Below are 72,089 nucleotides of genomic sequence, written 5' to 3'. Positions count from 1 at the left end.
AACTTTTACAAATTAACGATACTAAATTTAAAAACCAGTTTCGAACATATAAATTTTATATCAATACCTAATAATCAAACTTTTAACTTCATTCTTTATTTTGGCATTTAATTTTTTATTTGCTTGCTCAAAAATTAGAGTTAATTTAAACATACAATATGCAACAAATATAACAAAGAGAATCATAAATTAAAATCAAAGAGAAAAAAAGAAACAAAGAAAATTAAAGAGACAAAAGTGCAATAAAAATCATAAAAGAATAACAAAAAAAAAACAGTGGAATGTGAGAAACCAGTTAGTAAAACAACCAAAATAAAAATAAACAAATAAAAACCAGTTTCTTGAAATAAATTAATAAAAAATTGAATAAAAATCAATTATGAACAACAATAAAAAAAAAAATAGTTATAAAAACTAGTTACTTAAAAAAACCAGTTATGAAAATAATTAAATAATATGTGTGTCAGAAACTGATTAATTAAAATAAAATAAAAATTGTTGTTCAAATATCATACAATAATAAAACTGGTTTTATACAAACTAAAAAATATATAATAATATCATAAAAATTGAGCAACCCCATTACAGAACAGTTAAAACTCCGTGAAACCGGTTTCGACATGTGAAACCAGTTTTGACGTTATAAAAAATCATAACAAAATACAAATGTTAATAATAAAGTTAATTGAAACCAGTTTCATCAGACAATCAAATAAAAACATACACACACACACAAATATACAAAAAAAAAAAAAATACTAATCACAAATATAATCAAAACAACACATAATGCCTACCAATAATTTAACAACAAAATATAAGTGTAAGTTTCCAACCTAGAAACAAAATAATAAAAAAAAATAACTTGAAAAAAAATTCTAATAATATAATGAAACTATTTTTTTTATTCTTTTAATGAAATTAATAGTTTCTTTCAATGTTGATGAAAAGAAACTGATTTTTAAAGTTTATATTATCTTTAGATTATAATTTTTTATATTGTTTTTTCTTCAGGATGATGTTGATGAAACTGGTTTTTTTTTTTTTTTTCTGCTTCTTTTAATGAAATAATTAGTTTTTAACAAAAAAACAAAGAAAAAAAATAGTAGTTTAAATAAAAAAAATAAGTTTAATTTCTGTAAAAAAAAATAATATCTATAGTTGAGATTATTTTTTATTTATTTTAGTATTTTATTTTTTAAAAAAAGAAAAAATAAATAAAAAGAAACACAAATTTAAAGTTTTTTATGGCATTCCTCAAGACTTTTTCCCATATTTGTAAGTTTTTTAAAAAAATGCCATATTTAGTGTAATTAAGTTTTTATGCCATATATATCAAAACTTATCTTTATTTTCCCATATTTTTGTAAATAGCCCTTTTTTTTATTACTTTTTTAAGCCTAAGCCCAAAAATTTCTAAGCCAACACAATCAATCTTCTTTTATATTATCTTTTCTAAATATTTTATCTATATTTTTCTTTTTTAAAAAATAAATAAAAAAATTATTAATATTCTCCCAAGATAGGTTTGTTAGAGAGATATGTGGCTAAGATGATTTTTTTAATTTAAAAAGAGATTATTAATATTTAAAAGATTGTTTATTTAAAAGATTGTTTAATTTTTTGGGTTTAATTATTGGGTTTATTTTTTAACGGGAGATCAAACCTAATCGTTAAATTTAACAGAATATTCTTTTATTTTTAAGTATATTCTGTTAAACCAAGAATGTTAAACCAAGAAATGCCGTTAGATAGGCACTTTTAATATATAAAGATATATTAAGGGTATTGACGGTGCGGGTTATAATTTTTTTTTTAAAACCAAACCGCATATGTGGTTTTTGTATTTTCTCAAACCCTAACCGTACTGCGAGATCTTAAAATTGTAAAAACTATATTGCGAAAATATGGTGTTGTGCGGTGCGGTTTGAGCAGTTTACACTATCATTATTATCAAATATTATAATAAAAATTCAAAATTAAATCTAATAAAATTTTAACAATACAAAAAAAAAATCTTATTAAAGTTTTAACATCATAACATATATACTAATCATCAACTCATTATATTGATCAATTGTCTCTAAAAAATAATGTAATATACACATATATTTATTCTTATATGAAAAAAAAATCATATTGTAAAAATTCGTAACTTTATACTATATAGTGCAGTGCGGTTCGAACCGTAATTATTAAATTCAAAACTATACGCAGCGCACCGCGCAGTTTGACAAAAATACAAACTACAACTGCACCACAAAAAATTTCAAATTGCATTTTTTATGCGGTGTGATGCAATTTGTATGGTGTGAGTAGTTTGATAATACCCCTAATATATATAAGCCCCTAAATATATATATATATATATATATAGGAGAATTATGTGCATAGAATAACATGTAAATTTTAATTTGTCATAATCGATTATTTAAAATTTATTAAAAAATTTTAAACTATTTTAGAATCTTTAGCTTGAAAAAGTAACATTAGATTTCGTCTAAGAAAAATACACTACAAAAAATTATACTTTCAACAACAAAACTTGTGACTAATTAGTAAAAAAATTGTGACTAATTATAAATTATTATTCCTATGTTGTGACTAAAAGGTCCGTGACTAAAGGTATTAGTCACAAAATTAAAATTTGTTGTGACTAAATGTATTTTTAATCACAATACTTGTTATGACTAAAACTAAATTAGTAACAACTTGTAACTAAATACTATGTTTTAGTCAAAAGTAACATTTTGTTGTGACTAAATTAAAGTCACATTTAGTCGTAAAAAAATTATATTGTGACTAAAAAATTGTCACTAAAAGTTACAATTTTTTATAGTGATAAATGATACATAAGTGAATGAAACTTAGGTATATATATATGACAAATAACCCATAAATGAAGAGCAAAACTATTCTATCTAGTCATAATTGACCGGAGAAAAAATATAAAGAATTTATTTATCTTTTTCTTTTTTTTTTATATATATATATAGATTTAATGACACCAATATAATATTTATCTAATTACTAAAATTTCATTATAAAGTTATGGCTTAGTAGCTACTTTGTGTAATATATAAATCCCACAAACCACTCAGAGCAATGTGAGACAAATCCACACATTTTTTTTAGATTTATTCACACTAAAATAATATTTAATATATATAAAAAAAAAACTTATTTATCCTACTTTATAATAATTTTCTAATAAATTGGCCATTCTAATATATGGTCACAAAATCATTTTTATTTAATATAAAAAAAATAATATTTGAATAATTATTTGAAGAAAAGAATGTGAGTGTTTTTATGATTAAATGATAGAAGGATTTTATGGTAATTAAAAAAACTTCAAGATATTTTTGTAATTTAATATTAAAAGGTCCAAATAAGCATTCTCACTTTTATATAGGTTAGAGATAGATTCTTAAAATGTATATTGTCACTACTTTTCTATTCTAATAAAAACTAAACACAATTTTATAAAAATAATAATTGCTAAAGTTTTTATACGGGTGATGAGAATCATGTGGTTCCATCTCAAAATCAATTGGCCGTTATGGGTGGAGTAACCCATGTTCTTATATATGACTCAATACTTTTATATTTAATCTATGTGCGACAATGTTCTCCAATATCCCCCCTCAAGATGGATGGTTGCTATTTTTGCTCACCAATCTTGAATCACCTTTCTATTTGCTCGCTTATTTTTGTTCGGATCTCAACCGTCTTTGCACCATTTGGATCTCGTGCGGCTGGCTAACCGTTTGGATAGGTGTGGATCGAAAGCCCACTAAGGATATGGCTCTGATACCATGATGAGAATCATGGGGTTCCATCTCAAAACCAATTGGTTATGAGTGGAGTATCCCATGTTCTTATATATGGCTCAATACTTTTACATTTAATCTATGTGCGTCTTTGCACCATTTGGATCTCGTGCGGCTGGCTAACCGTTTGGATAGGTGTGGATCGAAAGCCCACTAAGGATATGGCTCTGATACCATGATGAGAATCATGTGGTTCCATCTCAAAACCAATTGGTTATGAGTGGAGTATCCCATGTTCTTATATATGGCTCAATACTTTTACATTTAATCTATGTGGGACAATGTTCTCCAATAACGAGAGACCAAATTACTAGTCGAATATATAATTTTTGTGGTGCAGAATACTATACCAAGAAAACAATTCAATCAATGCAGTCAAGAGAATTAGAATGACCAAGCTAAAATCAAAATAAGAAGAGAGTGAGAGATTAATATGATAAAACAACCTTCAACAATGGTTGGTTTCTTTATTGAATCTCCAAAGAGATTTTACAATTCGAGACAAGATCCATTAGCCTAACACGTACCGTTATAATTTAGCTCACATGAGAGAGAGGCATTAGTGAAATACACAATACACTCTTTAACACTCCCTCCAACTCTCTCATATCAAACTTTTAAGTTCAGTACAAAAATCAGTAATGGTGATAGGCTTCTATATATAGTACTCGAACTAGGAAACATAACAGGAAACTAACTAGATGCAACGTACTATTAAGTGCCTAGACATGTCAACAAGACATGTGCACAAATTTGTCTGAGTAGCTGAACCACACTGCAACATTTATCAATGTTTAGGAGTTTAAGACAATGTTTAAACTTTTGTAAGGTCACACTCTTGGTCAGCATATCAGCAACCATTGTCTTTAGTATTGAACTTCTTGGCTTGAACTTGATTTTTGGCAACAACGTCTCTTATAAAATACTACGTACTTGATGTCTATATACTTTGATCTTTCATGGAGCATAGGGTTTTTAATGAAGGGCAGAGCACTTTGAATATCACAGAAGATGTCCACAATTTCTGCCTGAAACTAATCTCTTGAGTTAAACCCTTCAACCACAGAGCTTCCATGAAGGCTTCAGCTGTTGCCATGTACTCAGCTTTAGTAGTTGAGAGGGAAACTACCTTTTGCATATTAGACTTTCAACTCACTATGTTTCCTCACACACAAAACACTGAACCAGTGAGTTATTTCCTTGTGTCTATATTGGCTCCATAATTAGTGTCAACATAGCCATACACTTCAGCTTGTTGACCTGATTTTCTTCTAAAAACATGTCCCAAATCTGTTGTCCCTTGGACATATATCAGAATCCATTTGAGAGCTTTCCAATGATCCTCTCCAGGATCAGTCATGTACCTACTAACAACACTTAAGGCTTGCATTAGATCTGGTCTAGTACAAACCATAGAATACATCAAGTAATTGCCTAATATATATTAGCATAGGGTACCTTTTCCATAGCTTTCCTATTTTTCTTTGTTTGTGGACACTGAGTTTGAAACAATTTGACATGTGTAGCTAGAGGAGTGGCTACACCTTTGGCCTTGTTTGTCTTGAACTTTTATAGTACTTTATCTAAGTACTTCTTCTAATGCAGTTTGATTATACAGCTGGTTATGGTCTTTCAACCTCAATTCCCAAAATTTTCTAGGCCATGCCATGGTCTTTCATCTCAAAACTTGCAACTTTAGCTTGTTAATCTCTATCAGCTTATCCTCTTTCTTGATTTTTTTCTCTGGTTTACTTGTTCATTATGTAGTAGCATTCAGACTTGTAATGCCCTTCTCTTTTACAGTAATTGCAAAATTTCCCTTGTTTGAATTTAGACTTTGGTTTATGGTTGTTGTGACCTTTGTTGCCATTGTTTCCTTTTCCATGTCCTTGATCTTTTCTGAATTTCTTTTGAGTTCAAGGCTACTTTAACTTCTGTCATTGTGAGAGTATCTTTTCCATACAAGATTGTGTCTACAAAATGTTCATAAGATGTGGGCAAAGAACTGAGTAGGATTATACCTTAGTCCTCTATTTCAAGCTTGACTCCTGTGTATTCCAAGATAATTTTATTGAAATCAACAACATTTTTGAGTTCTTTAGCATCAATATCCATCCGTATAGTATACATCTCTATCTTCAAATTTAAGTTGTCTGCCAAGTATTTCTAAAAGAAAACTGATATTTTAACTGACGCGAATGCTCCACAAACTAATTGTTGTTTCTTCATTTGACACTTCTCAAAGAACTTCACCCTAAGACTGAGTAAAAATATACTATGAACCTTTACTTCGATAGTACTGAACTTGCCATCATTATCTTCTTCATTGTTTATTGCATGTAGGCCGGCCCTGAAAATTTATGGGCCCAAGACGAATTAAATTTTGGGGCCCTCAAAAATATATCAAAAAAAAAGTGTCATGGGATTTGAACCCATGACCTTGGACATCATGTCCTCCACCTCAACCAACTAAGCTATAAATATTTGTTGTTTATATTACACTTAAATTTTTCTTAAATAAAAGCCTAATAATATTTTTTATTTTTTTATTTTGGGCCCCCGAAAAGTGTGGGCCCTAGGCACGGGCCTAGCCCGCCTATGCCTAGGGCCGGCCCTGCATGTAGCTTTGGATCAATGGCTTCATAAAGCCTTTGTATGCACTAAGAGTGCTTTCATTTTAATTCTCCATAGAGAACGAAGTCATTGTGGCCTGTGAATTTATCAACTTTGAACTTTACACAGTCATTCTTGAAGCTTTCTTCAATTCTTGCACCAGGTTCTTTTGATGATTCGAGCATTGAGCTCAGAATCCACTTGTGGTGTAGAACACTATACCAATACAAGAACATAATTCAATCAAAGAGAATGAGAATCAAACTAAACAATAAAACTAAAATAATATATAGACAGAGAGATTGATCATATATATGAGAAAACAGCCTTCATCAATGGCTGGTTTCTTTATTTAATCTCCAAAGGGATTTTACAATCTGAGACAAGAGAGATTAGCCTAGCGCCATTACAATTCAGTTCACATGCGAGGCAACGATCAAATACACAATACACTCTTTAACAGTCCTCTAACTCTCATATTACACTTTTAAGTTGAGTACAAAAATGAATAGTAGTTATAGGAATCTATCACAATAAAAAATTTTACTTTTAGTCACAACAAAATTTGTAACTAAAAGTAAAAAAGTTATGACTAATTATAAATTATCATTCTTATATGGTGACTAAAACGTCCGTAGCTAAAAGTATTAGTCACAAAAATTACAATTTCTTATGATTAAATGTATTTCTAGTCACAATAATACTTATGGTAATAACTAAAACTAATTAAAACACAGTCACAACTTGTAGCTAAATACTATATTTATTTATTTATATATTTATTTATTGAATTTCACTAGTAATACTAATGATCAATTACACATATAAATATTAATATAAAATATAAATTAAGGTTCCAAAAGGGTTAGTTGATGATCAAACTGGAGAAGCACATAACAAAGGAAACATTTACATTACGAAGACAAGTCTTGCTGTGGTGTTCAAATCATATTTGGATCAATTTCAAAAGGATTTCACAAATTTCTTAAGATATCGTTCAGAGGAAATGGTGAGTGGTGGTATCATGATATTAACATTCCTTGGAAGTATTCAAAGTAATTCTCCTAAGAGTATTTATGAAATACTGGGAAGGACACTGAATGACATGGTCAAAGAGGTATATTTTATTTATTAATTTACATTAATATTTTATTAAAAAAATTAAAAAAACATACATATCTCTATTCTATATAAAATATGGCTATATAACAGAAATTTTAGTTTATGAAAAATTATTGGGTGACTTTTTTTTAAATAAAAAAAATAATAAATTATTAGATATTGTCACGTAAAGGGTCAGCATATATGTAGTTAGTTAACCCTTTGTGTTGCAATTAATAATAAATTAATTTTAATAATTATCACTATATTGAATATTATTAATTTTAAAATTATGATACAAAAAACTAAAAACTAAAATAAATTAACATACGTGACTTGACATGTTGCATCTATCTAGTATATATATATATCACTACAAGAAATGTCACTTCGCTACTGTGCTGGTAAAAGTAAATTTTACCAGCACATTTCGCAAACTGTACTAGTAAAGAGGTCAAAGTTTTATCAGCGTACATTTGCAGTGGTTAAAATCTAACTTTTACCAACGCATTTACGCGCTGGGAAAAGTCATTTTTGCCAGCGCTTTTTATTTTATGCTGGCAAAAGTTCTAATACCAACATTGATTTGCCAACCCTCTTTTGCCAACACATCACAAGTAAATTCTATTTTACCAGCGCAATACCAACTTTTGTCAGCACAAAAATGTGCTGGCAAAAGTGACATTTCTTGTAGTGTATGTATATAAATAGTTGTTAATAGTAACCAGACATTTTAGGGAAATCGATTATGTTTTTCACATTTTTTTATATGTAATTTTTATCCATAAAATAATTTTTTTGGAAAAAAAAAAAAAGTATGTATTTACACACATAAACACATATAAAATGTGTAAAATGTGTAATTTCCATTTTCACTAATTTATTGTTTGTGTGCCATCTGATCTACTAAACAATTGACTATATATATCTACATATGTCTATACATGTTAATTACTAAATATTACATATTAATTGTAATATTATTAAATAATTAAATGAATATACATACATATATATGACCTGTATTATTTCAGAATATAATTGAAGCAAAATGCCTGGATGATTACAACGTGCCATTATATTTTCCAAGTGCAAGAGAAGTGAAAAGTTTGATTGAAAAAGAAGGATCTTTCTGTATACAGAAGCTTAATACTTTCGAAATAGCTTGGGATGCAGGCTTCACTACTATTAATAATAATGAAAAACACAAAAGTGGGAAATATGTTTCTGATTACATAAGAGCAGTTATGGAGCCTATTTTGGTGAAACAATTTGGAGAAACTATAATGGATGAATTATTTGATAGGTTTGCTAATAAGGTCAATGAGTCTATGGCCAATGAAAAATGGAACCATGTGAACTTGGTCATATCCTTGATAAAGAATTAGTAGTGATGCTTAGCCCTAGAATTATTAATCTAGCTTCATTTTGGAGAACTTTGTTACTTCAAGAATAAATAGTTGGATGTACTTTTTTTTTCTAGTATTATTGCTTATTAATAAATTAGTTACTTGCAGTTATGATAACTTTGCAAATTTTTCTCTAAATGGTTTTTGTCATAAACATTTCGAATTCTTATAATTCTTCATTACACGTATTCCCTCAACATATATCCCACCTGAGGTTTAATTATATGAAGAAGATGAATATGATTATGATATATGCATATATTTTTTTGTTTGATGAATAAGATGAATTTCATTACTCCAACAATCAATTTGTACAACTCTACAAGCATTCTCAACTAAAAAGGAGAGGACCTTAAAATACTATACTATTTACAATGAATAGTGATGGACAATGGTCTTGCTACGATCCTATCAAATTTTACGATTTTTTGAGATGTGTAAAATTTTACGATTTTTTGAGATGTGTAGGGTGAGATTTTAGGAAAATAATAACCAGTGTAACAGTAAGGAAAATTTTGTTAAAATTTACCCCGAAAACTATAACGTTTTCAAATTTTAATTAGGGAGGTTATTTTAACCAAATTTAACGAAAAAAAAAACAATCTGCATATCCACGTCTTAGTAGTATAAAATAATTGTGACTTGTGGGAAAAAATATTTTGAGATGGGTCCGAGTCACATTTCACAAAAGGGTATCACTATCAGAAATGTGAGATTTTTAATATTTCGATAAAAATAATTGTTAGTACTTGAAAATTAATTTTTCTCTCAACATGACCAATAGAAAAGTGATGAACAATGGTCATGGCTACGACCCTATCAAATTTCATGATTTTTTGAGATGTGTAGGGTGAGATTTTAAGATAATAATAACCATTGTAACAGTAAGGAAAAACTTGTTAAAAATTTACGCTGAAAAATAGAATGTTTTTAAATTTTTAATTAGGGGGTCATTTTAACCAAATTTAACGCGAAAATAATCTTCATATTCACATCTTAGTAGTATAAAATAATTGTAACTGGTGGGGGAAAATATTTTGAGATGGGTCCGAGCCACATTTCACAGCCACATTTCACAAAGGGATATCACTATCAGAAATGTGAGATTTTCACTATTTCGATAAAAACAATTGTTAGTGCTTGAAAACTAATTTTTCTCTCAACATGACCAATAGAAAAGTGATGCACAATTAATGGTCATGGCTACAGCCCTATCAAATTTCACGAGTTTTTGAGATGTGTAGGGTGAAAATTTAAGAGAATAACAACTAGTGTAATAGTAAGGAAAAACTTGTTAAAATTTATACCAAAAACTAGAATGTTTTCAAATTTTTTATTAGGGGGTCATTTTAACCAAATTTAACGCGAAAAACAATCTTCATATTCACGTTTTAGCAGTATGAAATAATTGTGACTAGTGTAAAAAAAAATATTTTGAGATGGGTCCGACCCACATTTCACAAAGGGGTACTACTATCAAACAAACATAACATGAATGATATTTAAGAGATATCATGAACATTTATCTAAAGATATATATGGTAAGAAGTTTTATAATAAGCTATTTTTCTTCATCAAATCATTTTGGGAAGAAACACTTAAGATTGCAACGTAAATCTTTGAACTGCAAATCAAGTAAAGTACTAGTTGAAACTCTTTATAAATATGTTTGTGGTTAGACTAATAATCTAACATAAGGATATATTGTATTTGTGGATGTTCAACTAAAGCAATGTCTTATAAGTACATAAAGAAAATTTAAACTCTAAAATAATAAGGAACTATACAGTATACACTAGTAATTTATATTAAAATATTTTATATTTATAGAATAAGATAAAGGAATTAATATTGAGGTAAATGAACATTTGATATTCATTGAATTTAGAAAATATTAATTGGGTGATATTTTATGATCATATTTTGAAATTCATTACACTACAACATATTTCTTAATTAGTGGCGGACGACTCCGCCGCTAATAACCCACAATTCGGCCGCAATCAGTTATTAGCGACAGATTTCTCCCGCTAATATTAGTATTAGCGGCGAAATTAGTCTCCGCAGCTAATACTATTATTAGCACCAGAGTATTAGCGGCGGGGTATCGACATAGGGCATTAGCGGCGGGACCTCGCTGCTAATGCCTACCGTAGGGCTTAAAAATATATAAAAAAATAATTATAATAAAATTAATAATTATATAAATAATAATAACATATATAAATAATAATATATAAATAATTTTTTGAATAATTATCAATAATATATAAAAAATTAAAAATTATTATATATATCATTATTTATAAATATATAAATAATAATTTAAATATAATTAATCCACTTACAAATATTATAATTTGACTCCAATAAAATTTATAAATAATTTGAAAATATCTCAAAACAAACTACTTTAACGTTAATTCTATTACAGTGTTTCAAAATTAAACTAAATTATTAAAAATATAAACAAATTATTCCATAAAATTTTCATTAAGGTTCTCGGGTTATAAAGTCTTGATCCGCATTATTGTCATTACGAGTTCCCGACGGTTGTGGCAGAGAAGGAACATATGGTTGATCTGACGATAAACCAATTGTTGGATTCCCTAGCTGACCCTGGTTGAGAATAGGAGTCGAAAAAATTGTTGCTCCTGCGATGAACTCCCAAATAATCTAAAATCAACAAAAATTTGAGCTAAGCGGAGGAGACTCTGATGGAGTTCAATATAAGAACTTATTTCCCAATTGTGGACCAGACTGTTGTTGTTGTTGAGGAAAAGACTGGTGTTGTTGCTGCAAAAAATTTTGGAATTGATGCTGCGAAGAAGGCCAAAATTGTTGCTGTGAAAGAGGTTGTTGTTGATGTTGTGGAGGAGCGACTGCGATTGACTATACATTTGAATAAAATTCTCAAACTGTGGGTTATATAAATTAGCATGTTGTTCAGGCGTCAAAGTACTCCCAAATGTGTCACGAATAGTTGAGAATATTTCTACCATAGTGCTAAACATTTCAGTAGGTGGCGGAGGAAGCACCGTCGACTGACTTTGAGTAAATTATTTTCTTCCTTTGCCTTTAACCCTATAACCCACACCTCTTTGATAGTCAGATCTTTCGCTAAGAACTTTTCCAAGAACGTCGTACTGATAACCAGCATCAGATTCAGTACCAGATGTATCGCTCTGGGATTGTCTTTCAAGTCGTTTCCTATCAAGCTTCTTAGGCATTTCCTCCTATTTAAATAAAAATTATTAGAATATATAATTAATATAAAATTTAGATTTTAATAATACAATATTTTATTCACTTACATAATCTTCTACAGCAACTTCATTAACGAAATTGCCAGACGGCTGTTTCGTATGAGCCACCCTCCATGCATTAACTGCATGCTCTCCGGGAGGACCCCCCCCCCCCCAATATGAACATAAACAAATAAAATTAATTTATAATACATTTTAAGATAAATTATATTTTACAATTAAAGGATTAATACTTACAAATCCGTGTCGTATCGAAGCCAACGATCTTGTGCCTTGCGTCGTTGGATGTTTTATCTATTGCCTATTCGCTTTGTTTTTACTTGAGCGGTTCCAAAAAATTTCGCTGATAAATATTTCGCAAATAGGCTTCCGACTCTCCAAATTCAAGTGGTCAGGGGAAATTGAAGAACTTTCTCCCAATCTTCTAGTTTAGTGTAATGTTGTTTAAAATGCCTGTGTCTGTTGGTGTTTCGCTCACTATACCTCTCCGCCATCTCCGTATATTAAGTACCCATAAGTAGGTCTCGATGCGGATTCCCGTCAATATTAAAATGATACTATGTAACCCCAGTCGAACATTTCTTGGATCGCTTGCAAACTCAGGATGCTTTGCATCAAGGTCTTTCTAAGAAACACCATTGACCGGGTGTCCATCACCCCATCATCTTTTGATTTTTACCAGTATGATGACATATCATGCTCTTTGCTGTAATCCTCAAACTATATAATCTTTTGAGTCGAGGTGTCAACGAAAAGTATCGCATCACTTTAGAAGGAACTTTTTTCCCTTTACCATTCTTCGATAATTCATCATATATATTCATATCATTTAACATATTTCTTCTCATTTTTAATTCATATTATGAATTTTACCATTTAAACCTGAAACATGTAGACAACAAGCCTAATTATGAGCAAAATGAATATAATGAGTTTCAACACACCTTTAAAATACTTTATAAAATGTACCTAAAACTAGCCTATCAAGACCACTGCTGATCAACCTCCTCAAGATCATATAGATCACATTCAGTACCCATGAGACCTGCCTGTTATGACACAAGTAGTGGGTGAGCGATCTCAACATCTGAGAGGCTTTGGCCATGAAACTGAAGACAGTTGGAGCCATAAGAGCACCCGCTGCCTTTTACTTCTGTCTCGTAGACTATTACTATGGAGCAGTATGAGGCCTTACAACGACAGGTGCAGGAGGCACGACAGGAAACTCAACATTTGAAACAACAATATGAAACGCAACAACTCTACATGATGCGATTCCAAGATCAGTTAAAGTATATCTCTTCGGTTGTTCCTGGTTTCAACTTGCCTTATGGATCCACTTCCACCATTCCCTACTCCTAGTACTGGATCGTAATCACACCGTCCCGAGACTCAGAATAACGACGACGATGACATAATTAATTACCCCTCTTTAAAACCATATATATTTGATAATTAACTTCAAAAAATGACTTTTTTTCGAACATGTTTTAATATTTTACTTTAGTTGCTAACTTTACAACTCAAAACATATTTTTTATAGTAGCTCGATCGGGATACTATTTAATTATATACGTGAATACCACTTTTCATTTAATAATATTTTTTTCAAATATAATTTATTATATTTAATTCATTGTAATATTTATTATAAATTATGAAAATATTTAAAAACACAAACTTTTTTGTCGGCGTAGATTTTTGTTGGCAAAACTTACACCCACGAAAAAAAAATTCGCGGGTAACAGTTTTGCCAGCAAAAATTTGTACCGGTATAACTGTAACCCACCAAATTATATTGGTTGGGTATCAGTTATGTTGCCGCATATTTGGGCCTGTAAAACCATCACCCACCAATTAATTGCAAAAAAGTGTGCCAACTTTCACCGGTGCATAATTGCACCAGTACAACTTTTTAGTGATCATTTAGCTGACACTTAACAAAGGCGAGCTACTTTTTGTCAGCGAAGAAATACGTCAGTGTAAAGCAGTTTTGCGAGCGCAGTTACAAATTGCGCTGATAAAACCAGCTTTACCGACCAGTTATTGGCGACATGCGCCAGCAAAAGGTTACTGACGCATTGTGTCTAGTTTGGCCGGCACAAATTTGTGCCGACAAAAGTCTTCTTTCTTTTAGTGAGAAAATTGTTGCTTATTCAGGTTTGGAGCTCAAGGCACTTATCATTTGCTGAAAGAGTAATTCTAATCAACTCATTTTAAGTGTTTATACATGTTTATTGAGCTCAAATAATGTTCTTGCCTAAGAGTATATTGAAACAAATTAATGCTAGTTTTAGATCATTCCTTTGGAAGGGTGTTTTTTGGATTATTGAGCTTGGAATGAGCTTTAGTAAACCAAAGAATGAAAGAGGATTGGATTTTCAGGACATCGATTCTTAGAACGTCATAGCAGCTTTGGAAAAGTATGTTTGGGTGATGGCGACATAACATGACACTCTTTTGGTAAAATGAGTTGACAATGTGTATAAAATAATCAGTCGTACGTGGTGGAACTTTGCTCCCTCAATAAACAGTAATTGGTATTCACTACAAAAAATTGCTACTTTTAGTGACAATTTTTTAGTCACACCATATATTTTTGTAGTCACAACAAAAAGTTATGTGTGACTAAAACATATCATTTAGATACAAGTTGTCACTAATTTAATTTTAGTCACAACAAAGTATATTGTGACTAAAAACACATTTATATAATTTGTCGTGACTAATACTTTTAGCCACGGACCTTTTAGTCACAACATAAGAATAATAATTTATAATTAGTCACACCACTCTTTTACTTTTAGTCACAAATTTTGTTATGACTAAAAGTAAGATTTTTATAGTATTGACGCTAAATTATTAAAGTGAAAGAGAAGATCAAACATGTATGTACAGAGCAATAATTTCTTTTGTCTACTAATTATTTCAGTAAAGGATACTCTTGGCTCAATCCAAGACAAGAGGTTGTCAATTGGAGTACTCATGTTTGTGGACGATTCAATGTGCCCAAACATCGATTCATCATGCGGCTTGTTGTAAGAAATATATAGGTTGTAGACGAAGGAGAAAGGGTCAAGTTTTAAGAAGCAAATAATATGGTGTTAGTGGGAGTGGAGTATCACTTTTGGAGAAATAGAAATGAAGTTTTATGGTATCAGAAGGTATTAACATTGTCCTCAATCATTAGGTGTATAAAGCATGATATTATAAAAGTAGATTGCATTTTGTTTTGCCAAAGAAAATGAAAAAAACTGATCTGAAATGGATAGAGAAATTATAGCAGAGATACTTGTAATATGTATAGCATAGATAACCAAAGAATTCAGAACTTGTTTGGTGCTATAGTCATGTGCATATATATACAGTTTTGGAAGGAGTATAATTTCTCGTTCATAAAAAAACAAATAATTTTTTCCAAAAAAAAAATTGAATGCTTTAGTTGAAATATATAACTTTGTCGATGTATGGAACTGAAAAACAACAATAATTTATTATTATTATTATTATTATTATTATTATTATTATTATTATTATTATTATTATTATTATTATTATTATTATTATTATTATTATTATTATTACATATCTAGAATGTGAATTTGGACCACTTAATTGATCACCAGCTACATATGTTAGAGTAAATAATTTCTATCTAGACAATGCCAGTTAATTAATTAGCCATAAATTTTTAGTGAAGACATGTACCTAATATTATTTTGATTTAATATAATAATTAATTTATTTTTGAGAGTCAAACAATACATTAATTAATTGATTATTAAACAACAAAAAAATTTAATTTTCTATTGGTAGTGCATATCTTACTAACTAATGTGTTGCCGTAGTACCATTTTCCATTATATGTAAAAGAGATACACCCGAAAAGACAGATAATATGGATTTAATAAATCTAGAAAAACAACCTCAATCAGAAACACTCTCAGAAAATGAATTGACAGAATCGACAATTCAGCATCACTCTCAACAATGGAAACGAAAAAACTCAACAATGAACAACTCTTGGTAGGAGAGAAATTAGCAGCATAAATGTGACAATCTGTACTATTGACTCTCTTGAAGAGAAAATATTTTAATTGAAAATAAACAAAAAATACATTAGTAAAAAAAAATAAAAAAATAATAATTATAACAAATAAAAAAACTTTATTACAAAGTTTATAATAAATTTTCACTACAAACAAATAGTATTGATAAATAGTAACAATAGTCATTCTAAGTGAAAAATGAAAAAATTTATCTTGTCAAATACAATTGATGGTAGCAGTAAATCCTGAACACAAGCTACACTTCAAATAATTAATAAATTAAGTCACTCAATAACTTTATAACTCTATTAACAAAGGGGTGCACTGATGCACCTTTACCTATTTCGGCATCTAGAAAAAAATATTAGTCTATTTTTTTTTTCATATTTATTTACGTTATAGTTATTTAAAATATCTTACAAAACTTTGAGAAATTCAGAATAATTTACAATATAGAAAGTAGTATTCAAACAATCAATTTCACACGCGTATAAAATAAAATAGTCACGAGTGCAATACACTTTTCGAACAATATTTCGAAGTGTTAAATTTTTTCAAATTTCTTAAAAAATTTGCAGGATGTCTTAAATAGCTATAACGTACATGACCATAAGAAAAAATTTGACTAAAAAATTATTTCGGATGCTAAAACAGATTAAGGTGTATCAATGCATCCTTTTAAAGGGGGTGCACTCTAGAATTTTCCACTAATATTTTTGAAGAGAATAAAAATATTTAGGTGATTCTACAATGGACCCCCTTAAAAGAGGTACACTGATGCACCGTTACCTATTTCGACATCCAGAAAATTTTTTAGTCAAAATTTTTCATATTATTTTACGTTATAGTTATTTAAGATATCCTACAAAATTTTGAGAAATTCGGAATACTTTACAATATAGAAAGTAGTGTTCAAAAAATGATCTATTTCACATGCGCACGTATAAAATAAAATAGTCACGCGCGAAATACACTTTTTGAATCCTATTTTTGGCATGTTAAATTTTTTTAAATTTCTTAAAATTTAGCAGGATGTCTTAAATAGATATAATGTACATGACCATGAGAAAAAATTTCTCTAAAAAATTATTTCAAAAACTAAAACAGATAGGGGTGCATCAATGTATCTATATTTAAATGGAGTGCATTGTAGAATTTTCTAAAATATTATTATAATATAGGAAAATTCTACTTGCACCCCTTTAAAATAGATATATTGATATACCTTTATCTGTTTTGGCATCCGAAATAATATTTTAGTCAGATTATTTCTTATGGTAATGTACGTTATAGCTATTTAAGACATTCTATAAAATTTTAAGAAATTTAGAAAAATTTAACATGTCGAAAATAAGGTTCAAAAAGTGTGTTGCACTCGTGATTATTTTATTTTATACGCGTGTAAAATAGATTGTTTGAATACTGTTTTTTATATTGTAAATTATTTCGAATTTCTTAAAATTTTATAGGATATCTTAAATAATTATAACGTGTATAAAAAAAATAGACTAATTTTTTTTAAATGCCAAAATAAGTAAGGATGCATCAGTACACTCCTTTTAAGAGGGTGTTTTGTAGAATCACTCTATAATATATATTAAAATTAAAAAAGAAGATAATTGACATGAATTTAAAATAACTGTCAATAAAAATCAAAATAATAATAATAATAATAATAATAATAATAATAATAATAATAATAATAATAATAATAATAATAATAATAATAATAATAATAATAATAATAATAATGCAGCCCTTTAAAGGGATGTACTGATGTACTCTCTACTTGTTTCAGAATTTTTTAGTCTAATTTTTTTTTCATATTCATGTACATTATAGATATTTAAGATATCCTACAAATTTTTGAGAAATTCAGAATAATTTATAATATAAAAAACAATGTTCAAACAGTCTATTTTACACGCGTATAAAATAAAATAGTCATGTGTGCAACACACTATTTAAACGTAATTTTCGGCGTGTTAAACTTTTTTGAATTTCTTAAAATTTTACAGGATGTCTTAAATAACTATAATTTACATGAGCATGAGAAAAAATTTGACTAAAAAATTATTTCGGATACTAAAACGGATAGAGATGTATCGGTGTATCTCTTTGAAGGGGGTGCATTATAGAATTTTCCAAAATTAAAAGAGTGCTTCTACAATACACCCTTTTAAAAGGGATGTACTCATGTACCCTCTATATATTTTGGCATTGAGAAGAATTTTTTAGTCTATTTTTTTAATATTCGTGTACGTTATATTTATTTAATACTTACAAAATTTTTAAAAATTTGCAATATATATAGAATGCTGAACGACTTATTTTACATACGTATAAAATCAAATAATCACGCGTGAAATATACTTTTTAAACCTTATTTTTGATGTGTTAATCTTTTTTAAATTTCTTAATATTTTGCAGGATGTCTTAAATAACTATAACGTACATGACTATAAGAAAAAATTTGACTAAAAAATTCTTTCGTATACCAAACCAAATAGGCTTGTATGAGCGCATTCTTTTTGAGGGGGTCATTATACAATTTTCAAAAATAAAATAGATAAAATTTAGTAAAAACGTAGTTATTAAATAATATAACTATAGAAAATTCTATAATGCACCCTCTTAAAAGTGATATGTATTGATACATTTCTATATGTTTTAGTATCCGAAATAATTTTTGATTCAATTTTTTTCTCATGATAATGTAAATTATAGTTATTTAAGATATTCTGCAAAATTTTAAGAAATACGGATTAATTTAACATGCTGAAAACTGCGTTCAAACAATGTGTTGCACGACTATTTTATTTTATACCTGTGTAAAATATACCGTTTGAACATTGTTTTCTATATTATTATTCTGAATTTTTCAAAATTTTGTAACATATCTTAAATAGTTATAACGTGCATGAATATGAAAAAAAAAATAAACTAATAAAAAACAAGTAAAAAGGGCATCAATATATCCCTTTAAAAGGGTAAATTGTAGAATCACCCTATAACTATTTTTCAAAATATTAATCCTCATAAATAGTAAGATCGATATAACCAATACTTAAAAATAATAATAATATTAATAATTATCACCCGAAAAATAGGACATAAAAACTACCAAATTACACACAATGTAACATTGATATAAAGAAATTCTATTGGATATATATAACCATGAAATTTAAAAATCCGAAGCAAACAAAAACAAATACGTACTAACATTATTGTGAAAAGAGATGAGTTTTAATGCAATGTTCTTACAAGCAACTAACAACATCACATTCGGTTTTATTCAATACACAATGAAATCATTGAATAGGTTGCTTCTTAAATTACACTAAAAGCTAAAAATCATTATAACATCAAAGTGTTTCAATACAATTATGTTTAGCAAAAAATAAAATTAAAATGTACAAACTTTCTAATCTATAATGAGAGAGCCTATAAGAAAGAGCCAAAATTTTATAGCTCATAAAAAATCCTGAAAATCTATAACACAAATTCTGAAAAACGCTTTTAAGAGAGGAGAAATATCACGGAATAAATCATTAGCCATGGAGCGAATTTGAGTAATTTTTTTACCTTTGGTGTACTCACATGATATTTTTTAAACTTTAATTTTTAATTTGATGGTCAGGGACGGAGAGACTTTAGCCCATATGTAGGCTAAAGTCTTCACTCAAATATATACCTCAAATTTTTTATATGTAGATATATACATATATTAATTCACTCTGCTCAATTTATTAAAGCCCAATTCACAAAAGCCCTCACTCAATATCTTAATCATGATTCATGAGTCTACTCTTATTCTAATCAAGCTCATTTTAAAAGTAGTCCAATACAAATAATAAAAAAAATAATAACTTTATTAAAAAATAAAATAATACTATTGACAATATTTTATTTTATTTTTGTCAATAGTATTATTTTATTTTGTTCAAGATAAAAATTTGAAAGATACATTTATCAGTTATTTTTATTAGTTTTAACTTAATATTTATTCAAGCCCTCACTCAACTAAATTTCTGACTTCGTCACTGCTGATGGTAATGATTTGTTGTAGTTTATTTGTAATTTCAACTTCTTTTTCTTTTTGATCCAAACAAAAATAACTAAAATATACGTGTATTTGAACGTAACAACTGCTTAGTATATAATAAATTAATTATTATAATATATGAGATTTTTTTTTATAATTAATATAAGTTAGAAAAAATATTTTGATTTTGGAAGGTAGGTTTGGATGATAAATACTTATGAGAAAAATAATAAAAGAATTAAAAATAATAATTTAAAAAATTATATGCATACACACTTTGTATTTTATTTAGTGTTCATTGTACATAACTTATATTATTATTTAAAATATATATTTATTTTTTTATATTTAGATTATTATGAAAAAAAAATTAAAAATTATTACATAGAAAATATAAATTGATACTTTATTTATAAAAATACCTCCATAAGGTGTGGACAACATTTATACCTTTTATGTACTTTTAATTACCAAAATACATCTTACACTAGCACTTACACAATCAGACGATGATTAATTGTAGGGTAGTGGTTGGGTGGTTGGGCAAAGATTGCATCAAACAAAGGTTTCAATCATGCGAAGGTTGTTGGGTGGTTGGCTGACGGTTGCATCAGACGAATGTTTCAGTTAGACGAAGGTTGCTTGGTGGTTGGCCGAAGGTTGCATCAGACAAAGGTTTCAATCAAACGAAATAACTATTAGTAAAATGTTTTATGCAACTGTTATGAAACATTAAAAAATCAGAACAGTATTGCCACGTACGTAACTCTATCTATATGCCTCTTCATGATTAGAGATGGAAATTTATACCGCGGGTACCCGCCCCTAATGGGGTGGGGATTCCCCATCTTGGTGGTTAATGGGGCGGTGGTGGGGGACAATTTCAATACCCGAAGCGGGGCGGGGGCAGGGATAATACTATCCGCACCATATCCGACCCCGATATAGATATATATAATTTCCTTTTTATTCTTAACATGTATATAGTATATATATGATTGATAATCAAAATTATTTTGATTATCATCCATAATCAAAATTATATATCCTATGCTTAAATTATGAAGATCTAATGACGATAGTGAACTGATGATCATTGTGGATTACATGTGTAAAGATATTTTCTTCTTGATTCTTAATTTCATCTTTGTTTACTTTTTAATTTGTTGGGAGGCTTGAGAGGTATGAGACTATGATCCTATACTTGGGTTATGATATTTTTTTTTTCAAACTTTGAGACATATTTAGTTTTTATTTTCTACTAAGTTATGCTTTTTTTAGGGAGATTTATCTTTTATCTTCTATGAATTATGAATGCATAATAAATATTTGTGAGAGTATTGGTTTAATTTATTTATTTTTTTTCAATTATTTTAAATTATTTTTTTTTCATTTTACCTTAATGGATACCCGATGGGTTCTCCATAACCGATGGGTATTTCCCTACCCCGAATCCGTTGGTTATTAGGCGGGGATGGGGCAGGGATGGGGGTATAAATAGGTAGCGGGGATGGGGGCGGGGATTGCATTTCCCGTACATTAACCGCCCAATTTCCATCTCTATTCATGATCTAAAATGAACAAATTAAAAATTTCAAGGACAAAGAGTCATATTACCTGTTGATCTTGAAATCGAGAAGACTTGTAGGAGAAACAGAAGGAACAAGAGGCAAGAAAGAGTTTCACCAACTGCTGAAACACCAGAAATCATGGCTGCTAAAAAGAAGGAGAAATAAGAAAATAAATTTTAAAGCTTATTAAAAAGTACAAAAAAGAATAGATTGTCAAAAAAAAAAAAGTATAAAAAAAATAGATGAATAATTCATAATTTTTTCTATTTCAATTTTACTTTTCATTCATCAATTCAATCAATTCATTATTTAATCACTTACTTAATTTATTCTATTTTATTCTTTGATTTGAAATTTATTCAAGAACTTTTTGTTTGTTGAAATTTAGTTTGTAATTGAGATTTTATTTTTTTTTCCCTCTAGTTTCTATAAAGAAGTCACACGATTGGAGCTTAATTGATATTGTTGGTTGCCAAATTCATTGGCAGGCCTCAAAAGTCACCAATCTCATATGATCTAAAGCTTTGCAAGCAAGTCTGGACTTGAGATGAACGAATTCTTATAAAGCTTTGCAAGCTCTTACTAATAATTTTCTATAGGTATATGATATTTATATAATCGGTTCAATAATTCAATTGAAATATCTTTGAGTTTAATTATATGATAATTGAGAAATTGATAAAATGTGTTCCCAAAAAATTATAAAAATTATTGTACCAGAGGATCAATCAAACTTTTGTTTTCTGTGATAAGTTTTGCCACATTAATTATGATATTTATATATGATATTTTGTGTGTATATATATAATATTGCTACTTATATTATAAATTATAATATCTTTGCTGTATGGACGTGACTGCACCTACACCATAAAGAGGCATATATATTTAATATATATAGCCATGATATTAAGCTTCACTATATATAAAAATATTAAATATCAGTTTCTTTTTTCTCTTGAAAAAAAAAAGTTATCTTTTAATATATAAATTTATTTTATCTATATATTTTATTAAATAATTAAACTACTCATGTAAATTATACAATTAGTTTAATGGGTAAAACTTTAATCTAATTCATAAGATATATATGAACGGAATTAGAATATATTTTACAAGTAACTTTATTTTGTTGATTATATTTACATCATCATAAAAAGATTAGAATTAAATTAAATGCATATTTTTTCTATTATATATAAGGTGTACTTATATTATTTTAAACTTTGACCAATTACTAGTTTACATTTTATGTTTTTAAAATTTTCATTTTCATATTTTATTTTGTAAAATAGCTCTATTTTGTAGGAGCTATTCCATTTTAGATCTTATATTTTAATATAATGATTTGTTCAGAATTTTTATTTTGTACCAAAACATATAATTTTACAAGTAAATTTTTAACTATAAAAAAATATTATTTTTAGTTTAATTTAACTGAATACTAAATTAATCTCTACTTTTAATTCATTCTGTAAAGTTCTTTTTTGGCAAGTTAGATGCCAAAATATTTTTTTATTTTTGGTGAGATTCTTTCACTACAAAAAATCTTATTACTTTTAGTCACAACAAAACTTGTGACTAAAAGTAAAAAAATTGTGACTAATTATAAATTATTATTCCTATACTGTGACTAAAAGGTTCGTGGCTAAAAATATTAGTCACAAAAATGACAATTTGTTGTGATTAAATGTATTTTTAGTCACAATACTTGTTGTGACTAAAAGTAAATTAGTGACAATTTGTGTTTAAATTCTATGTTTTAGTTACAAATAATTTTTTATGTATTTTTTGTTGTGACTAAAAAGTCACATTTAGTCACAAAAAACTTATGTTGTGACTAAAAAGTTGTCACTAAAAGTAGCAGTTTTTTGTAGTGTTTTGTGCTTTCAATACGATTAATCACCTTTCCTATTCGTTTTTATTGCTCTTTTCTATCTAAGGAAAGATTGTTTTTTAGCTGGATTTTTCTTGTATGAAAACTTCTTGTAAGAGAAGAAATTCTCTTATGGAAAGTTTTTAAAGGAAACTTTGATTATTATTGTTTTCCTTAATAAGTTCGATTGTGTCTTGATTATATCAGATCATACACACTATTTATGGCAGGTATCAAGACCCAATACAAGATCGGACTCGTTTTTGGCAAGTTTCCTTTTCTGGTCTGATTTACTGCGACAGAACTTTTCTGATGCTGCGAATCAAGTTTTTCTTAAGAAAGTTTTGTACAGCTGTAGATTTGACTTTGTGGCTGTCTCTAGGGTTTCTATGTTCTATAAATAGAACCTAGAGAGCAGCTATTCGAATCAACTCTTCTAGTTTTTATTTTTTTTGCATGTTTATTATTTGTGAGAAGAGAGTTTTCTTTTTTGTGAGAACCTAGTTGTTCATCTAGGTTCTAGTATTTTTCATATCTGTTCTTACTGTGTCTTAGAGTTTGTTAGAACAACTTGACTGAACAAGAGAGTGGTGTTCGGGAGAAGACTGGTTCAAGCCTTACTTCGAGAGGAAGTAAGCATGCACACTTCAAAGACGAAGGGAGTTCGCTGTTTGAAGGTGTTTCAGAAGTCAGATTCATAAAGTGCATTAAAAAGGATTGCGACGATAATTTAGAGGGAGCCTAAACTTCTTTAAGTTAATTGTCTTTGTAATTGTTGATACTTTATTAATTGATTTCATTCTCTGGTGTGGCCCCGTGAACTAGGAGTGTTCGAACGAACACTGATACCACGTACAAATCTCTTGTGTAAGTGATTTAATTTTCTGCAATTATTTTTATATTCTGTCTGTTCTGTTTTGTCGCTGCAAAATTGGTTTCTGTAGTAACAGAATTACATTCTGCTTCTGCAGACGAATACAATTTTATATTTCCGTTTTTTAATAATGACATTTACAAAAACTCGATTTTTCACATTCATTTCAAAATTCAAAAGTAGGTTAGTATATTTGAAAATAATGTAACTAAGAACTAATTTTATTCCTAATTTCAACTTCTTTTTCTTTTTGATCCAAACAAAAATAACTAAAATATACGTGTATTTGCACGTAACAATTGCCTAGTATATAATAAATTATTATAATATATGAGATTTTTTTTTTAAAAAAAAAATTAACTATCAATATGAGTACCACTCATCATTTTTTTTTTATAATTAATATAATTAGAAAAAATATTTTGATTTTGGAAGGTAGGCTTGGATGATAAATACTTATGAGAAAAATAATAAAAGAATTAAAAGAATTAAAAATAATAATTTAAAAAATTATATACATACACACTTTGTGTTTTCTTTAGTGTTCATTGTACATAACTTATATTATTATTTAACATATATATTTATTTACTTTTATATTTAGATTATTATGAAAAAAATTAGGAATTATTACATCTAAAATATAAATTGATACTTTATTTATAAAAATACTTCCATAAGGCGTGGACAATATTTATACATTTTATGTACTTTTAATTACCAAAATACCTCTTACACTAGCACTTACACAATCAGACGATGATTAATTGTAGGGTGGTTGCTGGGTGGTTGGGCGAAGATTGCATCAGACAAAGGTTTCAATCAAACGAAGGTTTTTGGGTGGTTGGCTGCAGGTTGCATCAGACGAATGTTTCAGTTAGACGAAGGTTGCTTGGTGGTTGGCCGAAGGTTGCATCAGACAAAGGTTTCAATCAAATGAAATAACTATTAGTAAAATGTTTATGCAACTGTAATGCAACTGTCACTACAAGAAATGTCACTTTTGCTAGCACATTTTTGTGCTGGCAAAAGTTGGTATTGCGCTGGTAAAATAGAATTTACTTGTGATGTGTTGGCAAAACGGAGTTGGCAAATCAATGTTGGTATTAGAACTTTTTTCAGAATAAAATAAAAAGCGCTAGCAAAAATAACTTTTTCCAGGGCATAAATGCGCTGGTAAAAGTTAAATTTTAGTCACTGCAAATGTACGTTGGTAAAACTTTGACATCTTTGGCAGCTCAGTTTGCTAAATGTGCTGGTAAGTGATATTTCTTGTAGTGTGTTATGAAACATTAAAAATCAGAGTTACGTAGTGTGTTATACGTAACTCTATCTATATGTCTCTTCATGATCTAAAATGAACAAATTCATCATTAAAAATTTAGAAAACAACGAAAATACATCAGGATAAACATTTTACTATAGTATTGATGTAATTATTTTTAGATTATACTTGAGTTGGATTGTTTGGGAACTCTAGTTCAACTTGAGATCTGCATTTTATAGATCTAAAAATTGAAGTCAAGATATTAGTTTTATGCAAATTAAACTTGATTTTCAGATTGAATTTTAATTTCATAGTAGTTTTTCTACACTTTTCTTCATAAATTCAAAATAGTTTCTGTTTTGATTGATTCTGTTCGTCTTCTCAGGTGAAGTCACCGAAATTAATGGTTGTTCTCTTTTTGGTTGAATTTTCGTTTCGGTTGTGTTGGGTTGCTGCGTAGTTGCCCGATGGTTGCTTAAGAAACATAAATCTTTGGTTGAAGGTGTGTGTAAGTGGTATTGTGCAATTTTTTTATTAGGGTTGTATACTTATTACTTTTAAAGAAGAAATTACATTGTATGCCCACTTTACGTTATTTATTTGAATTTTTACTTTTATTTTATATTCTTTAAAATATATCAACTTTTATAGATGATATCCCTAGTGAAGGTATATTAGATAACACATTCGTGAAAGTAAATATATCTTAATAAAATATAACATAATTAAAATATTTTTGATTAATAAATATATAAAAAAAATATTCCTAAACTTATCCAACTTGTAAATGGGTGGAGTGTAGATTTCCCTAACAATTATTATGTCTACTATTTTGGCTTTACCAGATTCCCCTCTATGGAAATATCTCTTCTTTTAATTTTATAACAAACATTAGGTATGATCCTCTAACTACCACATAATTAATTACTATTTTTTTTTTTAAAAAAAAAAAAAAAAAGCTACCACTATAAATAGAAGGTCTCCAACACATGTGTGGGTACTAATAATAAAGCAAATGCTATATATAGTATATAACATTACAATATTGTTAAATATTAACAATGGAATTGGAGCAAGTCCTCCACATGAATTCTGGTGTCGGCCAAACTAGCTACGCAACCAACTCCTCTCTTCAAGTATGTTCTATCAATCTTTCTATATATATAAATATATAATCCTATTCTCTCAAAAAAATATACATACATCTATTCTGTGTAATAGAATTTTTAGTTTAAAAGTGTTTTTCGATTACCTATGTTAATTTTAACAAAATATTCTATTACTTAATAGAATAGTCTTTATTAATTTTATAATATAATTATAGAAAAAAGTTATCACTAAAAAAAATTGTTACTTTTAGTGACATTTTTTTAGTCACAACATAAATTTTTTATGACTAAATGTGATTTTTAGTCATAACAAAAAATTATTTGTGACTAAAATATAACATTTAGACACAAGTTTTATCACTAATTTAGTTTTAGTCACAACAAGTATTGTGACTTAAAATACATTGACTCACAATAAATTGTGATTTTTGTGACTAATACCTTTAGCTACAGATCTTTTAGTCACAACATAGGAATAATAATTTGTAATTAGTCACAACTTTTTTACTTTTAGTCACTAGTTTTGTTGTGACTAAAAGTAAGATCTTTTTTAGTGTATATAGATATTTTATATAAGAAAATTTTAATTATAAATATTTTTTATTAGTCTTCTGGTTATATTTAGTGTGTTTATATTATTTATTTTTTTCGATCAATATATAAGTGAAATGAAACTTAATAATTTTTATGATTTTATCAATCAACACATTTCACATGATTTTTAAAGGCACATGATCTAGAAATATAATTTATATAAATTATTTTCTAATATCAAAATGGAAAGTATTTTAAGTCAAACTATATTTGTAAGGTAAGTCAAACTTGATATATCATGATTATATGAAGTACTAATAATTAATAGAAGGCATATATACACTAATGTTCTCGCAATAGTAAAAAAAAAAATCAAAAATTAAAATCTCAAATCTCATTTTAAAAATTAAAAAAGAAATAAATTATTTATTAAAAAAAAATTATACATACATATATTATACTTAGCATCATGTAATTAAACTTAATTAAAAAAAAAAACTAATTATACATGCATTACACGTAACATCAATCTAGTATATATATATAATAGAATATTTAAGTAATTTAATTTCTTATTTTGTGGTTTTTTTAACTTTTACATTATTAATGAATATTTGTGTTGTTTTGTAACAAAAATATAATAGAGAGAGGTGATATCAATTGTGAGACCAATGCTAGAAGAAAGCATTAAAGTGTATTGTGACAAAGTGTTGCCAAAGTGTTTGAGAATAGCAGACTTGGGCTGCTCCTCAGGCCCCAACACACTCACTGTGGTCTCCAACATTTTTGACATCATTGAAGCCTCTTCCCAATCATTGAACATCAACACACCAACTTTCCAAGTTTTCCTTAACGATCTTCCTGGGAACGATTTTAATGCCGTCTTCCAATCTTTATCGAGCTTCTATGAAAAGCTTAAGATAGAAAAGGGTGACAAGTTTGGACCATGCTTCATCACAGCTATGCCAGGGAGTTTCTATGGAAGGCTTTTTCCAGACAATTCCATGCATATTGTTCACTCTTCTTACAGCTTGCAGTGGTTGTCCAAGGTTAGTTTATATTAAATTAAATCAAATTTAGTACTTTTATCAAAGTCGGTCCTAAGCATAGGTGGGCCAAGCCTATAACTACATGATCCTAAAAAAAAGTCGGTTTTGGGTTAAGGTAGGACAAGCCTGCACCTAAAACTCACCCACTCCAAAGGTAAAAAAACACAAAAACAACAAAAAAAAAAATGACAAAGATACGGTCTGTACGGAAGTTTTAATATTTTTACAGTTTTTTAGATTTTGCTTACATAAAATATGGTATTTTTATGTTATATTCTTGTTATTTTTTCATGATTTTTTTTTTTATTTGTATATTATTTTTTATGTTATTTTGATATTGTTTTGTTGATGTTTTGACGTTGTTTTCTTGTTATTTTCATATAGTCTTTTTTTGTGTGTTTTTATATAATACTGTAAAAAATATAAAAGAAAAACTTTAAACGTAAAAATGTAAAATTTTACAAAAATTGGTGCTTTATATAATTATCCTTAAAAAAAATACACTACAACAATTTTCTTCATTTGCGGCAAAATTATAAGCGGCGGGCCATCTGCGCCGCTAATAAAGGCAGTATTAGCGGTGGATTCCAAATTTTACCGCTAATTGTCAATTTTTATTTTTTTAATAAACAAAATTATTAACCATTTTTAGTTTTTTGTTTAAAAAAATTATTAGCGGCGGAGGTCCGCAACTAATTGTATGAGCGGCAGGGCCCGCCGCTATTAGTCTGCCGCTAATAAGTGGGCTGGAAAATTTCCACCCATTCAGTTCAAACATTTTTAAAATACCTATTAGCGGCAGGCCTCACCGCAAATAAGTCTATAAATACCTCCACGACCCATTTTCCCTATTTTTACTCTAAGCTCATCAACTTTCTTTAGCCCTCTCTCCCAACCCTTTTCCACCACCACTACTGAGTAACACCACCACCACTACCACTACTGAGTTCTCCTCCACCGCCACCACCAAGTACCACCACGCACCAGCAAGGACACCATGCACCACCGAGTACCACCACGCACCAAAACCCATTTCATGTAAGTAAACTTTTTTTTTTCAGAAATTTCTTACTGCGATGACTGATAGTATTTTGGCTATAACTCTCTCGATATTTCTCGGAATTAGATGACTCAACATCCTCCGGAAAGATAAAAGAGAGATCTAGAACTTTTATGTTTTGACTTTTTCCAAAATATGATCAAATCATAGTCGAATTTAGGCTTTAAGTTTCAGCTTTACTTTTTTGCACAATTTTCTCTATCTTATATATCATCTTTTTGTGAGATTTTTTTATCTTTTTTCCATCTTATTCCTTTGATATTTTCTATTCTTCTTCTCTTTTAAATCTACAAAATAAAAGATAAAAAGCATAAAATTACTCCAAACAAGAGTAGAACTAAATTAAAAACACACTAAAAATTAACCTAAAAATAATACTAAAACCAACCTAACAAGAATATCCAAGTCTGTTTGGTGCATTGATTTCTCATCTTTCCCTATCTCTAGCTAGTTGATAACTCTCAAGATTTCAAGTCTCATCTATGGCTTCAACAGTTTCACTGATAGCAACAATGTCCTCTTCGAGACAGGACTAGTCTCCCAAGCAAACTATTGCAATTTCATTCAACAAAAACTAGAAAAAAAGTTTAGCCAATATTTATATGTTTCTCAAAACAGAGCAATTAGGGAAAGGAAATTACATCTCAAAGAAAATAACAATATGGCTCAGCCATCAAGCCACTCAACTCTCTTCAGCCATCACGTAATCCTTAAGCCACTTGGGTCTCACACGGCTTCTTTTTCCCTGCGCTGGAGGTTCACGATCAGCCACTGCAGCTCCATCTTCTTTGACAGCTGAAGCCGAAGACTCTCCTTCTTGGTCTCTGTTATGTTGTTCAGCCCAATTGTCAATTCTTTGGTTCATTAGCTTTGGATCAATTGGTATTGGGCCTTGAACTTGGGCTTTGGTAACATTACTCCCCTCCTTGAAAACCACCTTGTCCTCAAGGTGGGAAAGATCATATAATGCTTTGAAGGCAGAGAAATCTTCCCATGTCGCATCTTCGGGAGAGCTCAAAGTCCACTGCACTAATACTTGTTGTATTGGTTGGGCATTGACCATCTTGGTATGGGTGGCCAAAATAGCAAGGGGAACCATAAGGGGTTTATTGGTGATGCTAAACTCGGGCAAAGGATAGTACGTGAGTGGAGCGCGACCATGGAATGGTTTGAGAAGAGAAACATGAAATGTAGGATGAATACGACTCCCGGCTGGTAAATCCAAGGTGTAGGCGGCTGTACCCCGACGAGCAATGACTGAAAAAGGACCAAAATACCGTCGACAAAGCTTGGTATTAAGGCGTTTGGCTACCGTAGATTGACGATACGGCTGTAACTTGACTAAGACCAAGTCACCCACCTGAAACTCATGATCTCTTCGCTTCTTATTGGCTTGTTGTCGCATACGGTTTTGGCTTTGATGTAAGTTTTCTTTGAGCTGTTGAAGAATGGCATCACGGGATAAGAGGTCTTCTTCAACTGCTTGTATGGGTGTAGTGCCACGGCTGTAAGCAGCAATTGAGGGTGGTACTCGGCCATAAACTGCTTGAAATGGTGTCATTCCAATAGCTGAATGATGGCTGGTGTTGTAGTGATACTCCGCCCAAGAAAGAAATTTGCTCCATTGTTTCGGGTTGTCGGTTGTAAAAGCACGCAGATACTGCTCCACATATCTGTTAGTAACCTCCGTTTGACCGTCGGATTGAGGATGGTAAGCTGAACTCATGTGTAAAGTAGTGCCCATTAGTTCAAACAACTTCTTCCAAAAAGCACTTGTGAAAATGGGGTCACGGTCTGACACAATAGTGCGTGGCATCCCATGAAGTCGAATCACCATGTGAGTAAATAGATCAGCGACCTTGGTAGCTGTATACTGATTCGGTAGTGCTCCAAAATGGGCATATTTGGTGAACCTGTCAATGACCACAAGAATATTAGTGAGTCCATAAGAACTTGGTAGACCAACTATAAAGTCCATAGCCAAATCCTCCCAAACCCGTTCCGGAATTTGCAACGGTTGTAACAATCCATATGGAGCTTGCGTAGATGCTTTAATCATTTGGCACACTAGACAAGATTGGACATATTTGCGTACATCCTGGCGCATCCCTTCCCAAAAAAAATTTGCACTCAGGCGAAGAAAAGTACGGTCAATTCCCGCATGACCTCCAATGGGTGAATCATGGAACTCACGGATGAGAGTATTTTTGAGATGAGAGTGCTTACTGAGGACAATTCTGTTCTTAAAATACAGCAACCCTTCTCGCGAGTCGTAGTGTGGCAAGGTATTGCTTTGAAGCTGAAGTTGGTCGTGAATCAAGCGTAGATCAGGGCTGGTGACATTTTCTTGTCTAATTTCTTCCAAAACATCAAAACAACCTGAGGACAATGTCGTTTGCAACCACGAAAGTGTACCATCAGACACTCTAGAAAGGGCATCAGCAGCCTTATTTTCCTTACCCGACTTGTATTCGATCGTGAATTGGAATCCCAATAACTTCTGAAGGAATTGTTGCTGGTCTGGGGTTTGAATGACCTGAGTAAGGAGCTCCTTCAGGCTCTTGTGATCATTGCGAATCACAAAGGGTCGCCCCAATAAATATTGGCGCCATTTGGTTACGGCTTCCACAATCGCACGCAATTCCCTCATGTAAGCCGAAGTACCAACAAATCGAGGCCCTAACTTTCGGCTGAAAAAAGCAATAGGGTGACCCGCTTGCATAAGAACTTCACCAATCCCAGCATTGGAAGCATCCGTTTCGATCACAAATTCTTTGGAGAAATCCGGTAAGGCAAGAACTGGAGTGGTGGTCATAGCATGCTTGAGTGTCTCAAATGCTATGGTAGCTTAGGAAGACCAACAAAAATTATCCTTCTTTAACAAGTCTGTTAGGGGAGCTGCAATGGTTGCATAATGAGCAACAAAACGTCTATAGTAACCTGTGAGACCAAGAAAACCTCTAAGCTGTTTGAGGTTTTTGGGTTGTGGCCAATCCACCATTGCTGCCACTTTTTGTGGGTCAGCTTTGACACCTTCAGCTGAAACCAAATGACCCAAGTATTCTATAGAATTCTGAAAAAATTGACATTTACTACCCTTAGCAAAGAACTTATTCTGCTGTAACAATTGCAATACCTGTCGCAAGTGTATCAAGTGATCTTCCCATGACTTGTTGTATACTAGAATATCATCAAAAAAAAAAAAAAAAACAATGACATGGTGCCGTAGGCCTTGTTGAAAGAGGCGATTCATCGCTGCCTGGAATGTGGAGGGCGCATTAGTCAAACCGAATGGCATCACCGTAAATTCATAATGGCCCTCGTGAGTACGGAAAGCCGTCTTGTGAGTGTCCCGGGGATCCATTCGTATTTGGTGGTAACCCGCTCGTAAGTCCAGCTTTGAAAATACTTGTGCACCGCCCAATTCATATAGTAATTCATCAATGGTGGGTATAGGGAAACGATCTTTGATGGTGATGTTGTTCAAGGCTCGATAATCAACACAAAAACGCCATGTTCCGTCTTTCTTTTTGACCAATAGAACCGGGGAGGAGTATGGGCTGGTACTGACCTTGGCAAAACCCCATGATAGAAGATCACGTACCATCTTTTCAATGACGTCCTTTTGAAAGTGGGGATATCGATAAGGTTTCACATTCACAGGGGCGGAACCTGGTTGAAGAAAGATTTGATGATCCACACTTCTATGCGGTGGTAAATGTGTGGGCTCTTGAAAAACCTCCGAAAATTCTGAAATCAATTGTTTCCCCATTGGTGGTAAATTCTCTTGCCAACTGCTATCTTCACTCTGATTTGGGCATGCCTCTTTTGTCACTGTAGTTAACTGATATACTTCTCTGATTTCCCCTTCATGAAGCAATGAGTGAAATTGGTGAAATGTGAGCTGATGTACTCCCAAGTCAGGTGAACCAGCCAACTTAACCGCCTTTCCTTGCCACTGAAACTCCATTGTCAAAGCCTTGTGGTCATGTAAACACGGACCAAGAGTTTGTAGCCATTGCATGCCTAACACAACATCAAGACCCCAAATCGGTAGCACATACAAATCAACAGTAAATTGATGTCCTTGCAGCCACAAATCCACTCCACAGCACATTTTTGAACACAACAAGGAATTACCATTGCCCATGTAAACCTTGAAACATTTGGTATCTTCACATTTCAAACCCAAACGGTTAGCTAAGGTTTCTTGAATAAAATTATTATTGCTGCCCGTATCAATAAGAACCTCCAATGTTTCTTTACCATGCTTTGCACTCAATCGAAAGATTCTCGGATTCACCGAGTTAGATAAAGTATTAAGACTTACCTCATCAACGGGTGAGTCTTCTGATTCACTGTTGTCCGGCTCAATGGTGGGTAATGTATCCGAGTCATCCTCCTCTTCTGTGCCACATAAAACCAGCATCCGATTCTTACATCGATGACCGTAACTATACTTCTCATCACAAGTGAAACAAAGTCCCTTCTCACGCTTTTCGCGTATTTCAGCCGGAGTTAACTTCTTCATAGGCAGCGGAGTGGCACCAGTTTTGAACGATTTTGGCCCTGTAGTTGCTGTTGGTGTAGACCCGTAAGAAGAAGATCCTCCCATACTTTGAGCTGTCGGAGGTGAGTAGGTAGCAGGACGAGTGAACCAACTCGAATGTGCTCCTTCACTTTTGGATCGTCCAACTAACTCATCATTTCGATCCTCAAATAATTGAGCCTTAGCCATGGCATCAGCAAGATCCACGGGTTTAGCCAACAACAATTCCCGTTGATTTCCATCTTGAGACGCCATACAAAGAAATTCAAAAACAAATGCTCAGAAATACCTGTCACTTTAGTCATTAGATGCTCGAATTCGGATCGAAATTGAGCTACACGACCCGTTTGAGTGAGTTTCGAGATACGACCCAGGGGGTCATCATACACCGAGTCTCCGAACCGCAGACGCAAGGCGTGGAGGAAGGCATTCCAATCCACAAATGAGCCACTCTTCTCCATCCATTGAAACCACTTCGACGGTACCCCATCCAAGTGAAATGGGACTACAGTCAAACGAACCGAATCATCAATGTTATGAAGATCAAAGAAGCGATTGATCTTGTAAATCCAATCTTCAACCTCTGAGCCATCAAATCTAGCAACCTTCACGCGCAGATTTTTTAAAATGCCATTGATATCTCCAGCCCCTCTATCTGTCGAAGCACGATAGACTGTTGGACGAGGTTGTGCCATTCCTGAACTCGCACCTGCTTTGGTTGGATGAGAGTTCGCCATATGCGTGAACATCGCCGGAATCTGAGCGAACCTCTCGTCGTTTTTAGCTTCGTGGTCATTCAACAACTGGGTATATCTCCCCAAATGAACATCAGAAAATTCTTTGAAACTTGCCTTCATATCTTCGAACAGAGCAGCGATCTCATCGTTCTTCATTGGATGAAGAGTAATGAAAGCACCAATTGATAGCAACAATGTCCTCTTTGAGACAGGACTAGTCTCCCAAGCAAACTATTGCAATTTCATTCAACAAAAACCAGAAAAAAAGTTCAGCCAATATTTATATGTTTCTCAAAACAGAGCAATTAGGGAAAGGAAATTACATCTCAAAGAAAATAACAATATGGCTCACCATCAAGCCACTCAACTCTCTTCAGCCATCACGTAATCCTTAAGCCGGCCACTTGGGTCTCACACGGCTTCTTTTTCCCTGCGCTGGAGGTTCACGATCAGCCACTGCAGCTCCATCTTCTTTGACAGCTGAAGCCGAAGACTCTCCTTCTTGGTCTCTGTTATGTTGTTCAGCCCAATTGTCAATTCTTTGGTTCATTAGCTTTGGATCAATTGGTATTGGGCCTTGAACTTGGGCTTTGATAACATTCACCTTCATTTGTTTGTAGCATTGGTTCATGTATTACACTAGATTGATCATTCCTCCCCTTTGTTCCATCTTCAACTTGAATATGTGCAACATGATAAGTGGTGATAGGTTGAGTTATAGGGGTTGTTCTCATTGGCATTTTTTCTTCTCTAAAGAGAACATCCCTTCTGAGTATGCGTCTTTTGAAACTAGATTCTAGGCAACATAGCTTATAGCCTTTGACACCAGTAGGGTACACAATGAACCTGAATTTGATGGCTCTTGGCTCCAATTTGTCTTGCCTCATGGCATAGGCAATACATAACACTTTCAAGTGTTCATAGGATTTTTTTCTTCCTGACCAAAACTCTTGGGGAGTTTTAAGTCTAAGGCTACTGAGGGACGTCTATTGATTAAGTAACCTACTGTAGTAACAACTTCTCCCTAAAATTTCTTCTGAAGCCCAATTCTTTGAGCATGCATCGAACTCTTTCAATGAGTGTTATATTCATTCTCTTAGCTAATCCATTTTGTTGAAGTGTTTTCCTTACTTTCTTGTGCCTAACAATGCCTTCTTGCTGATGAAATTTGGTGAACTCATTGGAACAATACTCTAAACCATTATTTGTCCTAAGATTTTTCACTTTCTTCCCAATTTGATTTTCTATCAACTTACTCCAGTTGATGAATCTTTCTCATGCCTGATCTTTTAATTTCATAAGAAGAACAAAAATCTTTCTTGATCAGTAGTTATCTACAATGCTCAAAAAAAAGTTTGCTCCACCTAGAAAGGATATTCTTGCAAGTCTCCATAGGTCTGGGTGTATGTAGGCTAGAGGTTCTATTGTGGTATGCATTCCCTTGCCAAATTTTACCCTGAAACTCTTTCCTTGAACACAGTCCCCACAGAAGTCTAATCTCCCAAGCCTTTTGTGCCAAAGTTGAGTCATATCGTCACTGTTCTAAGCAACTAAGGTAGTACCAGTTACTGATTTCCCAGCAAGGAAGTAAAGATTACCTTTAAATTCTCCTTATATAACCAGTAATGAACCTTTCATAACTTTCATTGTGTTGCTCTAAATCTTGATGACACAACCATTCTTAGCTAGGACTCCAATAGATAATAAATTTCATCTTAGATCAGGAACATACTTAACATTTTGTATTGTTCTGATCACACCACTATGCATCTTTATTGTGACAAAACCAATTCCTTTCACTTGACATGCTTTATCATCTCCAAGTAATACAAAACCAACTGAGAATTCTTTGAAGTCTTGAAACAACAGTTTGTTAGGACAAATATGAAATGAGCAGCCAGAGTCAAGATTCCATTCATTACTTGAACTTTCACTTGCCTCCAAGAGATCTGTCAAATCATATCCATCAGAAACCACACTAGCTTCTCCTCTTTCTTGACTTTTATCTTGGGTTTACTTGTTCTTTAAGTAGTAGCATTTAGACTTGCAATGTCGCTCTCTTTTACAGTTATTGCAAAACTTCCCTGGTTTGAACTTAGACTTTGGTTCATGGTTGTTGTGACCCTTGTTGCCATTGTTTCCTTTTCCATATCTTTGATCTCTATGATTAGTTCTACCTCAAAAAATCAGAAGTGCTTCACCTCCTGGATTGAATCTCTCTTCTAATATTTTTTGAATTTCACTTGAGCTCAAGGATGCTTTTACTTCTGCCATTGGGAAAGTATCTTTTCCATAAAAGATTGTGTCTACAAAATGTTCATAAGATGTAGGCAAAGAACTGAGTAAGATTATATACACCATGGTCCTCTTCTTCAAGCTTTACTCCTATGTTGTTTAATTTTAAGTTGATTTTGTTGAAATCATCAAGATGCTTCCTGAGTTCTTTAGCATCATCCATCCGTAGAGTATACATCTTCATCTTTAAATATAATTTGTTTGCCAAAAATTCTTCAAGGAGATTACAGCATGTTTTTCCCCACTACTAAGAAAAGAAGTTTAGGCGGCCGTTATTAATAGTCGAATATTGTATTACTGTCAATTCGTAAGATTGACGCCTATGCTACCAAAGCAAAAAGTGGTGGAATAGACATCGGTTCCAAAAAATCGCTAATGAGGAATAAGCGAACATTTTAAAGGGTCTCTAAGAAATAGGCAACTGTTTTAAACAGTCGCTACACCTTTACCTGTCAATTTTGAATCGACATGCAAAAAAAAGACTAGTTACAGATCTAGTTCCCTTGCTGCAACACCAGAAAATGACAAAAATCAAACAACACATACAAATCTCTTCCTCTCCCTCACCATATATATTAGATCTAGAATATACATGTATATATTCATAAATATAAAAATTTTAAATATAGATATATATTTATAAATATATATACAAAAAGAGAGATGGGAGAGAGCTTGGATTGTTGAAGACGGAACCATCGACGACAAAGGGAGTCGAAACCGTCATATCTACTATGCCCAAGAATCGCCACCAATTAAAGCAGATCATCGAAAAGCCTCTTGCGAGAAAAGAGAAACAACAGTGAGAAGAGAGAGAGAGAGAGAGAGAGAGAGAGAGAGAGAGAGAGAGAGAGAGAGAGAGAGAGAGAGAGAGAGAGAGAGAGAGAGAGAGAGAGAGAGATACGTACCTATCGTCGTCTCTTGAGCTTTTGCTTAGGAGGTGGTCACTGTGAGAAGTCACATTGAGGTTGAATTTTGGAGTTGAGCTGAGAATTAGGAGAAGTGAGTTTAAGTGAGATTGAGAGTGAAAAGGAGGGGAAGAGCAAGATAACATAAGAGGGAGGCTGATGTGAAGACTGATAGTATTATAGTTAGGGTTAAATTCTTTTAAGGTTTTATTTTATAAGGGCGGCCCATTTTCTCTCTCTCCCTCTCTCTCCTTAATATCACTATGTTAGCGTTCGTTTATAATCGATGTTAATGCTCAACGTCGATTTATAAGCAACACTAATGAGGGTTATTTGTCGTCGGTTTATAATTCACACTCCATTTTTATAGTGTCGGTTCTAAAAAAAAAACCCGACATTTTAACCGACGGGAATGCCTATTTTTCTATTAGTGCCCTCAAACCAATTGTTGTTTCTTCATTTGACACTTTTCAAAGAACTTCAACCCCAAGACTGAGTAAGATTGCATAATGAACCTTTACTTCGATGGAACTGAACTTGCCATCATCTTCTTCTTCATTCTTTATTGCATGTAGCTAGCTTTGGATCAATGGCTTTATCAAGCCCTTTATGCACTAAGAGTGCTTTCATTTTGATTCTCCAGAGACCGATCGAAGTCATTGTGGCCTGTGAATTTAGCAACTTTGAACTTTACACCAGCCATTTTTGAATCTTTCTTGAATTCTTGCACTAGGTTCTTGATGTAGAACACTACACCAATGCTAATCAATACACTCAAGCGAATGAGAATCAAACTAAACAATAAAACTAAAATAAAATAGAGAGATAAGGAGATATATATATATATATATGATAAAACAGCCTTCAACAATGGCTGGTTTCTATATTGAATCTCCAAAGTGATTTTACAATCTGAGACAATAGAGATTAGCCTTTGGCCATTACAATTCAGCTTACATATGAGTGGCATTGATCAAATACAGAGAATACAAAAATGAATAGTGATTAATTAACGGCTTTTATATATAGTACTCGTCGGACTAACACAAGAAAACATGTACAAAAAGTAACTATAAGATGCAATTACTTATAACTTCCTATGTCAGCAAAAAACATGTGGACATATTAATCTGTCCGAGTAGTGTTTTTTTTTTTTTTTTTTTTTTTTTTTTTTTTTTTTTGAGAAAAGACCATTATATAAATTAAACAGAATAGTTACATAATAGTCATAAGTGGAGGTGGATTTTCCTCCAACCAAGAACAATTTGTATCCACCGTAAGAACAAACTTAGCTAACACATGAGCTTCAGTATTTGCTGTTCGATGAACATGTGAGATAGTACTCGTGGGAAATTAGATACAAGAAGTCGTATATCATTTAAAATTGCATGAAAAGCATAACGATATTCAGCCATTTGTTGCTGTCCTTGGACTACAATGAGAGTGTTTGTTTCAACAAAGTGGACATCCAGATTACTTTGAAGGAGCCATTGAAGGCCGTGGACAATTTCTAAGGCTTCCATGTCTTCTGATTTAAAATTACCGGAGATTGGTTTAATGAAAGAAGCAACGATGTTACCGAGTGAATTTCGTAATATTGCACCAATTCCAATACGTCTCCTTGCTGCATCAAATGCTGCATCTGTGTTTAATTTCAAACGGCCAGAGTGAGGAGCCAACCACTTCGGTTTATTACAGCTACGAGGGGCCTCTACAGTTGGTTGTGTTAAAAGATGATTTGGCTAAGATTGTGTAGCATGAGATGCTGTGATCGAATTCGTATTAGCTTTCTTGTAGTCTGTTAAATAGGAAGTAGCAAACCGAAGTAATAATGCAGCAGGCTTAGCTTTCTTTTCATGAGTTCAGCATTATGTTCAAACCAAATGCACCAGAGGATGATTTTGAACTGTTCAAATTGATCTTTTGAAAGCTTGGTTGAAACATGGACTAGATACTCTTGAATGCTCATAGATGAAGACAAATGGAAATCAAGAACAAGATCTGTTTGATTCCATACTGCTTGTGCACGGTTGCACCAAAACAAAGCATGATTTATTGTTTCCAATTGATTGTGATAGAGTAAGCATTTTGGATCATCAGCAATGTGTCTTTTACAAAGGACTGTAGCAACTGGTAAAACCTCATGGAAGACTTTCCAAGAGAAGATGCGCACTTTTCGAGGGTAATTTGAGGCTCCAAAAAGTTGCCACACTACAAGAAATGTCACTTTTTCCAGCACATTTTTGTGCTGGCAAAAGTTTGTATTGCGCTGGTAAAATAGAATTTACGCATGATGTGTTGGCAAAAGGGGGTTGGCAAATCAATGTTGGTATTAGAACTTTTGCCAGCATAAAATAAAAAGCGCTGGTAAAAAAGACTTTTCCCAGCACGCATGTGTTGGTGAAAGTTAGATTTTAGCCACTGCAAATGTACGGTGGTAAAACTTTGATCTCTTTGCCAGCGCAGTTTGCGAAATGCGCTGGTAAAAGTTACTTTTACCAGCGAAGTAGCAAACTGTGCTGGTAAAAGTGACATTTCTTGTAGTGCCACCAGTTAGCAGAAGAAGAAGAGGTAATGGTTTCAGTTTGAGCAGCCAAATTAGATGCAAATTGATAACCTGTTTTAACATTATAGCAGCTTGTAGAAGAATGATGCCAAATGTGGATGTCATCTGAGAGAAATAAGTTCAGAGGAATGGTGCAGATACGATCAATGTCCACTTGACAGAAATTAGATTGTAAAGTTGTGTGATCCCACTGTCTCTGAGGAGTAATCAAATCAACAACCATTAGTGAAGGGTTGGTTCCTTTAAATACAAGAGGCTTGAAAAAAGTTTGTCCTCGTATCCATGGATCTTCTTTACAATTAACAGTGAGGCCCGTACCAATTCTAAATCTCAAACCTTGTTGTAATAGCTTTTTACCCCAAACAATGCTCCTCCAAGTTAGAGATGGTGCACGTCCCTCTTGAGCATTCAAAAGTCCTCCATGAGGGAAATATCTATGTCTCAGGATTTGATAGAGAGGGGAATTAGGATTTTCCAAAAGTCTCCAAGCTTGTTTGGCTAGGAGAGCTTGGTTGAAGTGAATAAAATTTTTAAATCCCATGCCTCCATGCACTTTAGCTTTACATAGAAAATTCAAATTCTTCCAATGAATGGAATTACCTGAAGCTGTAGATCCCCACCAGAAATTGGCCATAAGGCTCTCTATTTGTTGGCATAATTTGACCGGCAATCAAAAACAGCTCATTGCATATGTTGGTATTGATTGTACAACAACCTTAAGAAGAACTTCTTTACCGCCCACTGAAAACAATTGTTCTTTCCATGAGTTGAGTAGCTTCCATATCCGATCTATTATGCCACTAAAAGCATTCATTTTTTCATGGCCAACAAAAGAGGGTAAGCCTAAGTAATTTTCATGGCAGGGTTAAACAGGCATGGCAAAAATGTTATGGAAGAATTGTTTCTCTGTGTCCCTTGTATTTGGTGAGAAAGATAAGACACACTTATCTAGGTTGATTTCTTGACCTGACGCACGGCTCTATAGCCCAAGTGATCGTTGAATTGCAAAACATAGATGAGAGATAGATGGAGTTGTTCTGGTAACCTTTAGGCCATTGAGAGAACCATTAGATTCTTCTTGCTGCAGTAATCGAGGTAGTCCCTCAGCACAAATAAGAAATAAGTACGGAGATAAGGGGTCTCCTTGGCGAATACAACGAGTAGGAGAAAGATCACCTTGTACAGTACCATTTAGCAGAAAAGAGAAAGAGACTATTCGTAGGCAGCAGAGAATCAATGAAATGATAGTTACATCAAAGCCCATCTTCAGCATAACTCTAGCAATAAAGTGCCATTCAACTCTGTCAAATGCCTTACTCATATCCAATTTTATAGCAGCATAACCCCGATGACCTCTTTTTCGATTTTTGAACGAGTGCAATAGCTCGAAAGCAGTCAACACATTATCAGTAATTATTCTCTGATTGAGGAAAGCACTTTGATACTCAGAAATAACCAAGGCAAGAGGAGGTTGCAGCCGTAAAACAATGGTTTTGGACACCATTTTATAGAGTACATTGCAAAGGCTTATTGGTTGATAATGGGAGACAAATTGAGGTTTTTTAATCTTTGGAATGAGAGTGATTAAAGTTTTGTTGAAGAGGCTTGGATCCCCACCATTGTTCAATACTTTGAGAATTGCATTTGTAACCGAGTCACCCACAATGTGCCAATAGTTAGTGTAGAACATGACTGACATGCCATCAATCCCTGGACTACTCTCATTACTCATGGACTTTAAGGCTGAATAAACCTCTTCTGATGTGAATGGTCGTGACATGTTTGATCTAGCTTCAGCATTAAGAATTGTCGGCGTAGCATCAAGAACAGCTTCGATTGCAGGAACATCAATACCTTGACTTGTGAAGATTTCTTGAAAATAAGAATCAACAACATTGAGTATTCCTGGAATGCTTCGTTGTGGTTGTCCATTAGAATCTTTAATCATTTTAATACGGTTGTTGCTTTGCCTTGATGTAGCACGTTGGTGGAAAAATCGAGTGTTTGAATCACCAGCTTTTAACCAAGAGATTCGTGACCTTTGATGCCAATAATCCTCCTCTTGAGCCAAAATTTCATCTAGAATAGCTTCTGCATTTTTAAGGGCCTCCATGTGGTTCGGATCTGTGTTTGAAAAATTTTGTAATATTGAAACATGCTTGTGAGATTTATTATTTTTCTTCTTCATGTTCCCAAACTTGCTGCGATGCCAAGTGTGGAGTTTATCTGCACAATTTGAGATGTTGGAGAGAACTTGCTCAATAGCAGAAGGATGAGAGGAACACCAGGAATTAACAATAATATCTGCACAATCATCTTCTTGCAACCAAATTTTTTCAAAGCGAAACCTTGACTTAAATACCGGCTGAGGATCAATAACAGCAAGGCTATTAATTACAACTTTCAAAGCTCTGTGGTCAGAATGATATAAGTCCAAATGTTGCAAGGTAGGTGTAACGAAAGTATCAGCCCAATGATCATTTATAAAACCTTAATCCAATCTTTCTCGAACATTGCCAACGCCCTGACTTTTATTTGTCCAAGTGATAACCTCTCCATCAAAAGACAAAGGTGTTAAAACACAGGCAGTAATTGTGTCTTGGAAAGCTTTAATTTGGGCTGGACATATAGGTGGTCCCCCTATTTTGTCATCATTGGTAAGAACTTCATTAAAACAGTCAATGTGATTTGTTGAGTAATTGTTTATAGCTATTGCCACATGAGATTTCCATAGAAGTAGGAGACCTTTGACCACATCTAGGGACTTCAATACCATTAAGAAAATGTAAACTATTGCGAAACTTAAATATATATACTACTAGAGTAGTTGAATGATATATTTTGACATGATATTTATTTATTTAATTTCAATAGTAATATTAATTATTAATTACATATATAAATTCTACTATAAATTAAGGTTCCAAAAGGGTTAGTTGATGATCAAACTGGAGAAGCACATAACAAAGGAAACATTTACATTTCGAAGACAAGTCCTGCTATGGTGTTCAAATCATATTTGGATCAATTCCAAATTGATTTCACAAATTTCTTAAGATATCGTTCAGAGGAAATGGTGAGTGGTGGTATCATGATATTAACATTCCTTGGAAGTATTCAAAGTCATTCTCCTAAGAGTATTTATGAAATACTGGGAAGGACACTGAATGGCATGGTCAAAGAGGTAATATATGTATTCTAATTAGATTTATTTATTTATTAATTTAAATTAATATTTTATTAAAAAGCTTAAAAATACATATGTAGGAAAAATTATTAATAGTAACCAGTTACATTTTAGGAAAATCGGTTACTTTATATACTGTTTTTCACATTTTTTTTTTTTTATAATTTTTATCCAGTATACATAACATTTTTTAAAAAAAAAAAAAAAACTATGTTTTTACACACATAAACACATATAAAATGTGTAATTTCCACTTTTATCAATTTATTGTTTTAGTGTCATCTCCTACGTCCTACCAAACAATTGATTGTATATATATCTACATATATTATTAAATATTACATATTAATTGTAATTTGTAATATTATTAAAGTTAATTAATTAAATGAATATACATATATACATATGACCTCTATTATATTTTCAGAATATAATTGAAGCAAAATGCCTGGATAATTACAACGTGCCATTATATTGGCCGAGTGCAAGAGAAGTGAAAAGTTTGATTGAAAAAGAAGGATCTTTCTGTATACAGAAGCTTAATACTTTCGAAATAGCTTGGGATGCAGGCTTCACTACTATTGAACATACTATTTATAATAATGAAAAACACAAAAGTCTTGGTAAATATGTTTCTGATTACATAAGAGCAGTTATGGAGCCTATTTTGGTGAAACAATTTGGAGAAACTATAATGGATGAATTATTTAATAGGTTTTCTCATAAGGTTAATGAGTCTATGGCCAATGAAAATTGGAATTATGTGAACTTATTCATTTCCTTGACAAAGAATTAGTGGTCATGTTTAGCCCTAGAATTGTTAATCTAGCTTCATTTTGGACAAGTTTGTTACTTCAAGAATAAATAGTTGGATGTACTTTTTTTTTCTACTATTATTGCTTAATAAATTAGTTACTTGAAGTTATGACAACGTTGCAAATTTTCTTTAAATGGTTTTTGTTTTAATATTTTCATCAATTCTTATAATTTTTCATTACACATATTCTCTCAACTTATGTACTACGTACACCTAAGGTATGGTGTAATTTTAAATGAAGAAGATGAATTATATGATTATATATATATTTTATATATATATATACCATCCGATATTCAATTAATTTTAGTCATTCTATCGATCCAACATCCATTGGATGTTGATTAGATTGGTTATATCCGTTGAATGTATTTCATATATATTATTTAGCTCGATTAAATGTTAGATGCATTGGATTTTTGGACACTCTATCCAACATCCGATCCGATCCAATTGGATATTCAAAAATAACATTCAATACGATCCGATCACAATTAGACATCTAATGTTTGACAATCGATTGTAATTCGATTTGTCGGTTGTCGTTATTCTAATTATTCTAATTAAGCCCAATTCAAATCCTCAATCATCAAGATATAGAGCACAAATTATAATAACATACATTAGTAAAAATGGAAGTAGAACAAGTCCTCCATAATTAATTGTTTTCTTAAAAAAAATAATTTAAATGATGTAAAAAAAATTAAATAATTACTTTTGATTCCAAGTATTTATTTTGTAACAATGAAAAAAAATATATATTTACCACATATTAAAATAATCACTTTAAAATAAGTTGAATAGGTACTAATCTTGAGTCAAAATAGTTAATGATAAAGTTAAAATTTTTCAATTCTGTAGTTGGGTTTCTCAATGTATCTCAACCTCTTCCCTCAATATATGCATCAATGGTGGTCCAGTTGGTAAGATCCTTCCTTCTTGTGGCATTCGTCAAGGGGACCCGTTATCTCCCTATCTGTTTATCTGTGCAGCGGAAGTGCTGTCCAGACTGCTGGAGGAAGAGTTAGGAAAAGGAAGTATCCATGGTATTAAATTAAGTAGAGGGGGCCCGGTGCTATCCCATGTTTTCTTTGCTGATGACCTAATTCTGGTTGGTCGTGCTAATTTAAATGAGGCCAAAGGTTTTTGGAATTGTATTGAGAAGTTTTGTGAGTAGTCTGGTCAGAAGGTCAATAAACTTAAGACCTCCATATTCTTTAGCAAGAATACCCCTGATGGCATGAGGAGAGGAATTAAGGAAGCTCTGGGCATAAAGTCTCCTGAAGGGGTTACTAAGTATTTGGGATTACCCCTATTCAGATCTAGACAAAACGATGCTGACTTTAACTTCATCCTGGACAATCTTACGTCCAAGTTGCAAGGCTGGAAGGCCAAAACATTATCAAAAGCCGGTCGGGCTACTCTCATTAAGTCGGTGGGCTTGTCTATGCCTATCTATGCCATGCAAACGACCAAATTGTCAAATCGCCTTGTGAATCGGATTGATGGCCTAATTCGTGATTTCTGGTGGGGTTTTGAGAAAGGAAACCATGGTATTCATCTTAGAGCCTGGGATAAACTTTGCCTTCCCAAATCGTTGGGAGGCCTTGGTTTTCGAAAAACAAAGGAAATGAATCTTGCTTTTTTGGCTAAGTGGGGCTGGAACTTATTAACAGGCAAGCAGTCGTTATGCTCTAAGATTCTGGAGGCTAAGTACCTGAGGGGGAGAGATTTTCTCACCAGCAGTTATAAAGATTCTGACTCCTGGTTTTGGAAGAATGTAGTTAAAGCAAGCTCCATCCTTCGGAAAGGGGCGTGTAAAAGGGTGGCAGATGGCAGAAATACTAGTATCTGGAGGGATCCTTGGATCCCTCACTTGAAAGGTTTCGTTCTGAAACCAAAAGAAGGTGTGGTGAAGGATAACAATTGTGTTGCTGACCTCTTGACACCCAGGGGGGGTGGGATATGGGAAAGCTTCATAGTCTCTTCGACCATGAGACCATTTCGGCTATTCTCAAGGATGGAATTCCTTCTGGGACTGGCAAGGACAGTTGGGTTTGGACTTTGGAAAGTAATGGGCACTTCTCTTCTAAATCAGCTTATCTTGCCCAAGCTTTGGAGAGAGCGCCCTACTGTGATGTCGCTCCTTCACTCTGGAATAAACTCTGGAATAGTAAGATTATGGAGCGCTAAAAGGTTCTTTGGTGGTGTATCCTCTCAAATGCCCTTCCGGTAAGAGCTGTCATTAGTAGGAGATTTGCGATTGATGATTCCAATTGTCCCCTCTGTGGAAGGGGGGAGGAAACCTTGGAGCACCTCTTTCTAACTTGTGATGTGGCGATGCACTTGTGGCGTTCGTCACCTTGGGGTATCTTTCCAGTGAGTGATTCTGGTATTCGAGTTTGGGACTGGGTGAAGTTCATATGGAGCCTTAATAATAGAGGCGTTAGAGCTGAGGATGTTTTTCTCTATGCGTCTATTGTTGTTGACAATATCTGGCGGATGCGTAATGATGCGGTTCACAACAATAACCCTCCGGATATTTTGAAATCTATTGCCATTATTTGCTCTTCTTTTGCAGAGATTCATACTACCATTGTGCCTAGTCCTTCGCCATTGGCGAGGGATAGCTGGATCCCACCACCTCTGGAGTGGATCAAACTTAACTGTGATGTTCGTGTGGGCTTAGAGAGTATGTGTACAGCTGTTGTTGCAAGGAATCATTTGGGAAGGGTGGTGAGTGTTTATACATCTCGGTTGGACTTCTCAAATGCTCTTTGTGGCGAAGCTGCGGCCTGCTGCTTGGCGATGTCCGTTGCGATGGAGCTCCAGCTTAAGTGTAACACCCTAACTATCTTAGGCGTATTACGTGATTTTTAAACGTACTGTGCAGCTCGTTGCTAATCAACGAGGTTTATGGAAAAACGTGATTAATTAAAATTTTGCTTTTTCATTAAACTTATAAACCGTTTTACAAAAAGTCTCGGGATCCCGATTTATAAAAATATTTACAAACGTTTTAACTGTTCAACTTTTACATCAAAATAAAGTCGTCTAACGACAGTTACAAAAATCTCAGCCCTGCTGTCCCGAGGATCGTACGCTCCAGGCCTAACCGCCCCGACATGTACAATCTCATATGCTCGGTCACGGTCCATCAGCTACAGCCTTGCCTTTACCTACACATGAACGTAAACTGTGAGTCGACAGACTCAGTAAGAAAAGCATACTAATATCATACATAAAACTAACTGCCGTGTCCAACACGATACTGAGTCCCGCTACTGCCATGTCCAACATGGTACTGAGCACTACTGCCATGTCCAACATGGTACTGAGTTTTGAACGTTCAGGGGACGGTACTATTGACTAGTATCCTCCTGATCGGTCGAGCCGGTCATACTCCGCTTGGTCATACTCCGGCTGTACCGACGGGATAGGTCAATAGCACCGAACCACCAACCAAATGTCAGCCTGATCGGTCGAACCGGTCATACTCCGGCTGCTGGTCATACTCCAGCCTGTACCGACGTGACAGGGTTGGATGGTTCGAAGCCTAAATACATAACTAATGTAATCTAGCAGGCTTCCTACATGCACGCTAAACATGTAATCTACATATGCATACTGTTATACTAATCTTACTTGGATTTCGATTTCAGGTGTGCCGGTCAACTGACCGGCCCCGAAGCCGAACGGCGGATTCGGCTCCTAAACCATAAAAATCACAACGCTATAAGTGACACGCTAAATCACTTCCCGGGGACTAAAACTTGAAACTAAAAGTTTCCCTATCGATAAAAAGCATGGCAATACCCCTAAAAACCCAAAAACGAGGAAAACTAGGGTTCTGAAAAATCCCCCAACCCGTGACGGTTGCCCAACCGAAATTCCGGTTCGGGAAATTTCGAACCCCCATCCGAATTCCGGATGCTCAACCGAATTCGGTTCCTCGCGAGCAACAACCATAAAATCTCATAACTTGACCAATTCGACCCCAATTGGTCCCAAACTTTCCAGACCTGTTCTAAATACCCTAAAGAACAAATCCAAGGCAACAAACCTACCCAGAAACCACAAATACAAAATTTGCCATTGGAGCTCAAGCTTTGAGTTCCAAACTCAAGCTTGAGCAAACCACCTAAACAAGCATGCAAACCAACTTAATTCAACATAACTAAGCATAATATCACCTCTGCAAACTAACAAGAACAACAGCAACAACACAGAAAATAATCACAACATTTTCCTTCCAAAATTCATACTTTTTCCCATAAAAACTAAAAGCTTAACAATCTAACCTACATGCTTTCAACATAGCTTAATTCCTATCAATTTAACATGCTTTGAACCACATAAAATAACCACAGAAAGCAGCAGCAACAACATCTAAAACAACATGCATGCATCATCACTTTTCATCATTTTTCTCAAGCAAATTAAAGAGGAAGAGTTAGAATTTACATACCACAACCTAGAGTTCACAATTAGGATGAATTTAGCTTTTAGAATTGAAGAAAAACCCAGCTTAGAACCCCTTGTTTCAGCCGAAAAAGAGAGAGGAAAAGGAAGAGAGTTTTCTTTTGAAACTTTCAATTTTTGACTAAGTGTTGGAAAAGAGAGGAAAAGGATTTTTCAAGCATATATTAACATTTTATTAAATCCATTTCAGCCAAAAGATTATTTAAAAATAAACATTTAATTCATTTATTAAATCATATAAGACAAAACACTAATGGGGCAAAAAGACCATTTTGCCCCTCCTCCATAAAATCACATAAATCATACTAAAGGGGTATTTTTGGGACATTCTAAATTCCCGGCCATTCCCGACATTCCCAATGTCTAAAACCCGTCCCCAAAATACTAACATACTAAGTTGTGATTTCTACTGAGCCAAACGCCGCGTTCTAAAATACCGGACACCGGAAATGCGAAATATAAAAGCTACTGATAACATACTCATGCATATCTGAATTCCATAAATATCAATACTAAATTATTTAAATGGCTATAAATAATTTCATGATTAACATAAATAACTGCTAATTAACTGCTAATTTCCAAATTAACTAAGCGGGCTTTACAACTATCCCCCCCTTAAAAAGGATTTCGTCCCCGAAATCTAACCTGAATAACTCTGGATATTGAGCTCGCATATCTGACTCTAGCTCCCAGGTGGCTTCTTCCACCTTACTGTTTCTCCAGAGAACCTTGACCAACGCTATGGTCTTATTCCGAAGGACTTTATCCTTTCTATCCAGGATCTGCACTGGCTGTTCCTCATAAGACATATCGGATCGAAGTGAAGGCTCTCATAGCGAGTATATGAGAGGGGTACGAAACGTATTTTCTCAACATTGAGACATGAAATACGTTGTGCACTGCTGATAAAGCTGGAGGCAATGCTAACCGATATGCCACTTGACCTATCTTCTCGAGAATCTCGAAAGGTCCTGTAAACCTAGGGCATAACTTGCCTCTTTTTCCGAAACGTTTAATCCCCTTCATCGGAGATACTCGCAAAAACACATGGTCCCCTACTCGGAACTCAACATCCCTACGTTTCGGATCTGCGTAACTCTTCTGTCTGCTCTGTGAGGCAAGCATTCTAGCTTTTATCTTTTCTATTGCCTCATTGGTCCGCCGAACCGACTACGGACCTAGGTATTTCCTCTCCCCTGTCTCATCCCAGTGGATAGGGGATCTACATTTTCTACCGTACAACAGTTCGTAGGGTGCCATCCCTATCGTACTCTGGTAACTGTTGTTGTATGAAAATTCTATTAACGGTAGATATTTGCTCCATGAACCCTCAAAGTCCATAACACAGGCTCTCAACATATCCTCCAATATCTGAATTGTCCTTTCGGACTGACCATCTGTCTGAGGATGGAATGCTGTACTGAATTTTAGCTTCGTACCCATTGCCCGTTGCAAACTTTGCCAAAATTTGGAGGTGAATTTCGGATCCCTGTCCGAAACTATAGACTTCGGTACCCCGTGAAGTCTCACTATCTCTTTGACGTACGGTTACGCCGATCCACTGTAAATGTTGTTCTAACCGGCAGAAAATGAGCAGATTTCGTAAATCGATCCACCACTACCCAGATGGAGTCATACATACCCGTGGTCCTAGGTAACCCGACCACAAAATCCATCGCAATATCCTCCCATTTCCATTCTGGTAGGGTTAGAGGTTGCAACAACCCTGCTGGTCTCTGATGTTCAGCCTTGATCTGCTGACACGTGAGGCATCTCGAAACGAATTCTACCAAATTCTTCTTCATACCGCTCCACCAGAAGTACGGTTTCAAATCTTGGTACATCTTGGTGGTGCCGGGATGCAGAGAGTATGGGGTAGAATGAGCCTCCTCAAAAATCTCATTTCTCAAGTCCACACTGCTCGGGACACAAACCCTGGCTTTATACAAAAGCATCCCACTATCTGACACTGAAAAGTCTTTGGCTTGACCAGCCAATACCTCATCTCGGATCTTCACTAACTCCGGATCTATCGTCTGAGCAACTTTTATTCTTTCTAACAGATCAGATTGCAGCGTTAAGTTGTGAAGCTGACCTACCACAAACTCAATGCTGGATCTAACCATATCCTCTGCTAGCTGAGGTGAGATCTGAACCATGCTAGCCACTTGCCCGGGACCCTTTCTGCTCAGGGCATCGGCCACTACATTGGCTTTCCCGGGATGGTAAAGGATCTCACAATCATAATCCTTCACTAATTCCAACCAACGCCTTTGTCTCATGTTCAAATCTTTCTGAGTAAAGAAATACTTGAGACTTTTATGGTCGGTATAGATCTCGCACTTCTCCCCATACAGGTAATGCCGCCAAATCTTCAGTGCAAAAACCACTGCGGCCAATTCTAAATCATGAGTCGGGTATCGCTGTTCATAATCCTTTAACTGACGGGAGGCGTAAGCAATAACCCGATCGGCTTGCATCAATACGCACCCCAAACCTTGTTTGGATGCGTCACAGTAGACCACGAACTTCTCCTCGTCCGAAGGCAAAGCTAGTACCGGAGCAGTAATCAATCTCTGTTTCAGCTCCTGAAAACTAACTTCGCATTTATCTGACCAGATAAATCGCTGATTCTTCTTTGTAAGCTCGGTTAGGGGCATTGAAATTTTGGAGAACCCCTCCACGAACCTACGGTAGTACCCAGCTAATCCCAAAAAGCTTCTGATCTCTGTCGCTGTCTTCGGTCTCGGCCAATCCCTGACGGATTCGATCTTCCCGGGATCCACCTTGATCCCGTCCTTACCCACAATGTGTCCTAGGAAGGACACCTGAGACAACCAGAACTCACATTTCTTGAACTTGGCGTAGAGTCTATGTTCTCGAAGTCGTTGCAGTACCATTTGAAGATGTAACTCATGCTCCTCTTCTGACTGAGAGTACACGAGGATGTCGTCGATAAACACAATCACACAGATATCGAGGAAATCCTTGAATACTCTATTCATCAGGTCCATGAATGCTGCAGGAGCGTTGGTTAGTCCGAATGACATAACCAGAAACTCGTAGTGTCCATACCTAGTGCGGAAAGCCGTCTTTGGAATGTCCTCCTCTCGGATTCTCAACTGATGATAACCCGAGCGGAGATCAATCTTAGAAAAGACCGTCTTCCCCTGAAGCTGATCGAACAAGTCATCGATCCTAGGTAATGGATATTTATTCTTCACCGTCAGCTTGTTCAACTCTCTGTAGTCGATGCACATTCTCATAGATCCATCCTTCTTCTTCACGAACAAAACCGGGGCTCCCCAAGGTGACACACTGGGCCGAATGAACCCTATGTCAAGCAACCCTTGGAGCTGAATCTTTAACTCCTTAAGTTCAGCTGGAGCCATCCTATACGGGGCTTTGGAAACCGGATCCACCCCTGGTGCCAAGTCAATCACGAAGTCAATCTCCCACTGAGGTGGTAACCCTGGAAGTTCTTCGGGAAAAACGTCCAAAAATTCCCGAACCACACTGATGTCCTCTGGCCGAATGGTGTCTGGCCGAGTGGTGTCCACCACCACGGCCAGAAACCCTAAGCACCCCCCGTGCAATAATTCTCTCGCTGACATAGCCGAGATCACCGGGATCCGAGATCCCTGAACCGAACCCACAAACACGAACGGTTCTTCACTTTCCGGTTGGAAGACCACCATCTTCCTCTTACAGTCAATGCTCGCCGAATACTTAGATAGGAAATCCATTCCTAAAATAATATCAAATTCGACTAAGCTCATCTCTATCAGATCAGCGCTTAACTCTCTACCATCTATCCTGATCGGCATAGACCTAATCCACCTATTGGAGATAACCAATTCTCCGCCAGGTAACAGGGTTCCAAACCCTGATTCATATCTATCAAAGGGTCTACCCAACTTACTAAAGACTCTGGCCGCCACATAAGAACGTGTAGCCCCAGAATCAAACAGCACTGAATAAAACGAGTTGCTAATAAAGAGCTGACCTGTAACAACTGATGGGCTGGCATCTGCATCAGCCTGCGTGATAGCGAACACCCTGGCTGGAGTGGGTATCGCTGGAGCTCTCGGTGCCTCTGACCGGAGCTGGGGACATTCCCTCTTGAAGTGCCCGGGCATGCCACAATGAAAGCATCCCTGCCCCTTGCACTCTCCCCGATGGTGCCTCTTGCAGCTAGGGCACTCGGGGTAGGAGAATCGGGTCTCAGTACCACCAGGACGACTCCCTCTGTTCTGGTTCCCCCGGAACCTCTTGTTCTGACTCGAGCCGCCGGAAGCAGTGGGTGCCCTCTTCCTCTGATCAATGGCCGAACCACTACTCCCCTGCTGAAGCCTGATGCAGGAGGGGTAGGAGCCCCGCCACCAATCGGAGTACTGGCTGATTCTGACATACACCCCACTGCGCCCTCAGCTCGCAGTGCCTTCTCCACCATCTGAGCATAGGTGGTGCTGTCGTCAGTGGTAATCATCAGGTCATGCCTGATCTTGGGACTCAACCCGTCCAAATACTTCTCCTTCCTGCTGAAGTCGGTCGGCACAATTCCCGAGGCTAACCTCGCCAACCGGTCAAACTGAGTAGTATACTCAGTGACACTCATGTTCTCCCGCTGGGTCAGGTGAACGAACTCTTTCCTCTTGGCGCTTCTGACCGCCTCATTATAGTATTTCGCGTTGAAGAGTTCTTGGAACCTTTCCCAGGTCATGGTGGTGACATCGTGAATCTGAGACACCATGTCCCACCATACCAGGGCATCCTCCTGGAACTGAAATGTGGCGCACACCACTCTGTCGTTACCGGTGACACCCATGAAGTTCAAGATTCTGGTGATCACCGTAAGCCACTGCTCGGCTTTCGATACATCTGGACCTCCCAGGAATACCGGAGGTGCTTGTTTCCGGAACCGCTCATACAATGGTTCCAATCTATGGGCCGCCACCACTATCTCGGCCTGGGCAGCAGGGGCAGGTGCCACTGGAACTACTGGCACTGGAACTGCAGGAGCACCCTGCTGTCTCAACCTCTGAATCTCGAGGTCTTGTTCTTCGATCCGGGCTTGCATCACCGCAAACCGCAACTCCCAGTTCGGGGCTCCCTGATCGGCTGGGGGAGCCTGGGCAGCCTGTGGCGGGTCCTCAACACCCCGACCACGAGCCCTTCCTCGGGGACCTCTACCTCGGCCCCTAGCAGGTGGGGGAAACCGAGCTCCCTCTCCCTGATTCGACCCCACGGAGTTGCCCCGACTCCTGGTAGTCCGCCTGGCGTCCATCTAGTTAGAACCGCCTGCGAAACCAAGAGTTGGCATATCAGGTCGTATTCAAGGCGAGCTTACTAATGCCGCTTAATTTGGAAATTAGAAATGAAACATGCGCCTATTCTACTATCAGGCTACTAACATGCTTCCTAACAGGCTTTTCTTTTTCATAACTGAATAAAATAAACTACTAAAGCAATAAAGGCTTACTGAACCGTGAACCGAGCTAACTGCTGATGATGATTGTACATGTCGTGACGATCTTCGGAAGACAACACAGCGGCTACGATACCAAATTGTAACACCCTAACTATCTTAGGCGTATTACGTGATTTTTAAACGTACTGTGCAGCTCGTTGCTAATCAACGAGGTTTATGGAAAAACGTGATTAATTAAAATTTTGCTTTTTCATTAAACTTATAAACCGTTTTACAAAAAGTCTCGGGATCCCGATTTATAAAAATATTTACAAACGTTTTAACTGTTCAACTTTTACATCAAAATAAAGTCGTCTAACGACAGTTACAAAAATCTCAGCCTCGTCCCGAGGATCATACGCTCCAGGCCTAACCGCCCCGACATGTACAATCTCATATGCTCGGTCACGGTCCATCAGCTACAGCCTTGCCTTTACCTACACATGAACGTAAACTGTGAGTCGACAGACTCAGTAAGAAAAGCATACTAATATCATACATAAAACTGACTGCCATGTCCAACACGATACTGAGTCCCGCCATGCGCCATGTCCAACATGGGACTGAGCACTACTGCCATGTCCAACATGGTACTGAGTTTTGAACGTTCGGGGGACGGTACTATTGACTAGTATCCTCCCGATCGGTCGAACCGGTCATACTCCGCCGCTGGTCATACTCCACCGTACCGACGGGATAGGTCAATAGCTCTGAACCACCAACCAAGTGTCAGCCTGATCGGTCGAGCCGGTCATACTCCATTTGGTCATACTCCACTCGTACCGACGTGACAGGGTTGGATGGTTCGAAGCCTAAATACATAACTAATGTAATCTAGCAGGCTTCCTACATGCACGCTAAACATGTAATCTACATATGCATACTGTTATACTAATCTTACCTGGATTCCGATTTCAGGTGTGCGTCCAACCCGACCGAAGCCGAACGGCGGACATCGGCTCCTAAACCATAAAAATCACAACGCTATAAGTGACACGCTAAATCACTTCCCGGGGACTAAAACTTGAAACTAAAAGTTTCCCTATCGATAAAAAGCATGGCAATACCCCTAAAAACCCAAAAACGAGGAAAACTAGGGTTCTGAAAAATCCCCCAACCGTGAGCAGACGGTTGCCCAACCGAATTCCGGTTAGGAAATTTCGAACCCCCATCCGGAATTCCGGATGCTCAACCGGAATTCCGGTTCCTCGCAGGCAGCAACCATAAAATCTCATAACTTGACCAATTCGACCCCAATTGGTCCCAAACTTTCCAGACCTGTTCTAAATACCCTAAAGAACAAATCCAAGGCAACAAACCTACCCAGAAACCACAAATACAAAATTTGCCATTGGAGCTCAAGCTTTGAGTTCCAAACTCAAGCTTGAGCAAACCACCTAAACAAGCATGCAAACCAACTTAATTCAACATAACTAAGCATAATATCACCTCTGCAAACTAACAAGAACAACAGCAACAACACAGAAAATAATCACAACATTTTCCTTCCAAAATTCATACTTTTTCCCATAAAAACTAAAAGCTTAACAATCTAACCTACATGCTTTCAACATAGCTTAATTCCTATCAATTTAACATGCTTTGAACCACATAAAATAACCACAGAAAGCAGCAGCAACAACATCTAAAACAACATGCATGCATCATCACTTTTCATCATTTTTCTCAAGCAAATTAAAGAGGAAGAGTTAGAATTTACATACCACAACCTAGAGTTCACAATTAGGATGAATTTAGCTTTGAGAATTGAAGAAAAACCCAGCTTAGAACCCCTTGTTTCAGCCGAAAAAGAGAGAGGAAAAGGAAGAGAGTTTTCTTTTGAAACTTTCAATTTTTGACTAAGTGTTGGAAAAGAGAGGAAAAGGATTTTTCAAGCATATATTAACATTTTATTAAATCCATTTCAGCCAAAAGATTATTTAAAAATAAACATTTAATTCATTTATTAAATCATATAAGACAAAACACTAATGGGGCAAAAAGACCATTTTGCCCCTCCTCCATAAAATCACATAAATCATACTAAAGGGGTATTTTTGGGACATTCTAAATTCCCGGCCATTCCCGACATTCCCAATGTCTAAAACCCGTCCCCAAAATACTAACATACTAAGTTGTGATTTCTACTGAGCCAAACGCCGCGTTCCAAAATACCGGACACCGGAAATGCGAAATATAAAAGCTACTGATAACATACTCATGCATATCTGAATTCCATAAATATCAATACTAAATTATTTAAATGGCTATAAATAATTTCATGATTAACATAAATAACTGCTAATTAACTGCTAATTTCCAAATTAACTAAGCGGGCTTTACATTAAGTATATTATCGTGGAGAGTGACTCGAGGCTAGCAATCGACGCCCTTAATGGGAAGGCGTCCCATTGGGCTCTAGAGAACTATGCCTCCTTTTGCACTAGGTCTTCTCCTCATTTCATTTGTTGTAATTTCTCGAACATTAGTAGGTCTTGTAATTTTTTGGCCCATAATGTCGCTTATTGGGCTTTTAACAACCAGATGTACGGATCCATTCTGATTGACTCCTTACCGGAGAACATTTTGTGTAATGACCGAGAGGTCTAGTATCTTTTTTTCATGTATATATCTACGCTTATTTTCAAAAAAAAAGTTAAAATTTTTCAATTAAAATTATATGGTCATCTCCAATGCAGGCAACGTGTAGCGCTATATCTATCTAACCCACTAACTATTTTTTATACAATTTAAAAATAATTTATTTAATATTTAAGAGATAATAATAATAAAAAAAAGACAGCATTGTTGTTGCTTGGCCACAATACCCATTTTTTTGTTGAAAAATGTTGAAAAGTAAAATATTTTATATGTTATGTAAAAAAAATAGCATTGGAGATGCACTAATAAATAATAAAGAAAAGAAAAATAAACAAAAAGTTACCATGCAAATGCAATAAAGAAAGAAAAGGGGAAAAAATGATAAGCACGGGCTTAAGAAAATGACAAAAAAAGAGATGATATTAATTTTTATTAGGGAAATTTACATCATTTACTAACTTTTCCAATAATTTTACAATTATATTGTGACACGCCCAATATAACATTTTTACTGTTTTTTTTTAATTTGTCAGTATACTGCCTTGATTCAAAAATATGGACATTAGTTATAGGTTTTTATATATTATGTGGCTTATAGGTGTCTTTATGAGGTTTAATCTCTTCATTTTTTAAAAAAATAGTGCTTTAAAATGGGATGATTTGACTGTTAACCAATTAATAATCTCTTAACAGTTAGCTTTTCTATTAATTAGTTTTGCTTATTTTTCGGATTAATTGGTTGTAAAGTGCTTTACTGTGTAACAGTTTTTTACTCTGCTTTTGTACTGTTCTATTGGTCTATAAATAAAGAGTACACTGCCCTGTTTTGGGCAAGTCTTTAAGATATTTTTCGTGCCCTTGTGTCTCTCTTTTCAGCTCATAGCTTCTCCTCTCAGTTCTGGTTTTTACCTTCTTCATGGTATCATTGTTCTTGACTAGCGTCAATGGAATCTTCCACCTGCGATCTTCGGGCAACAATGGCTCCCGCTGCTCCTCCTGCTTCCGCCGTTCACTGAAATCCGTTCTCTAATTCGCTGACGTCTTCCCTCACCATCAAACTTGACCGAATCAACTATCTCTCATGGAAATCACAAGTTGTCCCCACTGTTATAGGACATGATCTTGATCAGATCTTGTTCTCAGATGTAACACCAACCCCAACTCTCATCAATGGCGCTCCCAATCCCGAGTACCTGCACTGGAAAAAGAAGGACCAACTCCTCCTTTCTTGGATTCGATCCTCTATGTCTGAACCGATCCTCGCTTCCGTAGCCACATTCACCACTTCATCTTCGGTTTGGAGGGCTCTTGAACAAAGATTTTCAAGCCAAACCAAGGATCGGCTCCTACAACTCAAAGGTAATTTCTCAAGACTTCAAAAAGGAAATTCACCTATTGCTGAATATGTGGAAAAGGCTCAAGCTACTGTCGATGCACTAGCAATTTCTGGCTCACCAGTTTCTACTCAAGATTTGGTTCTCCAACTCTTGAATGGTCTTGGACCTGATTTTGACCCAGTGGTTTCGGGCATCACTTCTCGCAGTGACAATCTTTCATTTGAGGAAGTTCAAGCCTTGTTACTTTCTCATGAAACAAGGTTAGAACATCATAGCACTTTCACAGATCTTTCACTCAAGATGCAGGCCAATTTGAGTGTAAACCAGTCAAGAAATGGTGGGAATCACAGTTCTGGTGCCTCTCCCTTTCGTCCTCACAACAATGAAACTGGTCGTTCTCAAGGGTGCTTCTATGGACGTGGAAATGGCTCCAAACTGTTGTGTCAAGTGTGCCTTCGCATTGGTCATACAGCGGCTGTTTGTCACTACCGCTTTGATAAGAATTTCATCACCCCTAAGTATGGTAGTTCCTCTTCTTCCCAAGCTTTTTTAACTGAAATTGACTCTACCTATGATCCACAGGCTTTAACCACAACTATGCTTCCTGACATGGGAGACGATGACCTTTGGTATGTGGATACTGGTGCCACTAATCATGTCAGCCATGGCAATGTTCATCTTGACACTGCTATTCCATACCAGGGCACTGAGACCCTAGCCGTGGGCAATGGTAAGCAATTACTCATATCCCATATTGGTCAGTTATCTATCCCCTCTAGTCCTTCCTCTTCCTTACATTTGCAAAATATTTTACATGTTCCTGCTATCAAGAAAAACCTAGTTAGTGTTTCTCAACTCACCACTGACAATGATGTCTTTCTTGAATTCCATAAATCTTGTTGTTTTGTTAAGGACAAGCTAACAGGGACAGTGCTTCTTAAAGGAAGGGCTAAAGATGGTTTATACCAACTTGGAGAGTCATCGAACTCGGCCATTCAATGTCATCTTGCTACAAGCTCTAGGGTAGATACCTCTTGTTGTACTTGTTCTTGTATGTGTCATTCAAATGTACTAAATAATTCTTGTAACTCTCAAGAAATTAATAAAAGTACAAAAGATATTTTTGATGTTTCTCCTCAAGTTTATTCTGCGTCCAAATTTAATGATGTTAATAGTTGGCATTTAAAATTAGGACATCCTGCTGATAATACCTTGGCCAAACTTTTACCTCACATTTCTCATACAGGGTCTATTAAAGCATTACAATTTTGCAATGCTTTTCATCAAGGCAAGAGCCATAAATTGCCTTTTTCTTTATCCACCAGTAGGGCCACCCAACCTCTAGCTCTTATACACACTGATTTGTGGGGTCCTTCCCATGTTGTGTCCAAAGATGGTTTCAAATACTATGTTCATTTTCTTGATGATTATAGTAGATACTGTTTGATTTTTCCCTTAACTCAAAAAAATCATGCCTTTGATGTCTTTATCAAGTTTAAAAGTCTTGTGGAAAAACAATTTAATCTACCTATTAAAAGTGTCCAAGCTGACTGGGGTGGTGAATATAGACCATTTGCTCGTTTCCTATCTGACCAAGGGATCCATTTTCAACATCCTTGTCCTAGAACAAGTGAACAAAATGGTCGTGCGGAGCGCAAACACAGACACATCACTGAAACTGGTCTCACATTATTAGCTCATGCTGGTTTGAGTATGGATTATTGGTGGTATGTCATGGCATGTGCTGTTTTCACCATCAATAGACTTCCCACACCAGTTATTGGTAATAGGAGTTCTTATGAGTGTCTCTTTGGTACTAAACCAGATTACAATATGATAAAGTCTTTTGGGTGTAGTTGCTTTCCCCACTTAAGACCATATAATACTCACAAACTTGATTTGAGGTCTCAGGAGTGCATATTCTTGGGCTATTCCTCTCACCATAAAGGGTATCTATGTGAACATCCAACTGGCAGGATATATATCTCACGAAATGTCACCTTCAATGAAGGCCATTTCCCTGCTTTGTCTCAGTCATCAAAAGCAACAACCACTCAGGTATGGTCCTTCACTCCACAACCTACTTTTACATTTCAAACAAATAATAATGCTACATATACTAATAATGGTGTTCTTCTTTCTCTCTCATCTTCTAACACCACGGCTAATGAGGGACAAGACCACACAATACACCAAGGACCACCTAATGTCACTATACCACCTGCCACTATACAAGGACCACCTAATGTACCTATACCACCTGCCACCATACCTCAAGGACCACATACTGTCACTCCCTTTAACTCACAACATGCCACGGCTATAAACACTTTCCCATGTCCTATAACACCTATTAACTCACAAAATGCCAACCTAGACACAACTTCCAATGATGTCCCTACATCCCATACCACTCACAATGTATTAAATAATACACAACCGGCCACTTTATCCTCTTTTCCTGCAGAAAGTACCATAAACCCAACAATACACTCCACTACTCCAACGGCTAGTATTAATCCCATACAGGACATAGTACTTCCATCACCCCTTTTACCTGATGTGCCACATAATGTACCAACACAAACCTCACTCACGGATAACCCCTCTCTAAGGACTCATCCTATGCAAACACGGTCTCTAAGTGGTATAAGGAAACCAAAAGCTTTTACTGCTACAAAATATCCTCTACCTGAGTCACTCATTCCTTCTGAGCCCAAAAACACCACAGCTGCTCTAAACAATCCAAGGTGGTTTAAAGCTATGAATCAAGAGTTTGATGCTCTAAAAAGGGCAGGTACACGGTCCTTGGTTCCTTATTCTCCACATATGACAGTGATTGGAAATAAATGGATTCACAAAGTGAAACTTGATGCCTATGGAAACCTTGATAGACTAAAATCAAGGCTTGTTGCTAAGGGGTATTTACAAACACCATGAATAGATTATGAGGACACATTCTCTCCTGTTGTCAAACCGGCCACAGTGAGAATTATCCTTACTCTAGCCGTGTCCCTTCATTGGCATGTCAAGCAAATGGATGTCTCCAATGCTTTTCTAAATGGTGAACTTCATGAAGTTGTCTACATGAGCCAACCTGAAGGCTTTGTTGATCCTACAAAACCCACTCATGTGTGTCAACTTCACAAGGCTCTCTCTATGGATTAAAGCAGGCACCTCGTGCATGGAATCAAACACTTCGAGATAAGCTTCTGGAATGGGGATTTAGTGCATCAAAATCGGACACTTCCTTGTTCACCTATGGCTCGGGTAACAACATTATCATTCTCCTTGTCTATGTTGATGATTTTTTTAATAACTGGTCCTAATGTTTCACTCATCTCCAAGCTGATTTCTGATCTCAACAAGTCCTTCTCTTTAAAGGACTTAGGACCGGTTCATTATTTCCTTGGTGTGGAGATTCATCGAGATCATTCAGGCATGTATTTGTCACAAACAAAGTATATCACTGATTTACTTGTTCGTCTCAACATGCAAGGATCCAAACCTTGCTCTAACCCTACAAGTTCATCTCTTAAGCTATCTCTTACTGAAGGAGAACCTATTGGTGATCATACACTTTATAGAAGTACATTGGGTGCCTTACAATACCTAACTCTCACAAGACCGGATGTAGCATTCATTATCAATAAACTTAGCCAGTTTATTCATGCTCCCACAACTCTACATTTGGAAGCCTGCAAGCAACTTATGCGGTATCTCAAAGGCACTATTCATCATGGTTTACATATCACACCAACCCCGTCTTTAACTTTAGAAGGTTATTCTGATGCCGATTGGGCATCATGTGTTGATGACAGACGTAGCACCGGGGGTTATGTGATGTTTTTTGGGGGTAATCTTGTGTCTTGGTCTGCCAAGAAACAACAAGTTGTGGCTCGGTCCAGTAGTGAGAGTGAGTTCAGGGCTTTAGCAAATGCAGCTGCTGAAATCAAGTGGTTGGTCTCACTTATTTCAGAGTTACACATTACTTCTCCTCATTGTCCAATTTTATGGGTGGACAACCAAAGTGCAGCTGCTATTGCTGCAAATCCAGTCTTCCATGCACGTTCAAAACATATTGAGATCGACTTACACTTTGTTAGAGACCTCATCCTCTCTAAACAAATCTCCGTTCGCTATGTACCAGCTATAGACCAAGTTGCAGATGCCTTAACAAAGCCCATGTCAACAGATCGGTTTCTCTATCTTCGGTCCAAACTCAAGATGTGTGACACTCCTTTTCGTTTGAGGGGGGATGTTAACCAATTAATAATCTCTTAACAGTTAGCTTTTCTGTTAATTAGTTTTGCTTATTTTTCGGATTAATTGGTTGTAAAGTGCTTTACTGTGTAACAATTTTTTACTCTGCTTTTGTACTGTTCTATTGGTCTATAAATAAAGAGTACACTGCCCTGTTTTGGGCAAGTCTTTCAGATATTTTTCGTGCCTTCGTGTCTCTCTTTTCAGCTCATAGCTTCTCCTCTCAGTTCTGGTTTTTACCTTCTTCATTGACAACTTTATTATTACTTAAATTTGAAATTGAAGACAACTCACCCATCACCCACGTGATTCCCATTCCCAAGCTTATAAATGTATTTTGTTTCTCTCTCTATCTCTTTTTGTGGGTTGATGTTTATAGAAAATTTTTTGAGATTGGTGTCAAGATAAAGACCATCAACCAAGAACTTTACATAAAACCCTTCTCTCCATTCTTCACTATTTCAAAAACTTACAAAGCTCATTCCTTTCATTCATTTTTTCACTTGAGTTTTGAGAGAGAAAATAAAGATATTTATAGAGAGAAATTTTTTGCGGGTGTGCTGAAAGAAATTACTTGAAACGATGATGGAGTGTGGAGGCTCTCTTGGTGAAGACAGCATATCTCAGTAAGAATATCTTCAAGAAGAACAATACAGAGGAAGAAGAAGAACACCAAACAACTCAAACTTTCTAAGTAAAAAAAAATCTCTTTTTTTCTCTATTTATTTTTTCTAAAACGACATAAATTTTATTGGGTTTTTGTTGTTTTTACTAATTATGTTTTCTTTTCTTTTTTGGGGTTATAGTTAGCTCTGGTTTTGTGAGTGGTGGTATTGTATCTTTTGAAAGCTCTTATGGCATATTTTGTTATTGTTTTTTATGCTTGTTTTTTATATTCTTTATTTTTTTTTTTGTGTTGTTTTAGTTTTGTTTTAGTAGTATTTTCTTATATTTTTTATAGGATTGGGAATCCAAGTACACCCGATCGGAATACTACCATTCCAGAGTTTTTTAATGCTTGTTTTTATGTTCTTTATTTTTTTTTTTGTGTTGTTTTAGTAGTGTTTTTTTTATGTTTTTTATAAGTACACCCGATCGGAATACTACCATTCCAGAGTTATAAACTCTGGTTATTACTCTGTTATTGAAGATATTAAAAAATTTCTTACTGAATCCCAATTAAATATGTTTTCAAAAACTGTATTGGAAGTTGTTTTTGATTGCGTAGAAGCTGTAAACTTTCTTCAGTGTTTCCTTGTCTTTGTATGCCTGACCTTTTTCAACTTCTGGTTGGTGTTTGTCTGTTATTAACTTCGCGTTGTTGATGTCGATTTCTGGATCTAGTTTTTTACTGTTGTTTTCAAATTTTTATTCTACCATTTTTTTAGCAACCAGCTTCGCATAGTCAACTATGTTGAATTTGTCGTTTTCAAATTCTCTTGTTTTTGACTCTCCTCCTACTTCTAATTGGTGTTCCAATGTGTATGAGTCTGTTGTTGGTGTGTTATTTTCAAGTGTTGTTGTGTTGTTTTCAAGCATTGTCACATTCTCTTGAAATAATTATGTTCTTTTTCCCATTGTCCATTGCTCTTTATGAGAACTAGTATAAATTCCATGTCCTGTTATTTTTCATAATATTTCATTTACGTGGTATTTTTTCCCATATTAAAACAACAGTAAAATTAAACTACAAAACAGTAATTTATTGTTGATTTAGTAATTTTTTCTCTTTGCCAGATTTTATGGTTTTTTTCTGGTGTTTCTATAATTCTGGTGTTGATTTGTTCGTCCCCAACCACGAAGGAGAGGTGCTGTTTGTGTTTTGTTACTATTTACAGTATAAAAGTAAATATATTGGGCTTGGGCAGTATAAAAGAAATAAAAATGGGCTTGGACAGTAAAAATATAAAGTTTGCCGTGTCCTAGTATTTTTGAAAATATTTGGTAAAAAAACAGTATTTTTGTAAGTTTCCCTATTATGGTATGAGATTGATTAAAATAGTTGAGAAGAATTACATATTTTTTTTTACAATTTACGTATATTATTGAAAATCTCCCAAAAATAATTTATGATAACAAATAATCATTAAAAAATAAAAACAAAAGATAATTATGGTAGCTCCCGTCAAAATTTGTGTATTATAATCATATATTTTACTTTTATTAATATAATTAGATAATTATTAAAAAAAATTATATTAAACAAGGACATATAGTGTGGTATGATAACATGAAAAATTGCTAATCAATTATTAAGTGTCATATATTTATATAGTAATTAGTATCTTAAGATGCTAAATAATAATAGTCTATTAATAATAATAAAACTAATTCACCAACAAAAAAAATTGTACAAAAAATTATAAATAAAAAAAACCAGAGAAATTGTTGTAAAAAAAAAAAAAATTTAAAGAAGCACCACAAAAGGTAACATCTAGTTATTGGTGCATTTCAATTTCTACAACCTTGGAAAAATCTAAGATTTCTTGATTGACATTACCAATAGGATAAACACTATTATTTGACTCTATTGGAGTTGAGTGCATTCTAAATAAATTATAATATACTACTGGTAGTATATTAAGATAGATAGAAGTCAATGAAAAATAGTAATGTATATCTTAATGTTTTCCTAATACTATATATTGCTATTCCTATTAGTATCTTTCAATACAATAAAAATAATAAAACTAAACTTATTAAGTTTTATTGTCCATTAATTTCAACATCTTATAGGATAAAAATAAAATTTTCCAATTCATCATTAATGTCCCCTATCTCTTATCCATGACGAAATTCTCACATTTATAATTTATACAATAAAGTTATATTATTTTATATATCTATTTATAGTCACTACTAAAAAACCTCAAATTCCCGTCGGTTTTACACTGTCAAGTAAAGAATGCCCGACACTCCATAAAACCGTCGCCTATACGAGCATCGCGAATACCAGGTAGAATAGACGACAATTAAAAACAGTCGGGAAAATAGTATGGGCTACAGTTTAAAACTATCGCCTATATTGAACACTATAGGCGACGGCCGCAGCCTATACTATAGGCCACAGTTTTAAACTGTCGCCTATAGTGGTATATCATTGATAACATTTCTTGGAAAATCTTTCATAATCTCAATTTTTTCTGTAATTGGATCAAACCAAGTTATCCCAAACTGGGAAGTAGTACTACCTCGTCGAGGAATTTGAAAAAATACTAGTTTCTCCCTATCTTTCAACATCAGCATTTGTTGTCCTTTGCGATAATTTGGCGGTAAAGGTCTCCAATTTAAGTCACCAAGTTTAAGAATTTCATACCCTTTTTCAGAACTTATGACAAATTTAACGTCAGCACCAGTGACCCGATCAAAATAGGGCTGAAATTGGATAATCTTTTTTGCCCGTGAGAGAGGAAGATGATCAAATATAATTTCATTGCTCTTTTGATTTCGATCACGGCAGTACGCCCCATCAAGATGCTCTATCTTTAAGGCATGTGGGTTCTCCAGGGAAGAGAATGTATATATAATTGTACCTTTCTTCTATATTTGATCAACAAAGTACATACATTGAATTACAAGAAATTGTATATAATAAGCAAAAAATGATGATTTCGATTAATAAAATATATAATATGATCATAATATAAGGAAAGTAACAAGAAGAGAAATATATATATGATGATACCTTTAGTTAGATTCTTTTAGACAATTTCTTGATCACTTGATGAGTGTGAGGAAGAAATTAAAAGAATATTATTGTGTATATAGCTCCAACTCCAACTTACTGAATTCAAATTTGCCCTAGCATCACGTACGTCGGTCTATAATCTGATCTACGTGTTTATTACAGTATTGTCTCAATATATAGTACTAATTAATTAATTATATCACCTATTTATAAATAAATCATTAATCCCTCTCATTTAATTTATTCTTATTATTGCCCAATATTTTTTTTTGACCAATAACAATACACCATTCGGATATATAATTCGGATTACTGTTTATACATAAGTACTATTATTACTCCTCTACTTGCTAAGCTAGCTTATAACTACAACTACAAGTATAAATTAAATATTTAATAGTTTTGGTTTATTCCTGTTGTTTAATTATAATTACATTATTATTCTTTTTTTTTTTTCACTAGAGAAGATGAATAATTGTGAAGTGAGCTTGTGTGAATAACAGAGGCTCAAGATTGATATTTATATATATGAGAAAGAGTACACTTGAGAAGTAACAGAAACGGTTACAAGTACAGCTGTTAACAACTAACATTTAACAGTAAATAACTAAACTAACTGTCCTGATACCCCCCTCAAGCTATATGTTTGGTGCTCACCAAATTTAGCTTGTTACATAGAAATTGAAACCTCGGAGATGACCGTGGTTTAGTAAAAAGGTCAGCTGTTTGATCTTGTGTGGGGATGTAACAAACTTCAATCGTCTTTTCTACTATTTGTTCTCGAATGTAATGCACATCAAGTTCTATGTGCTTTGTTCTAGTGTAACAAGTGGTGTCTTTTGAAGGTTGATGCCGAGTTCACCAAGAAGGGAACTTATCCACACTGTTTTAGTTGCAACAGAGGCTAGAGCTCGATATCCAGATTCAGTGCTGGATCAAGCTACAACTTTTTGTTTTCTTGAACTCCAGTCTATTAGGTTTCCACCAAGAAATAGACAGAATCCACTTGTGGATTTTCGATCATCAAGGCTAGATGCCCAATCGGTATCTGAATATGCTTCCAAATTGAGTAATGTGGATGGCTTGAAGTGAAGGCCTAGGTGAGTTGTGCCTTTGATATACCGAAACATTCTCTTGCAGGCATTCCAATGATGAATTGTTGGATTTTTCAGATACTGACTTAACTTGTTTACAGAATAGGCAAGATTAGGTCGGGTCATTGTGAGGTATTGTAATGCTCCTATGGTGTTGCGATATAATTCTGGCTTGTCAAAAGTGGGGCTGTCTTGAAGAGTAAGTTTGTTAGCTAGGATCATGAGGGTGTCACATTCTTTTGAGTCTTCAAACTAAGTCCTGGCTAAGAAATCTACAGCATATTTTAGTGGCAATTTTTTTGTAGTGTGTGTAATGAAAAAATTATAAGAATTAATTAATCAAAACCATGCAAAGAAAAATTTGCAATATATTATAACTACGAGTAATAATAAGTTCTTTTTCACAGAAAGAAGTACATGCATTCAACAATTTATTCAACTAACAAGTTGTTGATCAAAATGAGTACTAATTCTTTGTCAAGGAAATGACCAAGTTGACATACTTCCATTTTTCATTGGCCATAGACTCATTGACCTTATCAGCAAACCTATTAAACAATTCATCCATTATGGTTTCTCCAAATTGGGTCACCAAAATAGGCTCTGCAACAGCTCTTATGTAATCAGACACATATTTCCCACTGTTATGCTTATCATTATCAATATTATCACTAGTGATGAAGCCTGCATCCCAATCTATTTCGAAAGTATTAAGCTTTTGTAGAGACAAACTTCTTTCTTTCTCAATCACATCTTTCACTTCCTTTGCACTTGGAAAATATGCTGGCACGTTAAAATTCTCTACACATTTTGCTTCAATTATATTCTGAATTATTAATAAACAAAACACATTAATATAATTCAAATTAAATAAATAAAAATGTAATAAGAATTATTAATACATTTATATATATATACCTCTTTGACCATGTCATTCAGTGTTCTTCCCAGTATTTCATAAATATTGTTAGGAGAATCACTTTGAATGCTGCCAATGAATGTTAATATCATGATACCACCACTCACTATTTCTTGAGAACGATATCTTAAGAAATTTGTGAAATCCTTTTGAAATTGATCCAAATAAGATTTGAACACAATAGGAGGACTTGTATTCGTAATGTAAATATTTCCTTTGTTATGTGCTTCTCCACTTTCATCATTCACTAACTCTCTTGGAACCTTCATTATTTATTTGTAATATTAATTTATATATACAATTAATCGTTATAATATTGTATAAATACAATTGAACATTTAAATATTCAAAATTAATCATCCTCATCTCAAAATAATACCCAAATTAACTTTTCGATCAGTATAATAGAAAAGCAATTTTATTATATTTTTTTTTTTTTACTTTTAGTTACAACAAATTAAATTTGTTTATGACTCAAAGCAAAAAAAAAATTGTGACTAAATTAAATTAGTAATAACTTGTATTCTAAATACTACTTTTTAGTGATAATTAAGCTAGTAATTTTTTCTACCCTTAAAATTTTGATAGTAGTCACCAAAAATCTAATAAGTTGTGACTAAAAAATTATTCCTAAAATAGTAATTTTGGAAGTGAATTTTATAGAATTTATAGCATTTTCATAAAATTGAATGACTTATATATATACATATATAATAAAAATAAGAATAATGCTAGAGACACATAAATTACACACACTTTCTACACGCAATTAATATATTTTTACTCTTTTTTTCTAATTTATACCTGGATATGATCATAATCTATCAGTTTTAAATATGTGAATTTGAGATTAATTACACATGTAAATATAATCCTAAATTAACACTATAAATGGTGCATGGACACAAAATTTATACTTTTCATTCTTAATAACAAACTAATAATTACCTTAGACAACCAATGGAAACTGTAAGAAGAGTGAACAATATGCATGGAATTGTCTGGAAAAAGCCTTCCATAAAAACTCCCTGGCATAGCTGTGATGAAGCACGGTCCAAACTTGTCACCTTTGTCTTTCTTAAGCTTTTCATAAAAGCTCGATAAAGATCGGAAGACTGCATTGAAATCATTCCCAGGAAGATCGTTAAGGAAAACTTGAAAAGTTGGTGAGTTGATGTTAAAGGATTGGGAAGAGGCTTCAATGATGTCAAAAATGTTGGAGACCGCAGTGAGTGTGTTGGGGCCTGAGGAACAACCCAAGTCTGCTATTCGCAAACACTTTGGCAACATTTTATTACAATAAATTGTAATACTTTCATCTAGTATTGGCCTTGTAATTGATATCACCGCTCTCTATTGTTATATAAAAAAAAACAACACAATAAGAAATAAAAAACAAAAAGAAAAGAAAAAAAACAGTAATACTCAAAATGTTAGCTTAATCGAGCAAATACGCTAATAATTTGTAGGGGTCTAAATAAAAAAAAAAATACTTTAAAAAATATATTTTTTTAAATAATTTTTAAAAATACCATTTATTTTTATAGTAAGGATCCCAAAAATTTTTATTTTTGCTTATGGTCCATTAATTTCAACTCAAAGCCGGTTCTGCTTCATAAGAACTAAAATTCAATGTTTTCTTTAATAACATATATTGTTAAACCCTATAATTTGTACCCATAGCTTTAGCAAAAAGTACGTAGTAATTATTTTTATATTATATATACATACAGATATCATATATATACTAGGTGATTGTTACGTGCCAAGCCACGTAGTGTTAGTTTTATTTAATATTTTAGTTTTTTATTTTAATTAATAATTAAAATAGTATAATTATTTGAACGATTTGTTTTATAAAAATAAAATATGTGTCAGTATATTTAGTAAGTAAAACATAGTTGTGTTATAATAATGTATGTTATTAATAGTAAAATGTACATTAATCTTCTAATTGAAAAAAGTTCTATTATCTCATTTCATATCTAATAATAGCTACACAACTTTATATTTATAGACTTTCACATTCTTTGCAAATTACTAATAAGCACCAATAATATTTTCATATTCTAATATTTTTCAACCTTCTCCTCTTGGTGGTAAAATTAAAAATAAAACTAAAAATAAGCACAAACATATAAGGTAAATACTAATTACAGCCCATTTCATCTTTTTTTTAATTATTTTTTTAAGCCCAAGCCCAAAAATCTCTAAGCCAACACAATCAATCTTCTTTTATATTATCTTTTCTAGATATTTTATCTATATTTTTATTTTTTAAAAAATAAATAAAAAAATTATTAATATTCTCCCAAATAGGTTTGTTAGAGAGATATGTGGCTAAGATGATTTTTTTAATTTAAAAAGAGATTATTAATATTTAAAAGATTGTTTATTTAAAAGATTGTTTAATTTTTTGGTTTAATTATTGGGTTTATTTTTTAACGGAGATAAAACCTAATCGTTAAATTTAACAGAATATTCTTTTATTTTTAAGTATATTCTGTTAAACCAAGAATGTTAAATCAATAAATGCCGTTAGATAGACACTTTTAATATATAAAGATATATAAATATAAATATATGAAAAACAATGCACATGATATAGTAACAATACTTGAAGAGAGGAGTTTTTTGCATAGCTACTTTTGCCGACACCACCATTCATGTGGAGGACTTGTTCTACTTCCATTTTTACTAATGTTATTATAGATTTTGCTCAATATATTGATTATTGAGAATCTTAATTAAAATGATATATTACCATATAAGTGTTGGAGAGCTTACATTTATATAGTGCAACTTCACAGGGGTATATTTGACTTTTTTATTTGTATCTGTACTTTTTTATAGATATCTAAATAAATATAATATACATATGGATTCCTTACATATATTTGTTATAAAATCGATCGTGTGTGAAGTGATGAAGAAGGTCAAAGTTTTGGGCTGATAATAAATAATAATTACTGAATTATTAATTATTTATTTTATGTCAATTTAAACATATTTTCCTGATATTTTTTTTTTATTTAAGCGTTTATATATTACAACCATGTTTTAGCTGTACTCGAACTTAGGCCCTCCAACACTCACACCCACCTATGGCCACTTTGAGCTAGCCTCAAGTGATTTTTTTTTTTTCAGTACTTAGGTTATGGTAATATTAATTTATAAGCTCTCTGTATATAAGAGCATACGTCATTACGTGATCTCAATTATTCATATACTATTATATAATATATATTGAAAAATAGAGATGTGTACTTACTAACTATAGATAGTATCATTCAATCACTTTTAATTATTTTTGGAATCTAATTGCCTATATATTAAGAATTGGCTCAAAACTAAACAAATGTTATTTCTTTTCCATGTGTTATATGCTAGTATGTATATATACATACATGAGATATGGTTGTTACACACGAATGTGAACTGTGTTTTTAATAATTGTAATCGTGATTCATATAATTATCAAAAAAAAAAAAAAAAAAAAAAAATCGTGATTCAT

At 33.9% G+C, this 72,089-nt stretch overlaps 4 protein-coding genes across 6 annotated transcripts in view; 3 read left to right on the top strand and 1 right to left on the bottom strand.

The window, feature by feature from the left end:
- The window catches only part of LOC115724673 (probable caffeine synthase MTL2), a 23,626-nt gene extending 13,678 nt beyond the window's left edge, over window positions 1-9,948 (top strand). Inside the window, exons 3-5 of one of the 3 annotated variants that reach the window (XM_061117553.1) lie at window positions 7,300-7,563; window positions 8,582-8,947; window positions 9,903-9,948. In XM_061117553.1, coding sequence (XP_060973536.1) covers window positions 7,300-7,563; window positions 8,582-8,935 — 618 coding nt within the window. In that variant the 3' untranslated portion in view covers window positions 8,936-8,947; window positions 9,903-9,948. Of the gene's footprint in view, window positions 1-7,299; window positions 7,564-8,581; window positions 9,068-9,902 lie in introns of those variants that run through there. The other 2 variants (XM_061117552.1, XM_061117554.1) reach the window with 2 other exon arrangements.
- Window positions 9,949-26,897: 16,949 nt separating this feature from the next.
- Window positions 26,898-44,791, top strand: LOC115724675 (S-adenosyl-L-methionine:benzoic acid/salicylic acid carboxyl methyltransferase 1-like). The gene is made up of 4 exons (XM_030654015.2): window positions 26,898-27,043; window positions 28,195-28,599; window positions 43,635-43,898; window positions 44,329-44,791. The coding sequence occupies exons 1-4, from the start codon at window positions 26,969-26,971 to the stop codon at window positions 44,695-44,697; spliced, it is 1,113 nt and encodes a 370-aa protein (XP_030509875.2). The 5' UTR covers window positions 26,898-26,968; the 3' UTR covers window positions 44,698-44,791.
- Window positions 44,792-61,872: 17,081 nt separating this feature from the next.
- Window positions 61,873-67,654, top strand: LOC133039386 (uncharacterized mitochondrial protein AtMg00810-like). Its single transcript, XM_061118272.1, has 2 exons — window positions 61,873-62,810; window positions 67,408-67,654. Exons 1-2 carry the CDS (start codon window positions 61,873-61,875, stop codon window positions 67,652-67,654), a joined length of 1,185 nt encoding a protein of 394 aa, XP_060974255.1.
- LOC115724677 (S-adenosyl-L-methionine:benzoic acid/salicylic acid carboxyl methyltransferase 3-like) lies at window positions 66,593-71,267 on the bottom strand. The gene is made up of 4 exons (XM_030654017.2): window positions 71,193-71,267; window positions 69,524-69,928; window positions 68,575-68,838; window positions 66,593-68,482 (listed from the first exon to the last, which is right to left on the bottom strand). The coding sequence occupies exons 1-4, from the start codon at window positions 71,265-71,267 to the stop codon at window positions 68,123-68,125; spliced, it is 1,104 nt and encodes a 367-aa protein (XP_030509877.2). The 3' UTR covers window positions 66,593-68,122.
- Window positions 71,268-72,089: the final 822 nt, after the last annotated feature.

The sequence above is a fragment of the Cannabis sativa genome, chromosome 6, assembly GCF_029168945.1.
Source record: "Cannabis sativa cultivar Pink pepper isolate KNU-18-1 chromosome 6, ASM2916894v1, whole genome shotgun sequence".
NCBI lineage: Eukaryota > Viridiplantae > Streptophyta > Magnoliopsida > Rosales > Cannabaceae > Cannabis > Cannabis sativa.
Note: the sequence above shows the minus strand (reverse complement) of the source record. Positions and strands in the feature narration are given on the sequence as shown.

Bases quoted from the DNA above. Each gene is read 5' to 3' on its own strand.
- LOC115724675 (XM_030654015.2), top strand. From the start codon at position 26,969: ATGGAATTGGAGCAAGTCCTCCACATGAATTCTGGTGTCGGCCAAACT. The intron at 27,044-28,194 runs GTATGTTCTATC...AAAATATAATAG, and splicing joins CAACCAACTCCTCTCTTCAA to AGAGAGGTGATATCAATTGT. The intron at 28,600-43,634 runs GTTAGTTTATAT...CTATAAATTAAG, and splicing joins GCTTGCAGTGGTTGTCCAAG to GTTCCAAAAGGGTTAGTTGA.
- LOC115724677 (XM_030654017.2), bottom strand. From the start codon at position 71,267: ATGGAAGTAGAACAAGTCCTCCACATGAATGGTGGTGTCGGCAAAAGT. The intron at 69,929-71,192 runs GTATTGTTACTA...ATATAACAATAG, and splicing joins CAAAAAACTCCTCTCTTCAA to AGAGCGGTGATATCAATTAC. The intron at 68,483-68,574 runs GTATATATATAT...TTAATAATTCAG, and splicing joins TGAATGACATGGTCAAAGAG to AATATAATTGAAGCAAAATG.
- LOC133039386 (XM_061118272.1), top strand. From the start codon at position 61,873: ATGGCTCGGGTAACAACATTATCATTCTCCTTGTCTATGTTGATGATT. The intron at 62,811-67,407 runs GTTTCTCTATCT...TGTCTTTTGAAG, and splicing joins AAGCCCATGTCAACAGATCG to GTTGATGCCGAGTTCACCAA.